This window comes from Homarus americanus, unplaced genomic scaffold, assembly GCF_018991925.1.
Source record: "Homarus americanus isolate GMGI-L3 unplaced genomic scaffold, GMGI_Hamer_2.0 scaffold34921, whole genome shotgun sequence".
NCBI lineage: Eukaryota > Metazoa > Arthropoda > Malacostraca > Decapoda > Nephropidae > Homarus > Homarus americanus.
The window spans coordinates 17,265,885-17,337,973 of NW_024741901.1; the positions used below are offsets into that span (position 1 = coordinate 17,265,885).

General features: G+C 45.4%; 1 protein-coding gene across 1 annotated transcript; it reads right to left on the reverse strand.

Moving 5' to 3' along the window:
• Positions 1 to 10,584: 10,584 nt before the first annotated feature.
• Positions 10,585 to 46,551, reverse strand: LOC121876133 (mucin-2-like). Its single transcript, XM_042381070.1, has 6 exons — positions 46,546 to 46,551; positions 45,890 to 46,286; positions 25,628 to 26,383; positions 12,085 to 12,593; positions 11,035 to 11,174; positions 10,585 to 10,600 (listed from the first exon to the last, which is right to left on the reverse strand). The coding sequence occupies exons 1-6, from the start codon at positions 46,549 to 46,551 to the stop codon at positions 10,585 to 10,587; spliced, it is 1,824 nt and encodes a 607-aa protein (XP_042237004.1).
• Between the last annotated feature and the right edge of the window lie 25,538 nt (positions 46,552 to 72,089).

Consider the following 72,089-nt stretch of genomic DNA (forward strand, 5'->3'; position numbering starts at 1 on the left):
TCTCTGTTCCTGTCCTGACCCCACCCACCTGGTTCCAAACACAGTTTACACCTGGGTTCCACCCTATTCCAACTCTGGGTTCCGGTTCCACCCAAACAGTTCACTAACCTGACCCCACCCACCTACCCATTCCACCTGATGACACACTGGTCTGGCCCAGCCTAACTCATCCACAAAAAAATCAAACACCTTCTAATGTTGTGGCTTCCAGTAAGTATCACCTTTAATTTTAGGATTTTGTACTGAGGGATCACTGGCACCTGTCGTATTTGTATCTATGTCCGACGTCACGCATTCTCCGAAGGAAACAAAATACACCAGGAGCAATAATTAGGAGAACACATCATTAGGAGAACTAGACAGAGAAACACATACTAGAGAGAAACTAGAGAAATACACATATGAGGAGAAATAATAGGAGAGAAATAGAGAAATATATCATACTAGTATGATGTATATCTCTAGTATGATATATTCTCAGTATGATGTATTCTAGTATGATGTATTTCTCCCTAGTATGATGTATTCTCTAGTATGATGTATTTCTCCCTAGTATGGTATATTTTCCCCAGTATGATGTATTTCTCCCAGTATGATGTATTCTAGTATGATGTATTCTCAGTATGATGTATCAGCGGTGTATTTCTCCTAGTATGATGTATTTCTCCTAGTATGATGTATTCCCTATATGATGTATTCTAGTATGATGTATTTCTCCCCTAGTATGATGTGTATTTCTCTCTAGTATGATGTATTTCTCCCTAGTATGATGTATTTCTCCCTAGTATGATGTATTCTAGTATGATGTATTTTCCCCTAGTATGATGTATTCTCCCCTAGTATGGTGTATTCCTAGTATGATGTATTCTAGTATGATGTATTTCTCCTCTAGTATGGTGTATTTTCCCTAGTATGATGTATTTCTCCTCTAGTATGATGTATTTCTCCTCTATGATGTATTTCTCCCAGTATGATGTATTCTCAGTATGATGTATTTCTCCCTAGTATGATGTATTCTAGTAGATGTATTTCCTAGTATGGTATTCCCTAGTATGATGTATTTCTCCCTAGTATGATGTATTTCTCTAGTATGATGTATTTCTCCCAGTATGATGTATTTTCCCTAGTATGATGTATTTCTCTCTAGTATGATGTATTCCTAGTATGATGTATTCTAGTATGATGTATTCCTATATATGTATTCTAGTATGATGTATTTCTCCCTAGTATGATGTATTTCTCTAGTATGATGTATTCTCTAGTATGATGTATTTCTCCTAGTATGATGTATTCTAGTATGATGTATTTCTCCTCTAGTATGATGTATTCTCAGTATGATGTATTCCCTAGTATGATGTATTCCCCAGTATGATGTATTTCTCCCTAGTATGATGTATTCTAGTATGATGTATTCCTCTAGTATATGTATTCTCTAGTATGATATATTTCTCAGTAATGCATTTCTCCCCTTCAGAAAATAAACGTAACATCGGGTACAAAATAAGATACAATACATAAAAATAAGCTACAAAAACATTGGGGTTGACTACAGACCGATTAAATACAGCACAAAAATCCCTGAATAAAATGACTTACGAAATACTGAGAGTAACACGACGGCCCCAACACAGGGTACAGTATACAGATGATATAAATACATAAAGTAGGATTATTTGAATAGGCACGCAATCCCTAAAATTGAGTACAAAATCCCTAAAATTTAGTACACAAATCCCTAAAATTGGGTACAAAACCTCAAATTAAGTACAATATCCCAAAATTAAGTACAAAATCCTCAAATTAAGTACAAAATCCCTAAAATTAAGCACAATATCCCTAAAATTAGGTACAAAACACTTTAAGACGCAACATTAGAGTGTTTATGATCGTCCCACACAACGTCGTTTAGGATGGGTGAAGGAGTCAAGTAATTTTTTTTTTCCTATGAATTGTTGCCGTGTCTACATTTGCATATATCCGTGTTGCGCTTATTGATGATAAGCAGCTAGGTCGTTTATACCGGGTTACGCTCCGCAAGATGATTTTTTTTTTTTTGTCGGAAACTGATGTTTGATATCAAGACGGTATGGATGGGTTAGGTTAGGTTATGTTAATTGAATGTGTGTATAGAGCTGTGTGGTTAGGAGAAGTTAAGTTAAGTTAGGTTAGGTTAGGTTGTGTTAATTGAATGTGTGTATAGAGCTGTGTGTTTAGGTTAGGTTAGGGTTAGGTAGGGTTGTTAGGTTAGGTTAGGTTAATTGAATGTGTATAGAGCTGTGTTTAGGTTAGTTAGGTTAGTTAGGTTAGGTTGTGGTTAGGTTGTTAATTGAATGTGTGTATAGAGCTGTGTGTTTAGGTTAGGTTAGGTTAGGTTAGGGTTAGTTGAGGTTAATTGAATGTGTGTATAGAGCTGTGTGTTTTTGGTGGAAGATGGTGGGGATAACTGCCATTTTAGACCATTTGAAATTTTTTTAGATCTTCCTGAAGCTTGCGGAGTCCGCCAAGTTGAGTCCGTAGGTGTTTGACCCCTTAACAACCTTTGCCAACACCATTCACCTGTTGCAATAGTTATTAGCGTAGTTTCTCCACTTGATACATTTTCGTATTGTTTTCTCTCTATCCCAGTATTCTATTAGTCTGTCTTTCTGTTTACATATCTACCATTTTGTTGGTTCCTGTCTTTACCTTCCGGAATGTCTGTATGTGTCTGCGCGGTGAGGGGGGGACGGGTGAAGCAAGTCCGAACTATAATGTCTGTCTGTACCGATGAATACAATAAAAGTTGGGTCTTTGTCCGTCAGTCAGTGTCCGTACAGCAAAGACGTGTGTGTGTGTGTGTGTGTGTGTGGGGGCGCCTGAGTCACCTGTTGGTTCACCTGGCCTTGATGACAGGTGTGTTGTGAGTCACGTGTTGGCCACACCTGGTGTTTGGGGGCCGTCCCATCTAGTATTACTTGCAAGCCGAGTCAGAACAAGTCAGGAATGTTACTTATTAGGGATGGATAATAATAATAATAATAAAGTAAATATTTTCCCAATCTTACAAATGTTTCCTGGTCATGAGGTGAAAACACAACTTGAGGAAATGAAGAAGAAAAGTGAAGACATGACGACGACAGGAGAGGAGGTGGGCGGAAAGGATGCGAAGGTCAATATTGTACCTCCTGTGTCTCCTCCTACAGTACCCAGACACCCGCGTATGTTGAGGACGAAGCTTCACAGTCACGTCGATCATTAAAACTGTGCCGTAGCATGGCCTGACATCTCCTCCCCGCCACCCTAACCCCTTCCCTCTCCCTCCTCCGATCCAACTTACTTCCTCCTCCCCTTAGTATCCGCCTCTGTATTGCCGGCGCTGAAGGAGATGATCAGATGTCATGGTTGCATTCGCCAGAGTGAAAGAGGATGGGTAAGGGACTCACTGAACCATACATAGACCAAGGAGGAGACATCTTCTTAACTTTGCAGCGATATCGTTAACTTGTTTATTCTTTTGAAGGATTTTTTGTACTCGATTTCGTACCTTCTCGTAAAGTTGTTGGTTTGATATTTCTGACTAATTCCTTTACATTCGTAATTGTTTGTTGGTTAATTTAATATTGCTACCATTCTTGTTTACATGATGTGATATGTAAACTAATGATATTACAGTAAACAGTGACTTTGTTATGGTCAAGTTAGTAGGCGAGAGTAACACACACACACACACACACACACACACAATCCGTCCCACAACATGAAGGACCCCACAGTACCACAACCCCACAGGCCTCCGACCCCCTGCCCCCGCCTCAACACAGCCACATCGTCTGACACAAAAGGCAAGAACCTTGTTTATAACTTGGTGCTCCAGTGTGAGAATTAATGGTGAAGGTGTGTTATATTTTTGTCGCCATGTTTTGGTGGTTTGTCGGCCGCTGTTGAAGGAGGAGGTTATGGGAGGATGTGGAACGGCCTGACTTATCCTATCTTATCCCATCCTAAATTAACCTCTAAACTAGCTATCCAAACGTCATCCACATCACTTACAACACACTAAACCAGATGGAACGATACGGTACTCTTAGGTGACTTTTGGTTGCTTAAATCTTGGCCACGGACTCGCGCCTGCTTTTCAGTAACTAACATTATGACTCATGGTTCAGTTATTATGGCCGTGGTATATTTGTTAACATTATTCACCCTCCAAATGTAATAAGTATCGTAATAAATAATGTTTGGTGTCCTGATATGATTTTAAACCAGGTCTGACTGTACGTTCTGATGTTATCGTTTCTATGGTGACGTTCAGGGAATATTACAGTGTTGGTGGGGGGATATTGACAGTTAATTGCGTGATACAGAGAACATGTGATTAAGGAATATAAAAGACAGATTACTTTTTGTTTTAATAATTAATTTCATACTTAAAAATAAATAATATGTACTAAATAGAGGGTGGAGAGTAAAATATAGGCCGTGGAAGGGTTTGATAGTTTAACCATAGTGACCTTGCAGCCATCAGAGAGAACGAAGGGGCCACAACAGCTGACGCCACTCTTCGCTAGACTACCCATATTCTACGTCGAATTTGAGGCAAGTTACACGAGAAATCCATTATTGGCGGCCCTTGTGTGATATTATACCCTGGACATTTGAAAGAGATTTTAGTCAATGTGAAAATTTATTCTGAATAAAGAAAATGTATCAGAAGTGAGAGAGTGTGTTTGGCAGATTGCGATCATGTTTCTTATTGTTTTGTTTTTCCTTTGACTTCGTTTAGATGAAATTATATAATACGGTCATGATTTATGGGAAATATATATTATATAAATTAGCTGTATTGAAATTTGGACAATAATAACGACGAAATAGGAATAACGAGAAGAGAGCGTTCGAATAATAATATAATAATAATAATAAATAAATAATAATAATAACAATAATCGCCTGTTTCAGTAATACGCCTCCCATAATAACTATTATAAATAGCTTATGATAATTACCAAGACAAACATATATACAGCGCCGTGGTCCCTGCAGCAACATAAACCTGTTATTGGAACTATGCTGCAGCAAGTACACAGTGTCCTGCACAACTCTCACCACACATTCTCACATTCATCACTTTCACTGCCTCCCTTCATCACTCTCACCACCTTCCTCCTCATCATCTCGCCCTCCCCCTCATCACTTTCACCACCTTTCCCCATCACCCCTTCCCCTCATCACCCTCACCCCCTTCCACTCAGCACTCACCTCTCCCCCTCCATCATTCTCACCCTCCCTCATCATTCTCACCCCTTCCCTCATTTCACCCCCCTCTCATCATTCTCACCCTGTCTCATCACTCTCACCTTCCTTCATCACTCACTCACTCTCCTCATCACCTCACCTCTTACCCATCACCACACTCACTTCATCACTCATTCCTCACTCACCTCACTACTTCTGATTCATCACTCTCACCTCCTCCTTATTGTCCTCCTTATCTCCTCCTCCCTTATTCTCCTCCTTATCTCCTCTCCCTACTTGTCCCCCCAGCACAGTCGTGTTGACACTGGTAGAGACGAGTTATGGCAGTGATGCCTGAGTGATGGTGGGTGGGTGGGTGACTGTGTAGGTGACTGCGTGGGTGCCTGGTGACTGGTGGGTGGGTGATCGTGGAGGGTAAGACTGGCGTAGGACTGGGTGGGTGACTGCGTGGGTGTGTAACTGCGTGGGTGCCTGGGTGACTGCGTGGGTGGGTGACTGCGTGGGTGACTGGTGGGAGGTGGGTAACGTGGGTGTAACTGCGTGGGTGCCTGGGTGACTGCGTGGTGGGTGACTGCGTGGGTGACTGCGTGGAGGGTGGTGACTGCGTAGGAGGGTGGGTGACTGCGTGGGTGTGTAACTGCGTGGAGGGTGGGGTGACTGCGGGAGGGTGGTGACTGCGTGGAGGTGGGTGACTGCGTGGGAGGTGGGTGACTGCGGCTGGGTGGGTGACTGCGGAGGTGGATGACTGGGTGAGGGTGGGGGACTGTGTGGGAGGGTGGGTGGTGACTGCGTGGAGGTGTATTTGGGTGAGTTTGTGTGGGTGGGAGAGTACACTTGTGGTTGATTGCATTGATGAAAGATAGGGTGCTTGACTGGCTGTGCTTTGTGGGTGACTGGGTGGGTTGATGGTGATGCTGGAAGGTGTTTTGTTTTTGACTTCAGCAGGAGGGTGGGCGGTGTTTGATGGTTTGTGGTGTTTGAGAGATCAGAGGATGAGTGGATGAAGGGCATTGTGTGATGGGTGTGTGGATGGGTGTATGGAGGTAGCCGTGGGTGGATGGTTGACTCAGCCCCTTCTGCGACACCAATGACTTGACACTCTCCATGTTTGTACGAGTATATTTCTCTCTGCTGCAACAGGGGAATTCAAACATGTATACCTTAGTGAGGCCGATATACAAGGCAAATGACTATTAACAGTCAGGTAATTAATTCTTCACAACTAACTGAGTCAACAGTTGGCAGCCACCAGGCCGCCACACTCCCGCTCACCTGCCAACAGCACACCTTCATGGTATTTCTTTGTCAAGTTGTATTTAAAGTCTCACCTGTAGACTAACCCCCACCCCACACCACCCCCACCCCACACCCCCCACCCCACACCACCCCCCACCCCACACCACCCCCTGATACACTGGTATTACAATGTTTTTTATAGGTTTTTATTATTTTTTATTATTAATATTATTATTATTATTATTATTATTATTATTATTATTATTATTATTATTATTATTATTATTATTATCATTATTATTATTATTATTATTATTATTATTATTATTATTATTATTATTATTATTATTATTATTATTATTATTATTATTATTATTATTAATATTATTATTATTATATTCTTCCTATATACCACTTATTCATTCACTGTGAACGACAAACAACAAACATATAATCATTTCATTCTCATATTAATTTAAAATCTAATAATTTAATTTAATTAGTATATTCCTCAAGCATTAGATGTACAGTACAGCCTTTATCTATGTTGTCAAGAGTTCATGATACACTTGAAAAATTGCTTGAACCTTTTAAAGTGCCTTGTTATAGTTAGCTCTGGTTACTGTGGTGATTACCTACCAAATTGGAGGAGAAATGCAATAAAGTTGGTAGATAAACACCCCAAATATTATGAGATGTGTTGGATGTGTGGAATGTGAGATGACCTGTTGTGCGTAATATTATTACTACATGGACTGCTACTACTAACGTACTACTACTACTATGACGACACATCCCCACCATCCTATACCTTCAGATGTCGTCACAGGAAAAAAATCATTGTATCTTCGTTTAACTGTGTTACAGTTGTTAGAGCCATCAAATAACACCCAAGACGTCAGTTAGCGAAGAAAAGAAGGGAGAAAAAAAGTCATGACTAACGACGACCATAGATCCATCAACAACATGGGCCACTCTCTGTTATTGTAGCCGACGGCCCCACCATTGAAACACACAGCAGGACTTCCTCGTTCCTCCTACACCTCTTGCTTCACATCCGCTATTATGCCGCCTCTCTCCTCCTCCCTCTCTCCCATACAAACATACCATCAAACATCCCACAGCTTTTCTCCTTCCCCACGCCTCACAACACTCCACCGGACCAACACGCCGCGACGCCAACATTCACTTGTAGTAGGAGGATAGTTTCATCTCTGCACCACTTGTTTTTGGCAATTGGTCCCCCCACAATGCCGCTGTCCTCCCCTGCCCCACGCTAAAACCTGTTCAGGCCCAACTGACTCCTCCGACAATGGTACTTTCCAGCAGACATCCAGCTATTCGCCAGACTGTCTCTCTTCACTAAAAGGTCTCTTCATACGAATGGGCGTGTTCGAGGAGACGGCCCATTCCACCAGATGGACCTTCCACCGACGGTCTCTTTACACCAGACGGTTCTTCCTTCAGACGGTCCCTTCCACAAGACGGCCCTTCCACCAGACGGCCCTTCCTTCAGACGGCCCTTTCACCAGACGGCCCTTCAACCAGACTGCCCCATCCACCAGACGGCCCCATCCACCAGACATCAGTCCACCAAACTGTATTTCTAATAAACAACCCTTTATCAGACCAACCCTCACATAAGGGCCCTCCTCTCCACTGCTTCACCCTTTTCATGAAATTCTGCCTCCCTCCTTCTCACCTCTTCCCTTCCTCCTCCCTTCTCCTTTCCCTCCTCCTCTCCCCTTCTTCCTCCTTCCTCCCTCCTCTTCTCTCCCCTTCTTCCCCCTTCCTCCTCTTCCCTCCCTCTCCTCCTCCCTTCTCTCCTTACCTGTATCTAAATATTCTTGCTTAATAAATGTTCAATTGTACATTTTTTCTCGACAGAAAATACCCACCAAACAACAAATCCCAAAAACAAAACTACTGAAAACCAAACCTAGCCCAAATTTCATTTGATAAAATCTCAAAACCCCTAAAGAACCCCCCCCCACACAAAAAAATTAAAACACTCCCTCTCCCATACCAGAAGGTCCTACTTCCGCCCTGTCAGAAGCGATGTCTAGATGGTGGTATTAGGATCGTCTCCGAGCTGGATGCTGTCAGCCTTAGCTACGGTGACAATTTGGATGGCTCTAACACCTCCCTAACATTCACCACCTCCCCACTCCCACCACCCATTTCCCCACTCCCACCACCCATTTCACCACTCCCACCACCCATCCCTGACCCCACCACTCTCCTTATCCCCATCCTGATTTTTTGTATGTGTTTTTCCCTTAAGAGACCCGGAGATTTAGGAGTCTGAATTCTCAATGCTACTTACGTTGAATTTAAGCTCCGTTTAATCTGATACCTGAGAACACATTTAACTGGTTGACATCTTAAGCTATGACGCAAAAGTGATGGCCAAGATGATGTCGATTTGGTTCGAGGACCTGATCTTTATACATAAGCTGTACGTTATGCAGTTAAAGGGTAAAATGACTTTGAAATTGAACTAAGACTTTATATCAGTAAAGGGGCAAACGTATGTATAGTTAAGGTAGAGTCTGCAGTAATTTTAACACCCATTTGGATGAAGTTTTAGAACTTAGCGAGTCCCGCCAGCTAGATGTGTTATTGTGTCTCCAGTATGAGGAAAATTTAACATAAGAACGCTGTATGATCTCGCTCACCCCCATGTGGCTCTCAGTGACCCCTGCTCACCCCTATGTGGCCCCCTGGTGACCCCTGCCACCCCTATGGGCCCCTGTGGACCCCGCTCACCCCATGTGCTCCTTAGTGGCCCACCCCACCCCTATGTCCCTTAGTGTGGCCCTCTCACCCCCCATGTGCTCCCTTTGTGTGGCCCCCACCTCACCCCCTATGTGGTCCCTTTGACCCTGCTCACCCCCCACGTGCTCCCTTGTGTGGCCCCACTCACCCCCTATGTGGTCCCTTTGTGGCTCTGCTCACCCCCATGTGCTCCCCTGTGGCCCTGCCTCACCCCCATGGACCTCAGTGGCCCTGCTCACCCCCCATGTGCTCCCTTGTGGCCCCACCCACCCCTATGTGGCCCCTCATGGCCCTGCTCACCCCCATGTGCTCCTTTTGTGGCCGCTCACCCCCATGTGCTCCCTTGTGGGCCCTGCTCACCTATGGTCCCTTGTGTGGCCCCGCTCACCCCCACAGTGCTCCTGAGGCCCCACTCACCCCCTATGTGGCCCTCTGAGTGGCCCTGCTCACCCCATGTGCTCCTTGTGTGGCCCCACTCACCCCTATGTGGTCCCTTGTGTGGACCCTGCTCACCCCCATGTGCCCTTGTGTGGCCCCCACCCACCCCCATGGTCCCTTGTATCCTCACCACCTGTGCTCTTTTGTGGCCCGCTCACCCCCCCTATGTGGTCCCTTGTGTTGTCCCACTCACCCCCATGTGGTCCTCCCTTGTGGGCCCCTGCTCACCCCCATGCTTTCCCCGTGTGTGTCTCTCTCACTCCCATGTGGCCCTCCTGTGTGACAACGCTCACCCCACATGTGGCTCCCTGTGTGGCCCTATTCGCCATGTGGCTCCCTGCGTGGTGTGTTTTATTTTCCAAAGTTTTATTGAGTCGCATGTTAGCTGCTTGTGTTGAAGATTGTGTATAGTATTGTTTTTGTGTGTGTGTGTGTGTGTGTGTGTGTGTGTGTGCAATATGGACACATCATTTTCATAATAACGTTTCAGTTATCGCCAAAGGGCTCAATATTTTCTTGCGCGATGAACATTGTTTCGTACAGCATTACCATACACAACATCGCTGTCCCATCGGAGTCATTATTTCCACCACCACCACTAATACCACCACCACCACCACCACCACCATCACCACCACAACCACTAATACTACTCCCACCATCACTGACGCCATAACTATTGATGGTAAGACCACTACCACCGTTGCCAATATCAGCTGCAGCAAAATCAATAGCTACCGTTGTCTTAATAACCACCAATAGCACCACTGTTATCCCCTGTTGACTCAGACAATGGACAGGTGAGAGCCAAAGATCTTATTGCCCGTAAACATAGACAGCCAGACAGCAGTAAAGACGAGTGTCCACATACAAAAAAGTAAAATAAGTTCCATATGGTCAGAAATAGATGAACCTTTAATAGAAAAATATAAAATCAATTTGCAGAAGTCACTGAGAAGTAAGAGGATAAAGGTCTTTAAAAAATCGATAAACAAAGGGAGAATTTTCCTTACAAATCACTCTAGATTCTAGAAGTTCCCATGAGTCACTCTAGAAGAAGTTCCCCCCACGAGTCACCTGAAGAAGTTCCCCCCACGAGTCACTCAAGAAGTACCCTCATTAGCCACGCTGGAAAGATAATTTAGAGGAATGGATTCTGGAAACACCTCAAAGACAAAAACATCAGAAAAAAAGGGCTTCCAGGGAGGCATTGTGGACACGGAAGATGATGATGAAAATGACGATGAAAATGAGAATGAAAATATAAAAAAAATGATGATGAAAATGATGATGATGAAGAAGAAGAAGCAGCAGGCTAATACACCAAACAGCAGCCTTAAGTCTTACCCTGAAAAGAAGTTGGGAACACAGTCTTGAGCGGCCCAAGGATTTTTTAGGTGTAGGAAGAAAGTATCTGATTGTGTACTGAGAGCAAATATGTGGAGAGCGTTGATTGTGGCTCCCGTGCCAAGAGGAGTGGAGGAAAACTGGTGAAAAATATGAACCACATGAACATTAGGCTCCTCTTAGTTTAATCCACGTAAGATTTGACCACTAACAGTAAGCTAATCCAACTAACCTAACCTCTTAGTTTAATCCACGTAAGATTTGACCACTAACGCTAAGTTAATGCAAACTAACCTAACTTAGTCAAACCAAACTTAACCAAGCCAAATCTAGTCGCATTCGCTCACCTTCTCCCACCATCCACCAGTTAATTACCTCAATCACTGGAGAAATAAACTGTTACGGACACAACCTCAAAACAGTTACGGATACAACCTCAAATTATTACGGACTCATCTCAAATTATTACGGACTCATCCTATTATTACAGGACAAACTCCTAAATTATTACGGACGCAACTCAAATTATTACGGACGCAACCTCAAATTATTACGGACTCCTCCTCAAATTATTACGGACTCATCCTCAAATTATTACGGACTCATCCTAAATTATTACGGACACAACCTCAAATTATTACGGACGCAACCTCAAATTATTACGGACGCAACCTCAAATTATTACAGACTCATCCTCATTATTACGGACTCATCCTCAAATTATTACGGACACAACCTCAAATTATTACGGACGCAACCTCAAATTATTACGGACTCATCTCAAATTATTACGGACTCATCCTCAAATTAACAGGCCAACTCTCATAAACTGTTACGGACTCGACCTTAATTTATGGACACAACCTCACTGGGTGGTACTTGTCAAGATTAGTTGTGGCGGCAAAAAATGTCAGTGTGGGGACTTTTTTTACTGTTTACACAGAAGCAAAATTAAAAATGCTAATGAGAAAAAATATTCAGAGTATGAACTTTAATATTAATAAAAAAATACTACGATATTAAAACAGGATCAGGGAATTGTGATATGACCAGAGGGAGTGCTGGAGGAGGCTGTGGCTGTGTTGAGGCTGTGGGCTGGTGTTGAGGGCTGGGGCTGGTGTTGGGAGGGCTGTGGCTGGTGGTGAGGCTGTGGGCTGGTGCTGAGGGCAGGCTGGGTGTTGAGGCTGTGGGCTGTGTTGGGAGGGCTGTGGGCTGGTGTTGAGGGCTGTGGGCTGTGTTGAGGGCTGTGGGGTTGGTGTTGAGGGCTGTGGGCTGGTGTTGAGGGGCCGGGCTGTGCGAGGCTGTGGGCTGGTGTTGGGAGGGCTGTGGGCTGGTGTTGGAGGGCGGGCTGGTGTTGAGGGCTGTGGGTGGTGTTGAGGGTTGGCTGGTGTTGAGGGCTGTGGGCTGGTGTTGAGGGGCTGGGCTGGTGTTGATGATGTGGGCTGGTGTTGAGGGCTGTGGGCTGGTGTTGAGGGTTGCAATGGTGTTGAGGGCTGTGGGGCTGGTGTTGAGGGCAGGTTGGTGTGATAATTGGTGTTGCGGGTTGTGTTGAGGGTTGGCTGGTGTTGAGGGTTGTGAGTATAAACATAGCAACCGTGTTGTGTTCTCTTAGTACTGATGTAATATGTATAAAGGAACGAAGGAATATGTGAGGGATAATAATAATTGATAAAGTTAATATTACAAAGGAAAATGTATTGTGTGGGAGTGAAGTGAAATAGGTAAAAAATATATATCCAGATTATGTTAAATTAATTCAGGTAAATTTCTAGTTTAATTTGTGTGGTTTTAGATGAAGAAGAAAAAAAACTGAAGAACATTGAGATGAACTAACGAGATGATTGTTTTGATTGTCTTCGTCTCCTGATTGTTTATGATATGTTTTTGTTTTGTTATTAAGTTTCCAGCTTGGGTTTTTTTTTTTTTACCGTTTTTTATATTGATTAGTTGTTCCTAAATTAATTATTCTTCATGCGATTTTTTTTCTTGTTATTGAAGTTTGATACTTTTCTGGTTAAAATTTGGATTTTTTTTTTTTTTTTGATCCGTGTTTATTTATTTTTCTAAAGTTTCCTTAAGGTCAGGTCAACATGGTGTAAACCTGTGTGTTGGAGTGTTATGTCAGGTATGGCAAGATCCTGTTAATAATGTACTCATATAATATACCTGTTCGTTTTCCTGTTGTCTCCTCTAATCGTGTGGTTCTGTTGTTGGTCTTTCTTTGCTCTTTTTTCTCCTCCTCCTCCTCCTCTTCCTCCTCCTCCTCCTCCTTCTGTATTTCCTGCTTTTGCTGTTACTATGTCCTCCTCTTCCTCCTTCTGCTGTTCCTGCCTCCTCCTCCTACCTGTTTTGCTGTTCCTCCCTCCCTCCTGTTTGCTATTCTGTCTCTGCTGTTTCTGCCTCCTCCTGTTTCTGCTGTTCCTTCATCCTCATTCTTCCTGCTTCTTCTGCTGCTCCTCCTCTTCCTTCTTCTGCTGTCTTTCTTCCCGTTTGATGTTCTTTCCCTCTTCCTGTTTTGTGATCCTGTCTCCTCCTGCTTCTGCTGTTCCTGCCTCCTCCTGCTTCTGCTGTTCCTTCATCCTCATTCTTCCTGCTTCTGCTGTTCCTGCCTCCTCTCCTTCTTCTGCTGTTCCTGCCTCCTCCTCCTGCTTCTGCTGTTCCTTCTGTTTGCTGTTCTGCCTCCTCCTTCTGTTCTTCTTCCTCCTGGCCACTGCAGAGTCCTGAGCCACCTAACTGCCCTTGTCTAATCACTGACAGCGAGTGTGAATAGTTCTGGCAATAGCGACCGAGGAGGTGTTCCGAGACCACCTGCCTCTACAACAGCTCGTTAATCCTGCCCGGCGGTTGTCCTTGTTGACGCCTCCGCGCGGCCAACTGGATGTGGTTTTATGATAATGGTAGGTGACGTCCGCATGCGGTGATGTGACTAGCTGGTGGGTGGTGGTGCGATATTGATGGGCGATGGGACGTCCGCATGCGGTGTTGATGTTGTCATCTGTAGGTACTAGATTAATGGCTAGCACAGGAGTTTCGATGAAAAGTACATTATTTAATAAAGTACCCTTGAGTGCCCGTTTGATGCTACTTCTTAAACCTAACCCAACCTAACCTAACCTTACCTTACGAACTTAACCTAACCTCGTTAATCTAACCTAACCACCAGTCGACGCCTATAATCTGCTGTTTTCATCTTCACTTGTCCTGGATCTCTGTAGGAAGTTGTTATGGTTATATCAGCAATATGTTGTGGTTAGCTTCCAGTATGTTCTTATTTCCAGCATGTTGTGGTTATTTCAGCAGCATGTTGTTATTTCAGCAGTATGTATTATTCTACAGTATGTTGTGGTTATTTCAGCAGTATGGTTTATTTCACACATATTGTTATTTCAGCAGCATGTTGTATTATTTCAGCAGCATGTTGTGGTTATTTCAGCAATATGTTGTGGTTATTTCCAGCAGTATATTGTGGCTATTTCAGTAGTATGTTGTGGTTATTTCAGCAGTATGTCGTGGTTATTTCAGTATGTTGTGTTACTTCAGCAATAATGTAGTTATTTCAGCAGTATGTCGTGTTATTTCAGCAGTATGTCGTGGTTATTTCAGTATGTTGTATATTAGAATATGTCGGTTATTTCAGCAGTATGTCGGTTATTTCAGCAATATTGTGGTTATTTCAGCAGTATATTTCAGTAGTATGTGAGGTTATTTCAGCAATATGTCGTTATTTCAGCAGCATGTTATTTCAGCAGTCATACAGCAGTATATGGTTATTTCAGCAATATGTCGTGGTTATTTCAGCAGTATAAGTTGTGGTTATTTCAGCAATATGTCGTGGTTATTTCAGCAGTATGTCGTATTATTTCAGCAGTATGTTGTGGTTATTTCAGCAGTATGTTGGTTTATTTCAGCAGCATATTGTGTTTCAGCAGCATATTGTGCTATTTCATTAGTATGTTGTATATTTCAGCAATATGTGGTTATTTCAGTATGTCGGTTATTTCCAGCAGTATGTCGGTTATTTCAGCAGTATGTTGTATATCAGCAATATGTTGTGGTTACTTCAGTAGTATGTTCTTTATTTCAGCAGCATGTTGTGGTTATTTCAGCAGCATGTTGTGGTTATTTCAGCAGCATGTTAAGGCTATTTCAGTAGTATGTTGTGGTTATTTCAGCAGTATGTTGTGTTTATTTCAGCAGCATATTGTGGTTATTTCAGCAGCATGTTGTGGTTATTTCAGCAGCATGTTGTGGTTATTTCAGCAATATGTTGTGGTTATTTCAGCAATATGTCGTGGTTATTTCAGCAGTATGTTGTGGTTATTTCAACAGTATGTTGTGGTTATTTCAGCAGCATGTTGTGGTTATTTCAGCAGTATGTTGTGTTTATTCCTACAGATGCCGTGGTTATTCTAGCAACATATCATGGTTACATCAGTAGTCTGTTGCAGATTTTCCACCAATGTGTCGTAGTTAATCATATAAATATTAATGAGTGTTTCAGTGTCGGATTTTAGTGTTTACATCACGTACTCCAATATGTTCACATGCCATACTCTCTCGTTTACCCGACATATTCTGAATTCATGTATACAAGATATACACCACTGTCCTGTCTCATACATAAACAGGTAAATATGGGTACCTCAGTTTCTGCCCGGCTCATATCTACAGTTTGTTACGTTTTTTTGCGGAATCGGTTATTTTACTTGCCCGTAAATTTGCGAAATAACTTACAGATAGACAACCTAACCTTAACCTAACCTTATGGTTAGGTTAGGTTAGGTTAGGTTAGGTTAGGTTAGGTTAGGTTAGGTTAGGTTAGGTTAGGTTAGGTTAAGGTTAGGTTAGGATGGCTCGTGTAGATTGATACACAGTTAAGTGATCCTGTTCTTTTTTTTTACTTTGGTTAGCCTGTTTGTAAATTATTTTGCAAAATTATCAATATACATGCCGGAAATTTTGCAAAATGACCAATTTCGCAATAAAAAAAACCCTAACATATACATACGCATACATTTCAGCATGATGTATACCTGTTTTCTGGTGGGGGGAGAGTAGCGGTAGTTTAGTATGGCAGACACATGTAGACAAGACAACGCAGTTCTCTCTGCATGTTGGTTCCAGGTAGTAACAGTTTGGTGTGTCCTGCAGATGTTAACAAGGTGTGTGTGGGAGCAGCTGAAGGAGGGAGGTGGTGGTCACGTGTGGTACTGAACAGACCTCGATGATGTATAAACAGCAAATGTGGGGCAGCTTGTGACTGATACCCCCTCCTCTCGCCCCGCCCCGCCAGCCACCACTACCTTCCACTACCAGCCCTTTGATCTCCCTTGACCCCAACTGACCCCACTACCCCCTAACGCCCTCACTACCCCCCTGCCCCCATCACTAACCCCATGACCCCCTCAATACCCCATGACCACCTCACCACCACCTGACCCCCTTACCACTTTTTTTTTGTAGAGGAAGGAGGGGTGAAAGAAGATTAGAGGTGGGGGAAGGAAGTTATAGTTCGGAAATTGAAGAAATTTAGGAGGAGGTAAGAGAGGGCGGGCTGGCCGCCTAGCTAAGCTAATAGTGTGTTAGGGTTGTGTCATGAGTTAGTTCTTGTCTGTCGGTACAGGCACTAGACATCCTACCCTATCCCATACATGGGTGTTTTAAGGGCCTTATTTCATATTTCGTTGTCTATTGGTACCGCTCTTACCTTCGCAAGCGAGATGTCACGGGTTCAATTCCCGGGCCGGTGGAAGTTGTTTGGACATACTTCCCAGCCCCCTTTAGTCCCTGTTCACCTAGCAGTAAAGTAGGTACCTGGTGTAAATCGAAAGTTGCGAATTCGTATTCAGGGACAAGTTGTTGAAGCTTCCAATAACTTGATGACATAAAACCATTGACTCTTCAGGCTTCTATGTCCTTGATTCTTCAGGCTTCTTAGCCCTTAACTCATGAGACATAAAGGCAAGCATGAACTTAGCATGCTTCCCTGTTGGGCGCTGTAAACGCTTCTGCGCTTCACCTTGCACAAAGATGTAGGGGAATGCCCAATAAATAATAATAATAAAAAAAATATGTATATATTGCCTGGCCGTGTAGATCGGGGGTGGTAATGGACCTTTTGAGATTTGGTAACTTTTTGGGAACCATGTATGGTTGTTGTCGTTATCTGGTGGGAGTCTTTGAAGGAGTTCTTGCTCTGATCGTTCTATCTTTTGCCAGATTCTGCTGGCCAGGGTGTGCAGCTGCTGGTTGGTGGGTTTTATTCTCAGGTCTCTATGTATCTCGGCTGTGGTTCTGGTGAAGGGGTATCTTTCACCTTTGACGAATCTTAGGGCTTCATTTTAGACCATCTGTAATTTTAATATTTGAGTGGTGCTCATAGTATGAAGAGGTATTGCTGGGTAAGTTAAAATCGGTGTGATAAATGATGTCACTAGGCGGAGTTTTATTTTCTCAGGAAGCGCTTTAAAGCGATATAGTTTTCTCACCTCTCTTCTCGCCCTTTCCTTCCTGGTGTGGACATGGTGGGAGTAACCTGTTGTGGAGTGGATATACAGTATATGCAGGCCCAGGAGGGTGCCTCTGCTTTTGTATTCTATCTGGGCATTATTGGTTACTAATGGATGGGTTTTCCTTCTGCATAAGGGTATCACTATCCTGACCCCCTCACCACCTCCTGATCCCCTCACCATCCCCTGACACCCTCCACCACCCTCTGACACCCTCACCACCCCTTGACTCTTCACCACCCCCTGATCCCCACCACCCCCTGACCCACCACCTGACCCCCAGCCCCACCCCAGCCCCCATCACCCCCTCCCCTCACCCCCTCAGCCATGGAGTTAGTGTTACACCTCAATGTCTTGCTGTCACTCGATTACGTAACGTCTTCTTAACTGGGTTACTTACCATTTATTGTTACGGTGTTTAATGTTACTTTCATCACAGTTAGCAGTCCCGTGACCCTCTGTGTGTGAGAGGTACTGATGGGGGTGAGGGTATGGAAGGAGTGGGTGAGGGGAGAGAGAGGGAAGGGAGGAGGAGGGAAGTGATGGGGAAGGAGGAGGCGGGAAGTGAGGGGAAGAGGAAGAGATTGAGGAATGGGAGAAGAGAGTCAGGACGGAGGAGGAGGGGATGGAGGGAAAGGAAGGAGCAATAAGAGGAGGATGAGGAGGAAGACAATTAGGGGATGGAGGGAAACAAAGAAGGAGATAGGGGAAGGGAGAAGGACATGGGGCAGGAGGAAGAGGAGAAGAAAAAGAAGAAATAGAAGAAGAAGGAAGAGAAGATGGAGGAGGAGGAGGATAAATATAACCAAAGAACACATCCAACATGACCAAGACTGACTGGGTGACTCATGCTCGGATGGGTTCGAACTGAAGCTCCATCATCATGTTGAGAGATTAGAAACCCAGAGAGCCATTGAGGGCCAGGTGCCATGACTAGTGCCAGACGTAAATGTTACGAGATGGCTGGCTGGCTGGCTGGCTGGCTGGCTGGCTGGCTGGCTGGCTGGCTGGATAGATAGATAGATAGATAGATAGATAGATAGATTTATTAAGACAAATCTACAGACAAATAGATAAGTAGATATATAGATGGGTAGATGGATATAGATAGTATAGACTCAAGATATTCAGTAAATCGTTACACCTACACATTGATCCAGCATGTAGCTTGACTGTGTGTGTGTGTGTGTGTGTGTGTGTGTGTGTGTGTACTGCATAGATTATGGGCAGGTTTTATTACACAGCAGGCACCTTCCCCACCCACACCTACCCCACCTCCCTCACACCACTACCCACCCTCCACCCCAACACCACCCCTACACCCACCCCACCCCCTTTAGCACCACACACCCCACCACACCCCCACCCACCCCACCCCACCACACCCCTACACCCCTACCCACCCCACACCCACCCCTACACCCACCCCACACACACACCCCACCCCCACCCCACCCCTACCCCTTACCCCTACACACCCCTACACCCCCACCCCCTACACCCACCCCACCCCTATACCCCCCAGCCCCCCCCCACCCCCACACACAACACAGCACTGACCTAAAAAAAACAAAGAAACCCTGAAAAGCGCAAATCCACAACACAGGAGAATAACAGTGCCCTGATGACCCGAGGCTGGACAATGGGAGTTTAGCCAATGAACGACGGCCATAATGATGAGGCAATTACTCTTAATGGGATATGACCAATCAGCAGTTAACGGCCGGGCAAGGCGGGAGGAGCGCCACTTTTGAAAATTCAAATATCAAGTTTAAAATAACAGAAGACGTATACATTCGTCTGTGTGTGACTTCATATTTCAAGTTGCAATGAATAAAAAAGATTGTGGTATTAAGATTATTAATTGTAATGTATTGAAAAGAAAAGTTATATATTATAGGAAAAAAACACGTGGATTTAATATAATAATTCTTGTTGTATAGTAATTATAACGGAACATCCATCGGGGTTACACCACTTAACCCTAGTATTATTTTGCCTCGCAGCTCATCTCTAAAATCCTTTTGATTCACCAAATAAGCCGCACAATAAATAATATTTGTTTTCATTATATGGTCAGCAAATCCTGTTGGTTGAATGAGTTAATCCCTTAATGGTGTTGAAGAGAAAGTGAGTGTGTGTGTGTGTGTGTGTGTGTGTGTGTGTGTGTGTGTGTGTGTGTGTGTGTGTGTGTAATATTAATAATAATAATAATAACTAACGGTTTATTGAAAAAATTCTGCAGCCCGAAGGCTGAAAATATACATTGGACATTAATGACTTATTACATACATTGGTGGTTTAACAAAAGCCTTCATTAGAGAAAGGTAAAGGAACATAAAGTGAACATACATATTAATGTAGGTGTTGAACAGCAAACTCGTAGTGTAGTAACTCCCTCCCAGATGGTGTTAGGAGGAACTCACGTGGTGTAGTAGTTCCCTCAGATGTTGTTATGAGGGACCTGGCGTGGTGTAGTAATTCCCTCGCAGATGGTGTTATGAGGGACCTCACGTGTAGTAATTACCTCACAGATGGTGTTATGAGGGACCTCACATGGTGTAGTAATTACCTCACAGATGGTGTTATGAGGGGCCTCACGTGGTGTAGTAACTCCCTCACAGATGGTGTTATGAGGGGCATCACGTGGTGTAGTAATTCCCTCACAGATGGTGTTATGAGGGGCCTGACGTGGTGTAGTAATTCCCCCACAGATGGTGTTATGAAGGACCTCACGTGGTGTAGTAATTCCCTCACAGATGGTGTGATGAGGGACTTGACGTGGTGTAGTAATTCCCTCACATATGGTCTTATGAGGGACATGTGGTGTAGTAATTCCCTCACAGATGGTGTTATATGAGTGAGGTTTGGTCCCAGGCCTTCCTATCGTAGACGGATTAACACATCGGTGGTTGTTGTTGGGTCTCGCGGGGGGCCGTTATCACTGGGTACCTGGGACCTCACTGTGTGAAGGTTAACTTGGGTGCGACTGTTACTGTTGAGTTGTTCTCACTGACTTAAGCACTGTTCACCACTGTTTACCTCGGTTTAACACTGGTTCCGTTCCTTTCCTAAATGAAATTGTAACTTCTGGCGAGAACTTGTTGATATTCCGGTGGGGAGGAGGGTTCAGGGGAGGGGGTTGGTATGGGCCAACTTAACAGTTGACCTGGCTGCTCCGAGAGGAGCGCCAGGTACGTCTTGACCCTTCGGTGGTCAAGGATGAGAGAGAGAGAGAGAGAGAGAGATGAGTTGTCGTACTATGGGTCTGCAGTACCGAGAATTTCACACCACCTTAAATTGCAGTATAGTGTGTGGCATTGCCATGAATGGTAGACATGCATTGTAGTACCATGTGTTTCAAGTTGCAACACCATTAATTACAGTACCATAAGTTGCCATTCCAATGTTTACAGTAACAATAGCTACAACACCAGACTTACCATGGGCTGCAGACAATGGACTACACCACCATGGGCTACAGACAATGGACTACACCACCATGGGTTGCTGCTGTGTGGCTACCGCATCAAGAACAGCAACACCGATGATTGCAGTGGTCAGAGTACACCATAAGAGCCAAGATAACAGCCTAGACTTGATAAGAAACACAAACCTCAGAAATGTGTTTGTGCTCTTCATATATTTGCATGCGTTGGGAAGGTTTGCCTCGTAACGTCGACCCTCCCTGGCCAGTCTCGTAGGCGAGGGTCGACGGTAATGGGCAGCCGTTCGATTAACATTAATCTCTCGGAAGTACAGAAGTGCCTCGGGTGGCGAAAACGAACCATCTGAGTTGTATTAATGTATTACCGGCGGCGGATAGCTGAACGCAGGTGGTTAAAGCGAGGGCAGGAATAATACAGTATTGCATTTGTGTTCTGCCAGTTGGTGGAAGCGGGTACTGCTAGTAACAGGGTTCGGTACAGGTGTTTCGAATAATAAAACTAACTTTGTGTAGAATGTTTGTATAGCCTTAGCATAGGTGGTTTTAGTAATGGAATGAATAGACATTAATGTATTTGTGCTTTACCAGCTTGTGTTTCCAATAATGACGAGAAAATTTTGTGTTGTAGCATTGTTACAAACCCTTTGTATTTTACAAATCCCCATCCACCTGCAGAGCTCAGTAAAGATGGTTCATGTAGAGGAAGTTACTCACTGTATTGTGTTCAAATGTCAACTGCTGCAGGGATCAATACAGCAGCGGACTGAAGCTACAGTAACAGGTAAACGATTGGATGCTGAATTACGTTGTGAGAGTTGAAACATGGGAATGAGCATTGTGTATTCATTAGCCACTGGCTGCAGGGTTCACCTCGTGAGTCTTAATTTGTGAAGTTGGAAGAACAAACACACTGTCATTAGTAAATGAGTCACTGAATGTTGAGTTCAAACAAGTTCGAATAATGAGTGAATCATCAAAACACAGAGTGGCGTTTTGGGGGGTTCAGGACACAGGTGATCAGATATAACAGGATACTGAAGTGTGTTATTGTATATAATGTCCGTATAACATCATAATTATGTACATATCTTTATCTGGATGTTACCTGACGGAACCTCCTCTTGTCTCTGTAACTCATGTCTGTCATAAATCTTTCTGTAATTACGAGAGCCTATGAGGATGCACACACACACACACACACACACACACACACACACACACACACACACACACACACAAGGACCTGAGTACATTTCATCGTCCAGTCCCACCTTGTTGATCCAAGAGACCCTCCTGGAGTCTCCTGCCCCCGGCCTCCCAAGTCCCAAGGAGTGGACGTGTCTTCTTCAGCTTGTTTATGTACAGTATGATGGAGAAGTGACTTGGGTTCTACAGCCCCAATACGGCCACTCTTGCATCCTCTCATGGCACATCCCCTCATCCCCACACACCTCCCCTTCTCTAGCACCTTCCCGTCCAAACCTCCACATCCCCAGCACCTCCTCTCCACCTAAACCTCCTCATCCTCTTCCTCTCCTTATATCTTCCAATGTACACCTCTTCTCTTGGTAATTCAGAGTCTTCTACCCGAACACCTCCCCGCCCATCCTCGCCTCCCTGCACCTACCTGTCGATCCTCACCTCACACCTCCCAGCCCATCCTCACATTCCTGAACCTCCCTGCACCTCCCCGCCCATCCTCAAGTATCCTCGCACCTCCCCATCCAACCTCACCTCCCTGCACCTCCCCGCCCATCCTCATACCCTTGCACCTCCCCATCTCACCCGTCTCTCTTGACATTTTTACCGTTGATCTCGTGGCTCCGGTCTCTGCAAAATTTAAAGTTGGGTAACAAATCACGTTCAGTCTGTCTTCCCCCTTGGTGTTCATGTCCCTCCCTGTCTCTCCCCAGCACACCTCCCTCCCCCAGTACACCCCCTCCCCCAGCATACCCCTCCCCAGCACACCTCCCTCCCTCAGCACACCTCCTCCCCCAGCACACCTTCCTTCCCAGTGTCTCCCCACTCCTCCCTCCCAGTACACCTCCTTCTCCCCAGTCCCTCTCTCTCTCTCCCCACCACACCCTCCCCACCCCCCCACCACATCTACCTCCCCCAGTCTCTTCCCCACTACATCTTCCCCAGTCCTCCCACCACCACATCTTCCTCCCCAGTCCCTCCCACCACCACATCTTCCACCCCAGTCCCTCCTTCCACCACACTTCGCTCCCAAGTCCCTCTCTTCAGCACACATGCTTCTCCAATCCCTCCCCCCTCCCCACTATCTACCCCCACCATACCCCCTCCTCACTTTCGCCCTTCTTCTTGCTCCTTCCTTTCCCTCACCTCTCCCATGCCCCTTTTCTCAAGGCTCCTTCCTCCTCCCTCACGCCTCCCCTCTCCTTTCACTGTCACTCCTTCCTCTCCCCTCACCTCCTCTCACACCTCTCCTGCTGCTCCTCCTCTTCTCACTGCTATTCCTTCCTCTCCTCATTCCCCATCACCCTCACCTCTCCCTCATCACCCTCACCTCCTCCTCCTATCCCTCGTCTCCCTTTCCTCTCCCCCTCACCCTTCTCCCTCACCCCTCCTACACCTTCTTTGTCCTGAGAAAATTGACTCTTCACCGTGTCTTTGTCTTCTACCTTCCTTCATCCTTTTCTTGACAGTCGTCGTGTTTCTTGAATTGTGTTGCTGTGTGTGTGTGTGTGTGTGTGTGTGTGTGTGTGTGTGTGTGTGTGTGTGTGTGTGTGTTCTCTCTTTCACCCCACCAAGAAAAAAGGGCAAGAAGAAGAACAAGAAATAGATGATGATGATGATAAATAAAAGGTGATCTGTCAGTTAATAAGTCAGTCAACCAGTCAAAATTAACTGGTCAAGAACTACAAACACAAACAGTACCTGATTATCTCACCAGCACAACAATTATACGATATATCCATAACAACATTTATTAATCTACGTCATCTTAAACTCTTAATCCCTCACATAAGACTTCAGAATATTTACAACACTCGGAAACTGATGTTAATTGTGGCGGCTGGGGGCGGGGCGGGGCGGGGCGGGGCAGGGTGGGTGGAACGGGGCGGGGCGGGGTAGTAGGTGTGTGTGTGTGTGGCCCTCCAGGTATATAAGTGGAGGCTGGCGGGAATGAGGAAAGATTGCCCTGGTGTGCTTCTTCCCCCACACAAAAGACCAACTCCGGTGTTTGATCTGTTCCCATCGTGTTTGTCTTTCATCTGGTAGCCGGGGGGAGCAGGTGCGAGAATGAGCACAGCTGTGGGGAGGTGAGGAGGGCGGGGAGGTGAGGGGGATGGGGAGGCGACGAGGGAGGGAGGGAGGTGAGGTGAGGTGTGAGGAGAGAGAAAACTGATGGTGTGTGTAGTAGTAGTAGTAGTAGTAGTAGTAGTAGTAGAAGAATGGAGGATAGTAAACTAGTATTGCACAATGGATAGGGGATACACAAGGAATGGATAGGTTTCTCCGGACTCGGGGAGTGTCGGGTTCAGTAGCCATTACCCGACGAAGCCTCAGTGGGTGATTGTTTATGATGGTGACGTCACTCTTGATCCCAGCTGGTAGTGCTCAAAATGGTGCTCGAGGGACAGCTGGTACCACGGCGTCTCAAGTGTTATCTCTCCTAAGTGTCACTGGAGTCTGTAGCTGTCCTGGTGTTTGTTTGTTTTGTATTTGGAGCTGATCGAAGATTATAATTATTATTCTTATTATTATTCTTATTATTATTCTTATTATTATTATTATTATTATTATTATTATTATTATTATTATTATTATTATTATTATTATTATTATTATTATTATTATTATTATTATATAAGTATCAACCCCTCCTGACGGTGCACAAGAGCAGGTGACGTATAGCTGGGCACAGGATGTTGTCGGTGTCTTAGCAACGACTAGACGCCTCCGTTGCCCTGGCCCCCCCTTTCATCGACCCCCAACACACACACACACACACCCACACACCACACCACACACACATGACACACACACACCCACACACACACACCACACACACGGATTAAGTTAAGTCAAGTTAAGTTGGGTTAGATTTGCTCTAGTTAGGTTAGATTGGTTGGCTTAGTTTGGGTTTGGGTTGACTTGAATTACGTTAGGGGCATGGTTCGTTGTAGCGTGTGTTCCCTTTGAATTTATTTATACAACAAACATCAATCATATATAGCCGGTATCAGTGTGTGTGTGTGTGTGTGTGTGTGTCAGCGCTCTGTGTGTGTGTGTGTGTGTGTCAGCGCTGGGTGTGTGTGTGTGTGTGTGTGTGTGTCAGCGCTCGGTGTGTGTGTGTGTGTGTCAGCGCTCTGGTGTGTGTGTGTGGTGTGCGCTCAGTGTGTGTGTGTCAGCGCTCGGTGTGTGTGTGTGTGTGTGTGTCAGCGCTCGGTGTGTGTGTGTCTCGGTCAGTGTGTGTGTCGGCGCTCGGTGTGTGTGTGTGTGTGTGTGTGGCGCGGTGGGTGTGTGTCGGCGCTCAGTGAGGTTGTCAGCTGAACCACTTATAACTTAGTTTATTCATGTTATTTGATGTGAAGAAGTTGTAAAAAATTTATATTAAGTGTTGTAGCAGTGTGTGTGTGTGTGGGTGGTAATCACTATTGTTTCTTACAGGTGAGTGTGGTCTCGAGGAGGTGGTCCAGGTGAGTGTGGTCTCGTGAGAACTGGCCCAGGTGAGGTGTGGTCTCGTGAGACTGGCCCAGGTGAGGGTGGTGAGGTGTGGTCTTGTGAGGAACTGGCCCAGGTGAGGTGTGGTCTGTGAGAACTGGCCCAGGTGAGGTGTGGTCTTGTGAGAACTGGCCCAGGTGAGGTGTGGTCTTGTGAGAACTGGCCCAGGTGAGTGTGGTCTTGTGAACTGGGGACTGAACTGGCCCAGGTGAGTGTGGTCTTGAAGAACTGGCCCAGGTGAGGTGTGGTCTTGTGAAGAACTGGCCCAGGTGAGGTGTGGTCTGTGAGGAACTGGCCCAGGGAGGTGTGTCTTGTAGAACTGGCCCAGTGAGGTGTGGTCTTGGAGAACTGGCCCAGTGAGGTGTGGTCTGTGGGGAACTGGCCCAGGTGAGGTGTGGTCTTGTGAGAACTGGCCCAGGTGAGGTGTGGTCTGTGAAGAACTGGCCCAGGTGAGGTGTGGTCTGTGGGAACTGGCCCAGGTGAGGTGTGGTCTTGTGAGGAACTGGAGGTGACTGGGCCCAGGTGAGTGTGGTCTTGTGAAGAAGTGGCCCAGGTGAAGTGTGGTCTCGTGAGAACTGGTCAGTGGGTGTGGTCTTGTGAGGAACTGGCCCAGGTGAGGTGTGGTCTTGTGAAGAAGTGGCCCAGGTGAAGTGTGGTCTCGTGAGGAACTGGCCCAGGTGAGGTGTGGTCTTGTGAGGAACTGGCCCAGGTGAGGTGTTCAAGGGTGTCCTCAACAGGTAAGGAAACACTTAATACCGTACCTGTCTTATGTTTGGGGATTAATTAACCCATTAGTCTTAAAACACAATAAAATATTTTTGTTAAATAAATAAAACTTTTCTGTTGTTATTAGTGTTTGGACTTCGTGTGTATATGGTGATATTTTTTTAGTTTAAGACTTTTTTGTTCTCTTCATATAACGGAGTATAACGCAAATCTTCATGTACAGAATATTTTAAGACTTACACACAATTACGTGTAAGCATTATATAAATATACTTCAACGTCTTCATAAATATACTGTACTCTTGTCAACCATCACGTATATTCTGTACAGGTATATACTTTAGTGTGGAAATATATTCTCACAAGTCGTATGTCATCGTATACCACGGGCCTACACGCGTACCGGTATCTATTTTTGTACACACACACACACACACACACACACACACACACACACGGAGCCTCGCATGCAACCTGGCCATGACTCCCGGCAGGAGGATGTAATAAGGCGTCGACAAAGGAGCTTGATTTAGTATCTGGTTCCGCCAAGTAGGGTTAAAACCCACCAGTATTGTGGGTTAGATTCTCCTGGTGCAAGATGGAGGACGGGTTGTATCTCGCTGTTAATTGATGTCTCTGCCGTGCCGGGTACTCCTACGTGTGTGTGTGTGTGTGCGTGCGCGCGCGCAAGAGATGTAGCTAAGACGCTCACTGGGTGGTGCAAGACGAAGCAGTTATGTTTATATGAATGGACTAGAGCCGCTAAGATGGTTATTACTGTCTGACGGACTGTATGTCGTGTGAGCGTGTTGTGATTCCTCTGAGTGTACGTTATATAGCATCTGCATTTGATTTCAAATTGGTGTGTGTGTGTGTGTGTGTGTGTGTGTGTGTGTGTGTGTGTTGTAAGGCGACCTGTGGTGTAATGGTCAGCATGCCCGGCTTGCAAGCGAGTGAATCCGAGTTCGATGCTCGGGCATTTGCCTCTGTCTGCCCAGTAGTAATTTGGGACCTCGATGTTAATCGATTTATGGGTCGTGTTTCGGGGTAATGATTAGCCAGTGCAGTTTGCGAGTTCTCCGGTCTTATTGTATCAGTCCTTGACACTGAGTCATACAGTTAGTTAACTAAGGGTGTTATTGGTGTGTTAGCGACAGCTTCTACACCTTAAACAAATTTACGTCTAGGTGGCCCTGGGCCGGCCATCATCGAACACGAGGGGCAACCATTATAGTGTGTGTGTGTGTGTGTGTGTGTTCCATTATTGTTGTGTTGTCCCATTATGGCGTGTGTTTGCCTCACTGGAGCTGCGAGTTAAGGTCAGGGGAGGGATAGGTAGGAAACTCAGTATCAACTTAATTTACGTTCCAAAGAATAATTACACCCTTCACCTCCCTTCTCCTCCCTCCACCACACACAGTATATAAGCGTCTTCACATAATAACAATAAAACGAAGTAAGTTTTAGAAGTCTCATAAACCACAGGACGACTGGCGCTCATAAAGTTCTTCAACGGACGTGGGGATATACGGCGTTAGAACAAATGTACATGTACACACACACACACACACACAGAAGCATGTATACATGTCATTTTTACACTCTGTTACCACCGGTGTGTCAGCTTAGTACACTATTAGCTTATATATCAAGTAAGAAATATCCCTGCCTCAGCTGCAGTTGTGAAGACGATTATAACATTCAGCTCATCTCTTATGTTCGCCTGTTCTTGGGGTTGTATTTTGTGTAAGCTCGTGTTGTAAATCTCATGACCAGCACCCACTACCCTCATGACCAGCACCTACCTCATGACCAGCACCACCTCTTGACCAGCACTCACACCTCATGCACTACACTACCCCATGACCAGCACCCACTACCCCATGACCAGCACCCACTACCCTCATGACCAGCACCCACCACCCTCATGACCAGCACCCACCACCTCATGACCAGCACCCACCACCCTCGACCAGCACCACTCACTCGACCCAGCACCCACCACCAATGACCAGCACCCACTACCCCTCATGACCAGCACCCACCACCTCATGACCAGCACCCACCTCATGACCAGCACCCACTACCTCATGACCAGCACTCCACCACCCTCATGACCAGCACCCACCACCTCCTGACCAGCACCACCACTCACGACCAGCACCCACTACCTCATGACCAGCACCCACTCACCTCATGACCAGCACCCACTACCTCATGACCAGCACCACTCACCTCATGACCAGCACCACCACCTCCTGACCAGCACCCACTACCTCCTGACCAGCACCCACTCACCTCCTGACCAGCACCCACCACCCTCATGACCAGCACCCACCACCATGACCAGCACCCACTACCCTCAGGACCAGCACCCACCACCCCCATGACCAGCACCACCACCTCATGACCAGCACCCACTACCCTCATGACCAGCACCCACTACCTCATGACCAGCACCACACCCTCATGACCAAAACCACCACCCTCATGACCAGCACCCACCACCCTCATGACCAGCACCACACCTCATGACCAAATCACCACCTCCTGACCAGCACCCACTACCTCATGACCAGCACCCACTACCTCATGACCAGCCACCACCTCATGACCAGCACCCACCACCATGACCAGCACCACCACCTCATGACCAGCACCACTACCAATACCTCCCTGACCAGCACCCACTACCCTCCTGACCAGCACCCACTACCTCTGACCAGCACCCACTACCCTCATGCACCACCACTCCCCATGACCAGCACCCACCACCCTCATGACCAGCACCCACCACCTTCATGACCAGTACCCACCACCTCATGACCAGCACCCACCACCTCATGACCAGCACCCACCACCTCATGACCAGCACCCACTCACCTCATGACCAGCACCCACTACCCTCATGACCAGCACCCACCACCCTCATGACCAGCACCCACCACCCTCATGACCAGCACCCACTACCTCCTGACCAGTACCACTACCCTCATGACCAGCACCCACTACCCTCATGACCAGCACCCACCTCATCCTCATGATCAGCACCCACCACCCTCATGACCAACACCCACTACCCTCATGACCAGCACCCACTACCTCATGACCAGCACCCACCACCTCATGACCAGCACCCACTACCCTCATGACCAGCACCCACTACCCTCCTGACCAGCACCCACCACCTCATGACCAGCACCCACCACCACCAACACCCACTACCTCATGACCAGCACCCACACCTCATGACCAGCACCCACTCCCTCATGACCAGCACCCACCACCTCATGACCAGCACCCACTACCCTCATGACCAGCACCCACTACCTCATGACCAGCACCCACCACCTCATGACCACACCACCACCTCATGACCACACCCACCCCTCATGACCAGCACCCACCACCCTCATGACCAGCACCCACTACCCCTGACCAGCACCCACCACCCTATGACCAGCACCACTAACCTCATGACCAGCACCCACTACCCTCATGACCAGCACCCACTACCTCATGACCAGCACCCACCACCCTCATGACCAGCACCCACCCCCTCATGACCAGCACCCACACCTCCTGACCAGTACCCACTACCCTCATGACCAGCACCCACCACCCTCATGACCAGCACCCACCACCCTCATGACCAGCACCCACTACCCTCCCTTGACCAGCACCCACCACCCTCATGACCAGCACCCACCACCCTCCTTGACCAGCACCCACTACCCTCATGACCAGCACCCACTCACCCTCCTTGACCAGCACCCACCACCCCTCCTTGACCAGCACCCACCACCCTCATGACCAGCACCCACTACCCTCCTTGACCAGCACCCACCACCCTCAAGACCAGCACCCACCACCCTCCTGACCAGTACCCACTACCCTCATGACCAGCACCCACCACCCTCATGACCAGCACCCACTACCTCCTGACCAGTACCCACCACCCTCATGACCAGCACCACCACCTCATGACCAGCACCCACCACCTCATGACCAGCACCCACCACCCTCCTGACCAGCACCCACTACCTCATGACCAGCACCCACTACCCTCATGACCAGCACCCACCACCCTCAGACCAGCACCCACCACCTCATGACCAGCACCACCACTCCTCCTGACCAGTACCCACTACCCTCATGACCAGCACCCACCACCCTCCTGGACCAGTACCCACTACCCCTCATGACCAGCACCCACCACCCTCATGACCAGCACCCACCACCCTCCTGACCAGCACCCACTACCCTCCTTGACCAGTACCCACCACCCCTCATGACCAGCACCCACCACCCTCCCTGACCAGTACCCACCACCCCCATGACCAGCACCCACCACCCTCATGACCAGCACCCACTACCTCATGACCAGCACCCACTACCCCTCCTTGACCAGCACCCACTACCTCATGACCAGCACCCACCACCCTCCTGACCAGTACCCACTACCTCATGACCAGCACCCACCACCCTCATGACCAGCACCCACTACCTCATGACCAGCACCCACTACCCTCCTGACCAGCACCCACTACCCTCATGACCAGTACCACTACCTCATGACCAGCACCCACCACCCTCATGACCAGCAACCACTACCCTCCATGACCAGCACCCACTACCCTCATGACCAGCACCCACCACCCTCATGACCAGCACCCACACCCTCATGACCAGCACCCACTACCCTCATGACCAGCACCCACCACCCTCCTGACCAGCACCCACCACCCTCATGACCAGCACCACTACCCTCATGACCAGCACCCACTACCCCATGACCAGCACCCACTACCCTCATGACCAGCACCCACCACCTCCTGACCAGCACCCACCACCCTCATGACCAGCACCCACTCACCTCATGACCAGCACCCACTACCCTCATGACCAGCACCACTACCCTCATGACCAGCACCCACTACCCTCATGACCAGCACCCACCACCTCATGACCAGCACCCACTACCCTCATGACCAGCACCCACTACCTCATGACCAGCACCCACTACCTCCTGACCAGCACCCACTACCCTCATGACCAGCACCCACTACCCTCATGACCAGCACCCACTCCACCTCATGACCAGATTGCTTACATCATTTGCATCCTGTTAATGAGTTTTCCTTTATCCTGTAAGAAACGTTTCCTCACTTTTGCCTTTTGTACGGCAGCAACACCCACACACAGCTCTAGACCAAGTGGGCAGTACAGTAGTTCTAATAATAGCTGAAAAAAGTACTAATATTTACTTAGTGTAACCTTAACCATTAGGGTTTAAATCAATTAGGCTTTGGTACCATTATATTATAATACCATGTGATTGTGTGTTTGTTTATAGGTTTGGATCTGTGAGGTCTGGGGCCTCAGTGAACATTTGAACCCGTTAAGGTTGATGCCAAATAGAACTGGGCCCTATTAGAACTTGAGGACTGTTAGGACTGACGCCATTTAGGACTGAGGCCTATTACGATGATACCGGTGCCTATTACGACTGATACTGTTGCCCAGTAGGAATACTGCCAATTTGGAATAGGGACCATTTGTTGACTCACCTTCACGTTACTCACATCAGTGTTCAACTCACTCTGTACTATGTCCATTATTCGTGTCCCCTCTCTGTTGTTGTGACTTGAGGGGAATTTCCCCTTTTGTCGTTGGCTCTATAATAATATTTTCTTTGACTACACGAGTTACTGACTGTGTTGTTTAACTACTGTGGGAGGCGAGGCCAGATGTGTATTTTGGCAGTGGACTCGAGTTGCAGATTTTGGCAGGAGGCTTAAATTGAGGATTACACGTGTTTGAGTTAACTTTGCCCTCATTACCACACCCAAATAGATAGATAGGTAGATAGATAGATAGATAGATAGATAGATAGATATTTGTTCAGTAAATTTGTCATACAAGTTTACATTGGTTCAGCATGTAAATAGACAGTACAGGTATACAATTAGCATCAAGCAGTAAGTCGACTTAGCCAAGGATAGCTGAAACAAGCCATTGATTCCTAGTTTTTGTTTTTAGTCTTTTCATGTTTGGACGAAGCTATGGTGGGTAGGCCTGAAGGTGTGGGAGCGCGCGTGTATGTGTGTACGCCCGTCAGGGTGTGTGGAGTACACTGTAAAAATGGTGTTTTATGGAAACAAATGAATTTCTTCTGTAAAATATCCTTTAATATATAGAACAGTATACCCTTTTGCAGGCATACTCGTATAGGTGTCCGTAATTTCCTTTAAGTTGCAATTGGTTTTTGTTTTTTCACCTGTGGGTAATTTTTTTTCTCTCTGTTTCTAGATATCTTCGACTCATTCTTGTGAAATGATCGCAATATAACACTGCGTATATGTGCCCAAGTATCAGTAACCATACATTTTCCCTTTAAGTGACCTCAGCAGTATAGTTATAAGAATACAATTAGTTTTATTTCGACATGTGGCAGAACTGTTCACGTCAGTTTCCAGATACCATCTTGTAAAGTAAAGAATTGGAAAAAATATATATATTTTGGACTGAAAATTATTTCTTATTTATTACTTGTGCTACTTGGGTCATCTTAGCAGAAGGACGATGTGTGGCGGAGAGAAGATGGAAGTATGATGGTGGTGATTTTATGGATTAACAACCAATCTTAATAACCAAGTTTAACCTAAATGCACAAGGAGGAGAGGAGAAAATGTAGAGGGGGAGATATACTGTAGGATTAAGGAAGATATTAAAAAAACACACTCGGTTTCACATGTGCGAAGAGAGCCAATCAGCACCGAGTTACTTCTTTTCACAGCCAATCAGCGTCATGCTAAGCCCACTGCGGGAGGGCTGGATCCAGTTTATTGTTTGGTGGCATTGGTTTTGGTGTTATTTTTGCGTAAAAAAGGAACAACTTAAGTGACAGTGAATACGTCAGAGTGGCAGTGGTGGTGAAGGGTGTGGAGCTGCTAGGAGGAGAAGTCATGACCCGTCTTTGTGGAAAATGACTATTGCAAAGTCGGAACGTAATGTGAGTGTGTGTCCAATGGTCGGGTGTGTAGCGCCATGTCATATACTCGTTTCAGTATGGTGATAATACCACCTATAGTGTTTGCAGTGCTGCTTTTTGACAGCATGCACGGTATAACTGGAAGACGTGTGAGGACTGACTGTCTTGGCCAGATTGTGTCTCACTGGACGGTGATAAGTGGCGTACAAACGTTAATGTGAGGGAGATGAGTGCCGAGTTGTTTTCATAGGGCGTCTCTTCACCTTGCTTCACCATCTCCCATGAGTGTACTGTTCACTTTAAGTCTGCTTTCCATGCGTCTCTGTTTCAGTTGATGTGTTTAGTTTTTTCAATATTCAGTCCGAGGTTCAAATGTAAGTGAACACAGGTAATGCAATTGTTAATACTCTACATGTGTACAGTCCTGCATAAAATTATGATTTATTGACTTTATGGTCCTTTTAATAAACCATTTTAGTGGTAAAGGTTAAAAATGGACGAACACACCTGTAGACTTAAGGGTTGTGTAAGTGGTGATATACTCTTTTGTAGAGTAAGGGTTTTGAGAATGATACTATACCCTTTCTCTCTGTAAAGGCTCATAGGTAATTATATACCCTTAAAAGGGTTTGTCATTAGAAACATTAAAAAAAAAACCCTTTCAATGCCTTTTTTTTGCTGTGTCATGGGGGGGCGCATGTATGTGTAGGTGTGTCTTTGTGGGCATCTGTGGGTATGTGTTTGTGGGTATATGTGTGTGTTTTCTCGAGAGATGTGTTTGCAGGATATGTGACTGTGTGTTTGTGGGCGTGTGAGTGTGTGTGTGAGCGTATGTGTGTGTAGGTGTGTGTTTAGATGTGTGTGTGTGTGTGTGTGTGTCCGCCAGTGCAGCAGGTGTGGGCGTGTTACAGGGTGTCTGGGTCCTCCAGATGTCGCCTATGCAGATGTATCGGGGATGAGAGAAGCGTCCAGCCCTCCGGTCTTTCATTAACCTGCCTCACCGCCTGCCTCCCTCACTACCTGCCTCCCTCACCGCCTGCCTTACTCACCACTTGCCTTACTCATCACCTGCCTTACTCACCACCTCATCCAGTCACCACCTGCCCCAGCCACCCTCTGAATTTTGGATTGTCTTTTGATTAATGACTTCTTCATGAATCGTTGACATTTACAATTACAATTTTGCGAATTTGACTTTTGATATTAATTTTTTTTTTACTTTTGGTTATAGTTTGATGGATTTAAGCCTAATAACTTAGACGCAAACTGTTATTCTTTTCACTTATTCGACAGGTTGGTACGTATATTCTAATTTATACGCTGACTGACTGACTGACTGACTGACTGACTGACTGACTGACTGACTGACTGAAATCTTCTCCCGTATACATCTGTCCTTCTCATGGCGCGGGGTCATCCATGCACCCCAGAATCAGGACCAAGTTTTCCTCACCGACGCAGCTGTTGAATTGTTGTCACTATTGTTCTATCATAAATTCTCACGTATTACTTATTGACTTTATACCTGTGATATACCACTTTAATTATCACTCTCTCTCTCTCTCTCTCTCTCTCTCTCTCTCTCTCTCTCTCTCTCTCTCTCTCTCTCTCTCTCTCTCTCTCATCACGTCGTTCATCTTTCTTCCCCTTCCCTCCTTTACTACCTTCTCCCCTCCTTCCTCCACTATACCTTCTCCTCTTCCCCCTCCTCCCTCATTCACTGCCTTCTCCCTCTCCGCCTCCTACAGCACACAGGACACCCGGCAGTAATTGACAGGTGGAAGCAGGTGCGTGTTTCTTCGCCTGAACGGTGCTGGTCTGGTCGTGCCGGGCCACAGGTTAATTATCACACACCTGTTTCTAAAGCAGTGGGCTGAGCTAACCATTTCTGGGGCCTAGAGTTAACACGGAGCTTGTTAGGTTAGATTAACTTGATGTTTGTTAGGTTAGGTTAACTTGGTGTTTGTGAGTTTAAGTTGGTGTTTGTTAGGTTAGGTTAACTTGGTGTTTGTTAGGTTAGGTTAACTTGGTGTTTGTTAGGTTAAGTTAACTTGGTGTTTGTTAGGTTAAGTTGTTGGTATTTTTCGAATTGAAGTTTATCACCGAAAATAAACACAAGGCAACACCATTCATCACCACCTGTCTTAGTCACCACCTGTCTCAGTCACCACCTGTCTCAGTCACCACCTGCCTCAGTCACCACCTGCCTCAGTCACCACCTGCCTCAGTCACCACCTGCCTCAGTCACCACCTGCCTCAGTCACCACCTGTCTCAGTCACCACCTGTCTCAGTCACCACCTGCCTCAGTCACCACCTGTCTCAGTCACCCTTCATCCACGCACACTGCTACTCCCTGAATATGCTCTCCTCCATCCTCTCATCTCCTTCTTGTTCCTTCCTTTTCTCCACCTATCATCCACCTCTATGTTATACACTCTTTATTATCATTCTCCCACTTCCCATTCTCCCACCTCCATACCCTTGAGTACCCCCCTTAATCTTCTTACTCTATCTTACACTTATTCTATTGTCATTTCTACTCCCTGTTTCTCTATTTCTTTTCTTTGTTGTGGTTTTCCTTTCTCTCTCTTCTTCCCTGGTTCGTCGCTTCTCCCCTTCTCTTTATCCGAGTGTCACTTAGCTCCCGTATCCGTCTTCATTATCCCCTTCTTAAGACCCTGATGTGTTGACTCTCTCTCTCTCTCTCTCTCTCTCTCTCTCTCTCTCTCTCTCTCTCTCTCTCTCTCTCTCTCTCTCATTCCCCTTCTGTCTGTTTCTCTCGTATTCCCTTCCAGTATCCCTCTCTCTCCCTCACTTTCTTCCTATCTCTCTCCCTCACCCTCCTCCTGTCTCTCTTCCTCCCTCACTCTCCTGCTTTATCTCTCCCTCCCTCACCCTCCTCTTGTCTCTCCCTCCTTCACTCTCCTCCCTTTCCTCACTCTCCTCCCTTCTTCTTTCCTCACCATCATCCTTTGTCTTATCCTCCTCATTTGTCTCTCTCTCTCTCTCTCTCTCTCTCTCTCTCTCTCTCTCTCTCTCCTCTCTCTCTCCTCTCTCTCTCTCCTCTCTCTCTCTCTCTCTCTCTCTCTCTCCTTCACTCTCCTCCTCTATGTCTCTCCCTACCTTTGTTTTTCCTCATTCTCTTTAACTCTCAATTTTTGTGTTTCCTCTCTCCTCCCTCTTCCTCTCTCACCTCCCCTCTCCCACCTCCTCTCACATTCCCTACTTCTCACCTCTCCTCCCCTCTGTAATTCTACCTCCCTCCGGCAGAATTCTTCTTCGTCCTTCCCTCTGCCTCTTCCCCCCCCCTCTCAGCTTTCCCTCCCCCCCTCTCCTTCCCCCACTCCCTCCTCCCCTCTCTCTCCCAGCACACGTCATTAGAGGTGTGTGGAAAGAGCCAATCACTAGACCTCTGAGACCTTGGGAGTGATGGAAAGGGAGTTAGGATGGTTTTTTTCATCCTCCAGTGAGTTAGGATGTTTTTTATCATTCTCTCTAGTGAGTTAGGATGTTTTTTATCATCCTCCAGTAAGTTAGAGATGGTTTTATCATTCTCCAGTGAGTTAGGATGGGTTTTTTATCATCCTCCAGTGAGTTAGGATGTTTTTTATCATTCTCTAGTGAGTTAGGATGGTCTTTTTTATCATCTTTCAGTAAGTTAGGATGGTTTTTATCATCCTCCAGTGAGTTAGGATGTTTTTTATCATCCTCCAGTAATTTAGGATGGTTTTTATCATCTTCCAGTAAGTTAGGATGGTTTTATCATGCTCCAGTAAGTTAGGATGGTTTTTATCATCTTCCAGTAAGTTAGGATGGTTTTATCATGCTCCAGTAAGTTAGGATGGTTTTATCATGCTCCAGTAAGTTAGGATGGTTTTATCATGCTCCAGTAAGTTAGGATGGTTTTATCATGCTCCAGTAAGTTAGGATGGTTTTATCATGCTCCAGTAAGTTAGGATGGTTTTATCATGCTCCAGTAAGTTAGGATGGTTTTTATCATGCTCCAGTAAGTTAGGATGGTTTATCATGCTCCAGTGAGTTGGATGGTTTATCATGCTCGTAAGTTAGGATGGTTTTATCATCTTCAGTAAGTTAGGATGGTTTTATCATGCTCCATAGAATTAGGATGGTTTTATCATGCTCCAGTATGTTAGGATGGTTTTATCATGCTCAGTAAGTTAGGATGGTTTTATCATGCTCCAGTAAGTTAGGATATCATGTCAGTAAGTTGGATGGTTTTATCATGCTCAGTAAGTTAGGATGGTTTTATCATGCTCCAGTAAGTTAGGATGGTTTTATCATCTTCAGTAAGTTAGATGGTTTTATCATGCTCAGTAAGTTAGGATGGTTTATCATGCTCCAGTATGTTAGGATGGTTTTATCATGCTCCAGTAAGTTAGGATGGTTTATCATGCTCCAGTAAGTTAGGATGGTTTTATCATGCTCAGTAAGTTAGGATGGTTTTATCATGCTCCAGTAAATTAGGATGGTTTTATCATGCTCCAGTGATTAGGATGGTTTATCATGCTCCAGTAAGTTAGGATGGTTTTATCATGCTCAGTAAGTTAGGATGGTTTTATCTGCTCAGTAAGTTAGGATGGTTTTTATCATCTTCCAGTAAGTTAGGATGGTTTTATCATGCTCCAGAAATTAGAGATGTTTTATCATGCTCCAGTATGTTAGGATGGTTTTATCATGCTCCAGTAAGTTGGATGGTTTTATCATGTCAATAAGTTAGGATGGTTTTATCATGCTCCAGTAAGTTAGAGATGGTTTATCATGCTCCAGTATGTTAGGATGGTTTATCATGCTCCAGTAAGTTAGGATGGTTTTTATCATGCTCCAGTAAGTTAGGATGGTTTTATCATGCTCAGTAAGTTAGGATGGTTTTATCATGCTCAGTATGTTAGGATGGTTTTATCATGCTCCAGTAAGTTAGGATGGTTTTATCATGCTCCAGTAAGTTAGGATGGTTTTATCATGCTCCAGTAAGTTAGGATGGTTTTATCATGCTCCAGTAAATTAGGATGGTTTTATCATGCTCCAGTAAGTTAGGATGGTTTTATCATGCTCAGTAGTTAGGATGGTTTTATCATGCTCAGTAAGTTGGATGGTTTTATCATGCTCAGTAGTTAGGATGGTTTTATCATCTTCCAGTAAGTTAGGATGGTTTTATCATGCTCAGTAAGTTAGGATGGTTTTATCATGCTCCAGTATGTTAGGATGGTTTTATCATGCTCCAGTAAGTTAGGATGGTTTTATCATGCTCCAGTAAGTTAGGATGGTTTTATCATGCTCAGTAAGTTAGGATGGTTTATCATGCTCCAGTAGTTAGGATGGTTTTATCATGCTCAGTAAGTTAGGATGGTTTATCATGCTCCAGTAAGTTAGGATGGTTTTATCATGCTCCAGTAAGTTAGGATGGTTTATCATGCTCAGTAAGTTAGGATGGTTTTATCATGCTCAGTAAGTTAGGATGGTTTTATCATGCTCAGTAAGTTAGGATGGTTTTATCATGTCAGTAAGTTAGGATGGTTTATCATGCTCCAGTATGTTAGGATGGTTTATCATGCTCAGTAAGTTAGGATAGTTTTATCATGCTCCAGTAAGTTAGGATGGTTTTATCATGCTCCAGTAAGTTAGGATGGTTTTATCATGCTCCAGTAAGTTGAGATGGTTTTATCATGTCCAGTAAGTTAGGATGGTTTTATCATGCTCCAGTAAGTTAAGATGGTTTTATCATGCTCAGTAAATTAGGATGGTTTTAATCATGCTCCAGTAAGTTAGGATGGTTTTATCATGCTCCAGTAGTTAGGATGGTTTATCATGCTCAGTAAGTTAGGATGGTTTTATCATGCTCAATAAGTTAAATGGTTTTATCCTCCTCCAGTAAGTTAGGATGGTTTATCATGCTCCAGTAAGTTAGGATGGTTTATCATCTCCAGTAGTTAGGATGGTTTTATCATGCTCCAGTAAGTTAGGATGGTTTTATCTCCATAATTGGATGGTTTATCCTCCTCCAGTAAGTTAGGATGTTTTATCATGCTCCAGTAAGTTAGGATGGTTTTATCGCTCCAGTAAGTTAGGATGGTTTTATCATGCTCCAGTAAGTTAGGATGGTTTTATCATGCTCCAGTAAGTTAGGATGGTTTTATCATGCTCCAGTAAGTTAGGATGGTTTTTATCATCCTTCACTACTTTAGTTGGGGACTTTTATCACCTTCCCTCTAATTCCTCAATCGCTTCTCATTCATTCATTGATTTCTCATTTTCATCATTCCCCCTAATTATTTATTCATTATTTTGCCCTTTCTTTGATTTGTCATTTATTTCCTATTTACTCTTCTGTTTTTTCTCTTCTCTTTCTTTTCTTTCTGTTTATATCTGATGTTTCTCGTATTTTTACTCATTCCTCATTTATTTCTCACCTTTGTATCTCATTATTAACCCATTTCATTGTTCCTTATTTATTTCTCACCCCCTCTATCTCTCATTCTTCTTCAGCGTTACGTTTTTCACTCATTTTCTTTACTTTTCTTAATGTGTCATTCGTTCTCATCACTGTACTCATTATCTCATTTACCTTTCTCACTTCTTCATTATTCCACCGCCTCGCTGTATTTCATTTCCTATCATCTTATCTCCGTGTTTATTTCATTATTCCGCTTGTTATCTCTCTCTCTCTCTCTCTCTCTCTCTCTCTCTCTCTCTCTCTCTCTCATCTCGTTTGTGTTTTTCTTTTCTCTTCTCTCACTCGCCCTTCTTCCCTCTCATCCTCTCTTCCTTCTTCCCTCTCTCCGTTCTCTCCTCCCCTCCATCTCTCAACCCTCTTCCCACTCGTCTCCCACCCGTCTTCCCTCCCCTTCTCCCTCCTCTATCTTTGTTCCCTCTCCTCTCTCTCACTCTTCATCCCGTTCACCCTCTTCCCTCTCACTCCTCACCCTTCCCACCCCCTTTTTCCCTCCTCCCTCTCACCGCCCGGGTTAATCGTGTACAATTCTCCTCAACAGTGTATACTGAAAATGGAACTAGTTGGGCGTAAAGTCATTGATGTTTTTGATTGTTGTTAGTGTGTGGTAGTGGGTGATGGTGGTAGTGGTAGTAGTGGTGATGATGGTGGTGAGTGGTGGTGATGTATTAGTATTAATTGGTAGTGGTGGTGTGTTTGGTGGTAGTGGTGATGGTGGTAGTTGTGAATGTGTGTGGTAATGGTGGTAGTGGTGTGTTTGATGGGTGATGGTGGTAGTGGTGATGGTGATGGTGGTGTTGGTGAGGTGATAGTGATGAATGGTGGTGGTGGTGGTGTGTGTGGTGTGGTAGTGGTGATGGTGGTAGTGGTGATGGTGACAGTGATGGTGGGTGGTGGGGGTGATAGTGGTGGTATGTGGTGGTGGTGAGGATGGTGTGTGGTAATGGTGGTGGTGGTGGTGTGTGTGGGGTGGTGATGGTGGAAGTGATGATGGTAGTGGTGGTGGTGTGTGGTGTGTGTGTAAGCTATGATAGTGATTTATAGTGATTGGTGATGATGATAATGATGATGATGATAATGACAGGTTGATGATAGTGAATAATGGTACTGATAGTGAAGATAAGAGTCTTACAATACACACGACACCATAACTCTACTCATAGGCCCAAGTGGTTAAGGTGAGTTTACATTATATAACACATATTTTTAAGACACAATAACACATATATTTTAATTTCCAAAACAGATCATCATTTTGTTAGTGATTTTTGTTTTATATTCGTCAAAAAAAAATGTAATATGTGTAAATAAAAACCCAGTGTATTTGTATCTTTAGTGAGGATGGAGTATCTCTCTCTCTCTCTCTCTCTCTCTCTCTCCTCTCTCTCTCTTTAACTTTTTCCGGAGGTTGTATTGCACATTTCCTGTGGCTTTGACATATATATTTTTAAATGTCTAAAAATCACTGTGTGTGTGTGTGTGTGTGTGTGTGTGTGTGTGTGTGTGTGTGTGTGTGTGTGTGTGTGTGTGTGTGTGTGTGTGTGTGTGTGTGTGTGTGTGTGTGTGTGTGTGTGTGTGTGTGTGTGTGTGTGTTCGTTTATTTGCATACAACGATCCCAACCACCGAACAAAAATATTTACTGTTTCTTTACAAATGAACATCACCCATCACCTCTCCCTCTCTCTCCCAGACCTTCCCCCCACCTTCCCCCTCCCTCTCCCTCCCTGAATTCCCCCAACACCTCCCTCTCACCCTCCCCCACCCTACCTCCCCTCTCACCCTCCCCTACCTCCCTCTCACCTCTCCCCCTCCCATACCTCCCTCTCCCTCCTCCCCACCCACCTCCTCTCCCCTCCCCCACCCTCCCCACCATACCTCCCTCCCCTCCCATACCTCCCTCTCACCCTCCCCCACCCCTTTCCCTCCCTCTCCTCCCACCACATCCCTCTCACCTCCCCACCCACTTCCCTCTTCCCTCCCCCCTCCCTCCCCCACCCATATCTCTACCTCCCCCCCCCTTCCTCCTCTCACCCTCCCCCCCCATACCTCCCTACCCTCCCCACCCACCTCCCTCCCTCCCCCCCCCACCCATACCTCCCTCTCCCCTCCCCCACCCATACCTCCCTCTCACCCTCCCCACCCATACCTCCCTCTCACCCTCCCCCACCCATACCTCCCTTTCACCCTCCCCCACCCATACCTCCCTCTCACCCTCCTCCCACCCCATACCTCCTCTCACCTCCCCCACCCATACCTCCCTCTCACCCTCCCCACCCCCTTCCCCTCCCTCTACCCTCCCCACCCATACCTCCCTCTCCCTCCCCCCATACCTCCCCTACCCTCCACCCATACCTCCCTTCTCCCTCCCCCACCCATACCTCCCTCTCACCCCTCCTCCACCCCATACCTCCCTCTCCCCTCCCCATACCTCCCTCCCCCCCACCCTCCCCCCACCCATACTCCCTCTCCCCACCCTTACCTCCCTCACCTCCCACCCATCCTCCCTCCCTCCCCCACCCCATATCCCATAACCCTCCCCCACCCCTCCCTCTCCCCCCCACTCATACCTCTCTCACCTCCCCCACCCACTTACCTCCCACCAACGTTATCCACACTACAAAAAAAGTATTAAAAAAAGTATGAAATAACAAAACAGTATAACGAATCCGATGATATTATTTTTCGCAGTTGAATAGAACAAACTGTATGGGTGCTTGTAACTCAGAAATCTAAACACAAAAGTCTGACTGCTGGCGGGTGATAGTCCGGCCGTGTCGGCTGTGGTAAATTGGTGGTCAGAGCAGCTACCACACACACCATGTCTCTCTCTCTCTCTCTCTCTCTCTCTCTCTCTCTCTCTCATCTCAGCGGCAGTACAAGCATCCTGGACAATTGAACCACGTAATTGGCATTTCTCCATCTAGGTAGTTGAAACCACCACCATCAACAGGAAGGGTCGACCTCCATCTCCATACTTCCATCACACTAACTTCCCCAACACGCTAACTACTCCACCACACTAACTCCTCCATAACACTAACTACCCACCACACTAACTCCTCCATAACCCTACCTACTAACTGCGCCATCACACTAACTTCCCCAACACGCTAACTACTCATCATTAACTTCTCCATAATACCAACAACTACATCACATTACCTCCTCCATCACACTAACTACTCCACCACACTACCTCCTCCATCACACTAACTACTCCACCACATTACCTCCTCCATCACACTAACTACTCCACCACACTACCTCCTCCATCACACAACTACTCCACCACACCACCATCACACTAAATATTCACCACACCTCCTCCATCACACTAACTACTCCACCACACTACCTCCTCCATCACACCAACTACTCCACCACATAACCTCCTCCATCACACTAACTACTCCACCACAACCTCCTCCATCACACTCAACTACTCCACCACACAACCTCCTCCATCACACTAACTACTCCACTACATAACCCTCCATCACACTAACTACTCCACCACACCACCTCCTCCATCACACCAACTACTCCACCACATTACCTCCTCCATCACACTAACTACTCCACCACATTACCTCCATCACACCAACTACTCTCACCACATAACCTCCTCCATCACACTAACTACCCACCACATAACCTCCTCCATCACACTAACTACTCCACCACATAACCTCCTCCATCACACTAACTACTCCACTACATAACCTCCTCCATCACACTAACTACTCCACCACATTACCTCCTCCATCACACTAACTACTCCACCACATTACCTCCTCCATCACACTAACTACTCCACCACATTACCTCCTCCATCACACTAACTACTCCACTACATAACCTCCTCCATCACACTAGCTACTCCACCACACTACCTCCTCCATCACACTAACTACTCCATCACACTTATTCTCCCTTCATACTTAACTCTTCTCACTCACGCTGGGTCGTTCATCACCTTAACTTTTGTCCATCACTCTGGCTTCTCCATCTCCCTGATTTCTTCTCTCATTTATCACCATCTCTCTCTCTCTCTCTCTCTCTCTCTCTCTCTCTCTCACCAACAAGAAGAGAGAGAGAGAGAGCTAATCTTACACACGTGGTCTTGACTCCTGGGGGGGGGGGGAGAATAATGCTTTAAAAAACACACGTATGTTCCCTTGGGCTGCCTCCCGTAATATTAACCCGGCGATGATAATTAGCGGCCGTTAAGGCGGAAGTCCCGGGTAAAGACACGTTAAAATGAGACTTAATGATTCTTTCCATTTTTTGCTTTTTGCTTTATGTGATAGCTGTTGTTATTATTGTTGTTTTTATGTTGTTTTTGTTATTATTGTTGTTTTTGATGTTTTTTTATTATTGTTGTTGTTGTTGCTGTTATTATCATTATTACGGTATTATTATTTAGAGAGAGAGAGAGAGAGAGAGAGAGAGAGAAAGAGATTGGTATAGTCATCAACGTGTTCAATAATAAAACGCTCATTCTCTAATTACAGGTGAGGGAGAGTGAGTTACCTGCTTGAGACACTGCCGCCCACCCCCCCTCCCCCCCATCATCTTGAGGTAAGACGAAGATGTTGGGTCACACCTGTGTTTATGGTCAAGGTAGTGTGTGTTTACCTGAGTCACTGTCCCAGACGAAGAACGTGAACGGGGTGTTTACCTTTCGTGTGTTTGTCTGTTTGTGTGGGTGTTTGTTTGAGTTTGTGTGTGTTTGTCTGATTTTCTGTTTATCTGTTCGTGTGTTTGTCTGTTCTTGCGTTTATCTATTTGTGTGTTTGTCTGTTCGTGTGTGTCTGTCTGCACATCTGTCTGTTCCTGGGTGCGTGTGGCTGCCCGTCACTCCAAGTAATGAAGGAAGAAATTAAAAGTGACAGACGTCGATAATCAATATTACTCCTCAAGCTTAGGCAGTGTCCAGCCCCTTATGTCTGTCCGTGGGGGTGAATGTGTGTCGAGAGTGGGTGGGGAGGGGAGGGACCTCGATCGACTGAAATTTCGTTACATTTCTCTGTTGTTGCGCGTTAATCCTCCACTGTACCAAGAGAGTATTAATGTACACTCGCTCTACACATAATTTTGTATGAGACAATATGACACAACGGACGAAGGATTTTGTCAACCCTACCGAGACAACAGGAGTCACAGTGTTCATTTTGAAATTCATGACACCCCTCCGTAAAGACACTTCTGGGGGGTGAGTGTACAGTGGAGGTAAAGCTATTTGTTTATACTGGAAAGATGTTGGTAATGCATTAATATTCCTGTTGTTTGTGTTGTAACTACATTTTTTAGTTTCACTTTCAATATGTCTCTTCAACTCCTGGTGTATAGTAGGTCATGATAGATGTTGTTTGGTGAGGGTGAGTGCAGTAGTGCCAAGTCTCCCACTATGCCGGTGTTGTGGTCTTGTTCGTCAGTGTTGCCAAGTTTGGTTAATCAAGTGTTTTTGATCAACGAGCTTGTTAATATGATCAAGAAGGCAGTTATTATGATCAACCAAGCTGTTGAAGATCATGATTGCTTAAGAAGTGAAATAACCCAAAATAAACTTTTGTGGAAAGATGAAATGACGAGGATAGATTTTTTTTCCCGGTAGGACAGACAAGAAGGTCTCGGTGGTCGTGCATCATATGAATACGGAAAGTGTTGGTTAGACTAGGTGTGTGTGTGTGTGTGTGTGTGTGTGTGTGTGTGTGTGTGTGTGATATTCATGTAGTCATTCTTACAAGATGTGGTTTGGGACACTCCACGCGTTTTCGGGCATGTCGGGTTCTTATTGGTCCTTGTCTTTTATATGATGTGTTCTGTACAACATCTGACAACCTAACCTAACCTAACCTAACCTAACCAAACCTAACCTAACCTAACCTAACCTAACCTAACCTAACCTAACCTAACCAAACCTAACCAAACCTAACCTAGCCTAACCTAACCTAACCTAACCTATAATGACTTGGTGCTGTTAACTGGATGCTGATGGTGACTAATACGTACTTGTGACTGAATGGTGCTGGTGACTGGCTGGTGCTGGTGACTGACTGGTGCTGGTGACTGACTGGTGCTGGTGACTGACTGGTGACTGAGTGGTGCTGGTGACTGCTTGGTACTGGTGACTGCCTGGTGCTGGTGACTGACTGGTGCTGGTGACTGACTGGTGACTGGTGGTGCTGGTGACTGACTGGTGGTGACTGACTGTGCTGGTGACTGACTGGTGACTGAGTGGTGCTGGTGACTGCTTGGTACTGGTGACTGCCTGGTGCTGGTGACTGACTGGTGCTGGTGACTGACTGGTGACTGAGTGGTGCTGGTGACTGCCTGGTACTGGTGACTGACTGGTGCTGGTGACTGTCCAACTAGTCAGCTGAGGACATGAGTATACTGAGCTCGTCGCCTGATACGCAGTCAAAGGTATGCATGCAAATTTATTCGCATATGAATATACAATCAAAACCTTGCATGCATATATACATACATACGAGTACTCTACATACATACATACACATACATACATACATACATACACACACACACACACACATACATACATACATACATGCTAATATATACGCGTTCAAATCGTTTAATAATAATGCTGGAGGAAAATATGAATAATATGTATACTAACATTTAATACATGTACACATTATTACATTCATGAATACGAGAGAACGAATACATGTTAAGTAATTCTCCCATCTTCCGTATGAGTCATAAACCGATAATCCGGTACAAATTGTCTGGTTATTATCCGTATAAATCACCACTAGTTTATTTATTTATCCATTAGTGTTATTATAACCGGATCTTGTATAATATGTAGCTTAATTACAGGTACAAGTCAGGTGTATATTATTAACTTGTGTATTATGTAGATCCAATTACCAGGTGTGTGTGTGTGTGTGTGTGTGTGTGTGTGTGTGTGTGTGTGTGTGTGTGTGTGTGTGTGTGTGTGTGTGTGTGTGTGTGACCTCCCTAACACCCTCTTCCCTCATCAATATACACTACTCGCCTCCTGCCAACATAGCGCTGATATAACCTTCTCATTTACCTATATTTTACCCAACACTCTTTACCCAGTCATGCACTCTTACCTCAGCATATGTTTACCTACCCTTCACTTACCTTACACAACACAACACAACACAACACAACACACACTCACAACACACACTCACAACACAAAACTCACAACACAACACGTTCAGGACAATGACGCACTTACTCAGACATTCATGAAAATCAAAACAAGATTTTATCATGGGGGGGATGAGGACAGTTGTGCCGTAAAGTGTTATAGGAGGCGGCACTCTGGCAGGTATACTGGCACTTCCTCTACGACAAAATGGCACTTCATGTACGACAAGTGTCACTCTCTATTCCGACGTGGCCGCCCCCCCCCCTCCCAGCCCCTCCCCCCACAGACCAGGGAAATGGTGTGGAGAGAGAGCCATCACCTGACGCCAAAAGCCCTAGTGATTGGTATTATTTTCATCGTACAGTGTGTGTGTGTGTGTGTGTGTGTGTGTGTGTGTGTGTGTGTCTTTATCGTGGCGTCTAGTCTCCTCCCCTCGTTAAAACACGGCATTGTGGATAATGTCTGTTCCTGGTGATCAATTGGTATAGATTCCTGTTAAGCCCACCTGGGTTATGGCCTGTTTATTTACGGTAATGGACTTAAACAGTTATTGCAAGTGCCCTCTCCCTCCTTCCTCCCTCACTACCGTTTTCTATGTAAGATTTTAAGCTCGATGTCGGAAATTTTAAGGTGATATATTTTATTCAAGAATGTGATTTTTGTAAGTAATTTGCGTAGATTTTTTTTCTTCTTTTTTTTCGGTTTAATCTTCTGACAATTTAAAACGCAGTTGGTTTTTCCGAAGAAATTTTTATGCTAATCTTACACCAATTTTATTTCTCTTGATTCTTGATGAAAATTTTAAAAGTGGATGATTATTTTCTTCAGTTTTTAACCTGATTTCATGTTTCAATTTTGCCTGATTTTTCAAGAGCTTTGGACTGGTTTTTATATAAATTTATTTCGAAGTTATGAAAGATTTAAATTGATTTTTAACCAATTGACTTTTGGCCAATTTCAAGCCCATTTCTCCCTCATTTCCTCAGAAAGTTTGAGAGGAAATAGTGCCAATTTCAACTGATTCCTCGGGAGTTTAATGCTAATTTTGTGTGTAAATTTTACGTATTTTTATTTTATTATATTGTTTTTAATCAGTTTTTATCCTGTTTTGACTCTTATTCATTTTGTTATTTCCCTAATTATATTTTATTTATTTATTCATAGATTCTTTCTACTACTTTTATTAATTATTCTGTTTTCTTTTTCATTTATATATATTTTTGTATTTTCTCAATCATTCATTATTCAATTAATTCTTTCATTAATTTATTTTCTTTCTTTTTTATCCTAATGTTATATAATGTGTTGGATCACCTGAAGAATCTCCACCCCAGCATAATTCACCTAAAGATTAACTATAGTAACCCAACCCAACCCAACTCAACCTTACCTTACCTTACCTTACCTTACCTTACCTTACCTTACCTTACCTTACCTTACCTTATCTTACCTTACTTTACCTTACCTTACCTTACCTTACCTTACCTTACCTTACCTTACCTTACCTTACCTTACCTTACCTCTTCTGTTCATTTTCCTGTTATCATTAATCGTCAGGTATACGGAAGAGAATTTTCCCCCAACTTGTCAGTGATATGTTAGAGGTAATGACGTTACCCCGTTGCGCCATTCACGACTTAGAATTGGCTGCCCTCATTAGCGCCCAGGTGAAACTCACTGATTGACTGACTACCTGCTAATTACTGCAAAAATATGATATAAATCACCTGAAGATTTGACACCATTTTATACTCTGCCTATTTCACTTGAAGGTTAAACACACTGACTCTGTGGGGGTTGAGCCCGGCTTAGGTTAGGTCAGGGTAGATTAGGGTACGTTAGGTCAGGGTGGATTAGGGTACGTTAGGTCAAGGTAGATTAGGGTACGTTAGGTCAAGGTGGATTAGGGTACGTTAGGTCAAGGTGGATTAGGGTACGTTAGGTCAAGGTAGATTAGGGTACGTTAGGTCAAGGTGGATTAGGGTACGTTAGGTCAAGATGGATTAGGGTACGTTAGGTCAAGGTGGATTAGGGTAGATTTGGTTAATGTAGGGTAGGTTTTGTTAACATGTATTGGTTAGGTTAAAGCGGACTAGGTTAACGTTAGTTTAGGTTAGCGCTGTTACTCGTAAGGCGAAATAAGCTGGGGGTGAATCTTTAGGTGATAGGATCTTTTTACAGGAGGCCTATATGTTACAACCTTCCTGTAAGTAACCTATTATTTTTTAAATCGCACCAAAACACAAACAGTCAATGAATTAACTACCAAACTACCAAGACCTCAGACATTACCAGTCAGACAACAATACACACCAACTCAAAACGGTAATACTTTATCACGGTTGTGCGCCTTAACCAGAACTTTGAGGATATTTTTCAATAGAAGATAAATGCTTTCTTCCCTCATGAAGCGCCCCCAAAATGGGAAGGAATAAGTTTTCGTAATATTAATTTGCCGACTTTTTCCGTCCTAAATATAAACACGGCCGGGCAGTACGATTAACCAGCTATTGCTACATTATATAATTTATTGGACGTAAAAGAAATAAACCTAATCTACTCATCCTACAGTAGGTTAGGTTAGGTTAGGTTAGATTAATTTTTCACCGATAAATCATATAATGCAGCAGTACTTCCTAAGTTGTTGGAAATCTTTCGAATTCTAGTGTAGAGTCAGAGTCGAGTGTTCGGAACGGAAAAAATACACAGAACTTATACTTATTACGAAAAACTTATTCCTTCCTAATTTTGGGGCACTCCATGAGGCAAGAAAGGTTTTATATTTTAAAGAAAAATCTCCTCAAGTTGCTGGTTAAAGAGCGCAACCCTCATGAAGTATTACCTTTAAACCAAACCAGAATTTTTCTATGGGAAAACTGAGGGAAATGTTTGATTCCCGGATACAAAAAAAAAAATAATATATTATTTTATCCAATCCGGTCGGGTCCGAGAATTTCACACAGTTACCCCGCGGCGATCACAGAGAACGGGTCCAGGTGTCAGAGAAAATGGGATCAGTGTTACCCAAATCCTCCCATGTTCTTTGTGTTTTTTCCCTCATGATGGCTATGTGTGACGTGATGTATGTGACATGTTGCCTGCTTACTCTCTGTTCCCGCTCGTCCGTGCCAGCTGTGCCTCGCGCTAAATGAGGTATATCTACTTATTAAGCATCACACCTGCTGACTCATATTCCTCCATATTAGTTAATTGGAATTTTTCATAAACTGGATTTAAAGTTATTTTATATCAATTACATGTTAAATATATATGAATTTCTGATATATCATTATTGAAACTTATATTTTATGTTTTGAACAAGATAATGTACACACACACACACACACACACACACACACACACACACACACACACACACACACACACCCTGTCATGTAGTCGTGTACACTGCACAAAATAAAAATCGTCGCAAAATGGATAAAAATGACCTCCCATGAGAGAGTAAATTTTTGGTGGTGTTGGAGGAGAGTGACAGTGTGGAGAGGGGGAGGGAGGGCCTGAGGGAGGGGTGGAGTGATTGAGGGAGGGGTGAAGTGGGCCTGAGGGAGGGGTGGGAGTGGCCTGAGGGAGGGAGGGAGTGGCCTGAGGGAGGGTGGAGTTTGAGGGAGGGGGTGGGAGCTGAGGGAGGGGTGGGAGGGTTTGAGGGAGGGAGGGAGGCTCTGAGGGAAGGGGTGGAGGACTTGAGGGAGGGGTGTGTGACCTGAGGGGGGGTGAAGGGACCTGAGGGGGGGTGAAGTGACCTGAGGGAGGGGTGGAGGGCCTGAGGAGGGGTGGTGACCTGAGGGAGGGGTGAAGTGACCTGAGGGAGGGATGGATGTAAGGGTAGTGGTTTAGGGAGGGAAAGGGGGAGAGGTGGTGGTTCAGGGAGGTAGGGTTGTGGTGAAGGGACGGAATGATGTGGAATTTTGTGGAAGGGAGGGAGGGGTAAGAAAATGGAGGGAAGAGGGAGAGAAAAGGAGTGGAGTGGCTTGGTGAAGGAGTCGATGGAGGAGTGAAAAGATGGATGAAAGAGGGAAGGAGGGGAGAGTGGCAGAAAGGAGGGGTAGAAAGATGGCGAGAGGAGGGAGGGAAGGGTGTGTGTGTGTTGTCGGGTAATAGGGTCAGAGAGAGAGAGAGAGAGAGAGAGTCTTTCCGCCTATTTTATTGTCTGTATGTACGTTCGTCCTCTTCCGTACCACAGTGGAACAGGTAGACCCGGGGTCCAGGTAGCGTGAATTAGTAATTAATTAGTGTTGTACCGTGCCTCTCTCTCTCTCTCTCTCTCTCTCTCTCTCTCTATCTCTCTCTCTCCCATTCTCCCTCTCTCCCTCCCACTCACCCTCCTCTCTCCCCTCCCACCACCCTCTCTCGCTCTCTTCCCAACCCTCTCATGCACTTCTCCCCCTCCCTCCCCTTCCTATCTTTATTCCTTGCTTCTCATATTCTACCCTCCTCCCATTCACTTTCCCTCCTCCTTTCCCTCCTTCCCACCCTGCTCTTCCACTGCCCTCCCTTCCTTCCCCCTCCTCTCACCTACACCCCCTATCCCCCCCACCCACTCTCCACCCCCCTGTCCACTTACTGTATATCCGCCAACAAAAAAAATATATATATATTAATTGACATATTTATTGTATTCATTTGCATTTATTGTATCTTAATTATAATATTAATTTGTATGTAATTTATTTATTAATGTATTTAATTATTTACTCGTATGTTTAAATGAAAGTATTACCGGTAGTTAAAGTTTTGGTTGATTCACTTAACTGTAGATTTGTTATTATTATATATATTTTCTTATGTCGGTGTTATATTACAAATTGATAGTTTATTTTAGTTTATTTTAGTTTTTATTATTTGTTTCTTCATATTTTTGTAGCATTATTATATACCGGAATTGTGTATGAGTATTTTTTTATTCAGTATTTTTATTTTTATTTTTTTTTTACATAAACTAATTATTTTTTCTGGATTTTGTGTTAATATTCTTTATATTTTTTTTATAATAATTTTGTTATTTGTTGTATTATTTTTCTTGTTCTTTTTTCTTGGTATTTCCCTTGTTATTTGTCTATCGTTTTCATTATTATTTTTGTGCTACTTTTCTAACTTTTTATTAATATATTTATACTTTTAGGTAATTTTCAATATTTTATTTTATTTTATTTTTTGTATTTTATTTTATATTTTAGTTTATTATAATTTATTTTATTTTCAACTATTTTTCCATCTTCTATAAAACAAAATTCACAGATGGCAACAGTGGAGGGAGGGGGGGTGGGGGGGGGTGGTGGGCGGCTCGTCATGATCTGGCATCAGTCACCATTATGTATATTTACCTTCAACTATTAGCTAAGGTCATATCGTCATGCACAGTGTGTTTACTAATTAATTTCATGATTTATTTATTGTTTATTCCTGGTGGTGATGTTTATATTGATAAGTGGATGTGATTTACTGCTGGTAATTGGGAGAGTCAGGGGTTGTTAGGTCAATAGGTGAGTGACCTGACCTGTCCTCACCTGACCTCACCTTACCTGTTACCTGTAGTGTGATCTTTGGTGGAGTGTGTAAGATAGGATGTTTATGACCTGACTTGACCTGTTACCTGTAGTGTGATCTTTGGTGGAGTGTGTAAGATAGGATGTTTATGACCTGACTTGACCTGTTACCTGTAGTGTGATCTTTGGTGGAGTGTGTAAGATAGGATGTTTATGACCTGACTTGACCTGTTACCTGTAGTGTGATCTTTGGTGAAGTGGATGTTTGTGACCTTACCTGACCTGATCTGTCTTGTCCTGTCCTGTAACCTTTAGTGTGACCTTTGATAGAGTGTGTGATATTTGATTGTTACCTGACCTGTAGCCTGTAGTGTGACCTTTCATGGAGTGTGTAAGGATGACTGACCTGAACCTGACTTGACCTGACCTGTAGCCTGTCGTGTGTGTGTGTGTGTGTGTGTGACCTTTTATAAGTGTTTAAGATAGAATAAGTGTGATCCATCTGACTTCTAACCTGTACCTTTACCTTTCATTAGTGTGTAAAACAAAGTGTGACTGAAATTGACGAAAACAAGGAATGAGCATGAATCCTCCTGACCTTGTCCTACCATGAGTGTGTCAGAGATTGGAAACATGGAGATCAATGGATAGATTCTTCAAGTAATAATAATAATAATAATAATAATAATAATAATAATAATAATAATAATAACTGATGATAATAATGATGATGAAGATGTCACGAGAGATCAATATTGACATTTATTATTATCTTTACAAAAACTTTCGTGACCCGTGCATGACCCACTCCCTCTTCCCTCTCCCCCTTCTCCCCCATCTCTCTCCTCTCCCATCTCTCTCCCCTCTCCTCCCCAACCACCGACACCATCACACTACCGTAAATAACCGGCCAAAAATTCGTCCAGGCTGGGTGATTAATTTACCATTTTCGTCCCCCTTCTACTTTTCCCCCCCTTCCCCCTGTACCTTGTATTTTTCACTCCCTGTATTTTCAGTCTACATTTTTTGCCTCATCTTTATAAATAATTGTGTAGTTTAATTCGTTTTAGTTATGATTCGTCATTTTGTTGCGAGTTCATTTGAAATTGAATTATTCACTTTTTATTTTATTTTATTTTTGTTTGTTTCTCTCTGCGTAATAAATGATTCCGATTTTGTTTATTGTAATGGTGACGAAAGTAATGTTTATCTCTGTGTTTATTTTGTACACGAATATGTTTAGTATTGTGTTTTATCATTTGAAGTTTGTGTTTACGTATTTATTTTTGGTTTAGTTGATTTGTTAATTGTTGATGTGAGTCGATATGAAATTATGTTTGTTATTTTCTTGTTAATTAAGTGTTAAGGTACAGGTGTGTAGGTCATCTCTAGTCATTTAATTTTGATAACTGTGATAGATTTGTCCACTGTATTATAGAGGAATTATTATTGTATAATTTTATGGTTGTTTGGGGTTAATATTCAGGGATTAATTTAGAGGTTTATATGAAGGGTTCAATGGAGGGATTTTGTCAAGGGGGTTAGTTTTAGGGATTTAAATTATGGGTTCAGTTTAGGGATTTATTATAGGGTTCATTTTGGAGAGGTTAAATTAAGGGTACAAATGGTACAAAAGGGTAAAAAAAATTCACCTAGGTTGTGAGGAGGAAAGATGGGGGGGGGGTGGATACTTGATTTAACCATTTGAGGACGATGGTTTAACCCTTTGAGGACGATGGTTTAACCCTTTGAGGACGATGGTTTAATCCTGTCATCTAACACTCTCTCTCTCTCTGATATTAATCCACACAGCCTTTCAACTAAGTACACCTTCCATAATTAAATGTAAATAGTAATTGAATTAGTGTATAAATTAAATTAAGTGTAGGTAATATAAAATATCTTTGAAGTAATTAATATAAAAAAATTTATAAAAGGGATAAAACGATTCTCTTAAACACATTATTTTTAGTTTTAGGAAATTTTATGTTGAAGGTAAATTTTGTGTTTATATTAATTAGTTTCACCTGGTCGTTCACCTTTGACGATTAGTTACGACTGCTGTTTAATCATCTTTATAATTATTTAGTTATAATGACTTTAACCAGTGATAATAAGTCTGACAATAATTATTTAGTTATTACTACACTTAAATCACTGTTACTAATTATTAAGTTAGTTACAATCACTGTATTAATCACGAACATATAATTAGTTGTATATAATCCCTCTCAACGTGTTATTCCGAAGGTTAGTTAATCATTACACAACTCATTACTGTATATATATATATATATATAATTTATTAAAACATTATCATCTTCTAAAGCTTGATTGAATTCGATATTAATAATTCAGTGTTGAAAATAAAATAGATAAATCAGGAACTTTCATTAAAAACAATTCCTCTGGCAGGTTAATTATGTCTTGTTGAGGAAGAGTAATTAATTATTTTGTAATGTTCATGATATAGAAATTATTATTAATTAACTCATAAAATGACCTGAAATAGAAATGACCCCAATTTGTTTATTTTTTATTTTGTTGACTAGTAGTGACCCCGAGAGAGAGAGAGAGAGAGAGAGAGAGAGAGAGAGAGAGAGAGAGAGAGAGATTTCACCTTTATATTTTTTTCTCATCTGTTCTCCCTTTGGTTTCACTCGGCCTCACTGAACGTTCCTTTGTGATATATTTTCATTTTTCAATTTGTTTCAGTTCTCTTTTTTTTGCTTCCCTTCCTCTCATGTGGACGGAAACGAGAGTAATAGACTCTCTCCCCTCACTTACTAGCTCACTTTCCTCCCCCTCACTCACCTCACTACAATTCCCCACTCACCCCCTTCACTCACACCTCACTGCCACCTCTGTCCACCCCCCTCACCCATTCTCACCACCCTCACTCACCACCCTCACCACCACCTCCACTCACCACCTCACTCACTCACCTCACCACTCACCCCTTCACTCACCCCCACTGCCACCACTCCAACCCCACTCACCCTCACCTGTTACCCCTCACCACGTCTCACCCACCCCCTCACTCACTCCCCCTCACTCACTCCCCCTCACTCACTACTCCTCCTCACCATTCCCCTCATTCACTGACATCCGTTATGTCTACCTGCTGCATTTACCTGGTATGCTCCACTATGGTGTTCCTCTATCACAACAAGACCTCAAATACACCTATCCATCCATCCATCCATCCATCCACCTGCTCAACCACCCATCTGGTATGCGGTTTGCTTTTTGCTTCACACAAATACAATTCGTAAAAAAGAGGAGAGAGAGAGAGGGAGAGAGAGCATAAGAACATAAGAATGGAGGAAACTGCAGCGGGCCTATTGGCCCATACTGGGCAGTCCCGTTTACACCCAACCCCTATTGCTCATATAAGCATCCAACCTATGTTTGAAGCTATTCAGCGTATTCGAGTTAATGACGATATTTGGTAACTTGTTCCATTCATCCACTACTCTGTTTCCAAATCAGTGTTTACCTATTTCACGCCTAAATCTAAATTTGTCTAATTTAAAACCATTGTTACGAGTTCGCTCCTGGTTGGATAGTTTGAGTACCTTTCTTTCTTTAAGGGCATTATGGGCATTAGCCCACCCGGGCACGGGTCATTGTTAATGACCCACATCAAAGCCCGGGGGGGGGCGAAAATATAATAAAACAATAAAAATAAGAATAATAATTATGCCGATGATGATGGTAATAATAATAATAATAATAATAATAATAATAATAATAATAATAATAATAATAATAAAAAAATATATTTAATAAATAGCAATTGTAATAAAAGAAAATAATAATAATTATAATAATAATAATAATAATAATAATATTAATAATAATAATAATAATAATAATAATAATAATAATAATACCCCCTGTAATAATAAAGAGCCATGAGTAAATTAAAAAAAAATATCAATAGTGAGAAATGATATATGTATGTTGTGTTGTCAATAGTAAGAGAAACAATTGAGACCCTGCAATTGTGTGTAAATGAGGCAGAAAGTCAGATCAGCAACCTGGGACTTGGTCACAATTTTCGTGATGCCATATAGCAGCAGGGTCTACCATTAGACAACACATTATGCTTCCAATATCTTCCCAGGCGGTAGTACCTCCCTGTTTGGTAGCTGCTTACTACCTTTGCTTAGCCCTGACTTCCATTTATACACCTCTATCAGGTCGCCCCTCGCTCTGCGTCTCTCGAGGGAGTGCAAATTAAGATGCTTTAACCTGTCTCTGTACTCAAGGTTCCTAATGCCCGAGATTAGTCTTGTCATTCTCCTCTGGATTCTTTCCAAGGATTCTATATCCGTTCTGTAATACGGTGACCAGAACTGAACTGCGTAATCCAGGTGAGGTCTCGCAAGCGCAAGATATAACCTTAAGACGACCTCGCTAGTCTTGTATGAACAGAGAGAGAGAGAGAGAGAGAGAGAGAGAGAGAGAGAGAGAGAGAGAGAGAGAGAATCACCTGGGCCATGCAGGTAAATGATAAGGAAGAACCAGGGCCATGATGTGGACTCCTGGGAAATTATCAACCAGACGACAGGTACCTCAGATAAAAGGGGGGGGCAGGGAGAGGAGGAAGAAGGATTACGGAGGAGGAAGAAGAAGAAGGATTAACGATGGAGGAGGAAGGGGGGAGGAAGAGAAGAGCTGAAGGGGAGGGGATTGAAGGAGGGGGGGAGGGGGGGTGGGAAGGGTTGAGAGTGAGAAGGAAGGAGGAAGAGAAGATAGATTAATGGAAGGAATGAGGGAGAGGAGAAGGATTGAGGGAGGGAGCGAAGGAGAGTAAGAAGGATTGAAGAAAGGAAGGGAAGGTTTGATGATGGGTGAAGGGAGGGATAGGGGAAGGAAGAGGTGGAGGGAAGGGATAAGAATTGAGGGAGGAGAATGCGAGAAAGGGAAGAGGATCAGGAGGAGGAGAAGGAGGGAGAGGGAATGATGAGAAAGGGTGGGAATGAGGGAGGAGAGAAGAAGAATGGAGAGAAGGATAGAGGAATGGAGTGAAGGAAGAGGAGTAGTAGAGGAGGATTGAGAGAGGGGAAGATGGGTAGGGAAAGGGGGGGATTAATGGAAGGGGGGAGGAGGATGGTGGAAGAGAGAGGGAAGGATTGAGGAGGAGGAATGGGTGGGTGAGGGAAGAGAGAGGGAGCAGGAGGAGGAGGAGGTGGCCTGGTGAGGGAAGATAAGGAGGAAGTGGGTGAATGAGGGAGGCCATAGGTAAGTGGGTAAGGTGTAGGATGCTATGGGGAAGCCAAGGAGTCAGGTGATAGGTGTCATGAGTCAGGTGATAGGGAAGCCATGCATCAGGTGATAGGGCCATGGGTCAGGGTGGGATAGGAAGCTATGGGTCAGTGGAGCAGGATGCCATGGGTCAGGTGGGATAGGAAGCCATGGGTCAGGTGGATAGGAAATATGGGTCAGGTGATAGGAAGCCATGGGTCAGGTGATAGGAAGCCATGGATCAGGTGATAGGAAGCCATGGGTCAGGTGATAGGATGCCATGGATCAGGTGATAGGAAGCCATGGGTCAGGTGATAGGAAGCCATGGGTCAGGTGATAGGAATCCGTGAATTAGGTGATAGGAATCCGTGAGTTAGGTGATAGGAAGCCATGGGTAAGGTGATAGGAAGCCATGGGTCAGGTGATAGGAAGCCATGGGTCAGGTGATAGGAATCCGTGAGTTAGGTGATAGGAAGTCATAGGTCAGGTGATAGGAAGCCATGGGTCAGCTGATAGGAATCCGTGAGTTAGGTGATAGGAATCAGAGTTAGGTGATAGGAATCTGTGAGCAGGGGTGGATAGGAAGCCATGGGTAAGGTGATAGAATCTCGTGAGTTAGTGATAGGAATCTGTGAGTTAGGGTGATAGGAAGCTGTGGGCAGGATAGGAAGCCATGGGTCAGGTGATAGGAAGCCATGGGTCAGGTGATAGGAATCCGTGAGTTAGGTGATAGGAAGCCATGGATCAGGTGATAGGAATCCGTGAGTTAGGTGATAGGAATCCGTGAGTTAGGTGATAGGAAGCCATGGGTAAGGTGATAGGAAGCCATGGGTCAAGTGATAGGAAGCCATGGGTCAGGTGATAGGAATCCGTGAGTTAGGTGATAGGAAGCCATGGGTAAGGTGATAGGAATATTGATATTGTTATTGATAATAGGTAAGCCATGTGTAAAATTATAGAAAGCCTTGGGTTAGGCAATAGAAATCCATGGGTAAGGCAGACAGGAAGCCATGGGTTAGGACGTTAGGTGACAGGAAGCCATGGGTTAGGTGATAAGAGGCCATGGGTTAGGACGTTAGGTGATAGGAAGCCATGGGTAAGGCAGACAGGAAGCCATGGGTTAGGTGTTAAGAAGCCAGGGGTTAGGACGTCAGGTGATAGGAATCCAAGGTAAGGCAGACAGGAAGCCAAGGGTTAGGACGTTAGGCATAGGAAGCCAAGGGTAAGGCAGACAGGAAGTCATGGGTTAGACGTTAGGTGACAGGAAGCCATAAGGTTAGGTAATATAGCCATGGGTTAGGACGTTAGGTGATAGGAAGCTACGGGTAAGGCAGACAGGAAATATAATATGTGATAAGAAGCTGCGGTTAGGACGTTAGGTGATAGGAAACTATGGATGTGGGCAGTCAGGAAGCCATGGGTTAGGACGTTAGGTGATAGGAATCCAAGGAGTTACGGCAGTCAGGAAGCCGCGGGTTAGACGTTAGGTGACAGGAAATACGCGGGTTAGGTAATAAGAAGCTATGGGTTAGGACGTTAGGCGTGACAGGGGGAAGTCATGGGCGGCGTAGACAGGAAGCCATGGGTTAGGTGATAAGAAGCTGCGGGTTAGGACGTTAGGTGATAGGAAGCCATGGGTAGGCAGACAGGAAGCCATGGGTTAGGTGATAAGAAGCTGCGGGTTAGGACGTTAGGTGATAGGGAAGCCATGGGTTAGGACGTTAGGTGATAGGAAGCCATGGGTTAGGTGATAAGAAGCCATGGGTTAGGACGTTAGGTGATAGGAAGCCATGGGTTAGGTGATAAGAAGCCATGGGTTAGGACGTTAGGTGATAGGAAGCCATGGGTTAGGTGATAAGAAGCCATGGGTTAGGACGTTAGGTGATAGGAATCCATGGGTAAGGCAGACAGGAAGCCATGGGTTAGATGATAAGAAGCCATGGGTTAGATGACAGGTAAGTCCTTGAGAGGAGGGAGATTCAAACCAGGGGGGGGGGTCAGGACGGCCTTAGCTCATTACTCCCCCACATTTACCTTGATTACCCAGGTAGATTAATTTAATTAGACACCTGCAGATTACACTGTCGTAAGGGGAGGATTTGATTCAAATTAAATCCTTGTTGAATTGACTCTCGGTGAATATTATATCAGACGGTGATAATGAAGGTGTAATCGGGCGTGGGGGGAGAGCTATAAGGCCCTCAGATAATTGTAAGGATTTCTGTTTCACGTTCAGGGCCGTTCAGGAAGGCCATTGGTGGTGGTGGATTCAGGAGGGCCATTGATGGTGGTGATGGTTCAGGAAGGCCATTGGTGGTGGTGGATTCAGAACGGCCATTGTTGGTGAGTTCAGGAGGGCCATTGGGTGGTGGTGGTGGTGGTGGATTCAGAAAGGCCATTGTTGGTGAGTTCAGGAGGGCCATTGGTGGTGGTGGATTCAGGAGGGCCATTGTTGGTGGTGATGGTTCAGGAGGGCCATTGGTGGTGGTGGATTCAGAAAGGCCATTGTTGGTGAGTTCAGGAGGGCCATTGGTGGTGGTGGTGGTGGTGGTAGATTCAGAAAGGCCATTGTTGGTGAGTTCAGGAGGGCCATTGGTGGTGGTGGATTCAAGAGAGCCATTGATGGTGGTGATGGTTCAGAAGGGCCATTGGTGGTGGTGGATTCAGAAAGGCCATTGTTGGTGAGTTCAGGAGGGCCATTGGTGGTGGTGGATTCAAGAGGGCCCTTGATGGTGGTGGTGGTTCAGGAGGGCCATTGGTGGTGGTGATGGTTCAGGAGGTCCATTGATGGTGGTGATGGCTCAGGAGAGCCATTGGTGGTGGTGGATTCAGGAGGGGCATTGTTTGGTGGTGGTGGTGGTGGTTCAGGAGGGATATTGGTGGTGGTGGTGGATTCAGGAGGGCCATTGGTGGTGGTGGATGGTTCAGGAGGGCCATTGGTGGTGGTGGTGGTTCAGGAGGGATATTGGTGGTGGTGGTGGATTCAGGAGGGCCATTGGTGGTGGTGATGGTTCAGGAGGGCCATTGGTGGTGGTGGTGGTTCAGGAGGGATAGGTGGTGGATTCAGGAGGGTGGTGGTGGTGATGGTTCAGGAGGGCCATTGGTGGTGGTGATGGTTCAGGAGGGCCATTGGTGGTGGTGATGGTTCAGGAGGCCATTGGTGGTGGTGATGGTTCAGGAGGCCATTGGTGGTGGTGGTGGTTCAGGAGGATATTGGTGGTGGTGGGATTCAGGAGGCCGTGGTGGTGGTGATGGTTCAGGAGGGCCATTGGTGGTGGTGATGGTTCAGGAGGGCCATTGGTGGTGGTGATGGTTCAGGAGGCCATTGGTGGTGGTGATGGTTCAGGAGGGTGGTGGTGGTGGTGGATTCAGGAGGCCATTGGTGGTGGCCATTGGTGGTGGTGATGGTCAGGAGGGCCCATGGTTCAGGAGGGCCATTGGTGGTGGTGATGGTTCAGGAGGCCATTGGTGGTGGTGATGGTTCAGGAGGGCCTGGTGGTGGTGGGATTCAGGAGGGATTGGTGGTGGTGGTTCAGGAGGGGTGGTGGTGGTAATGGTTCAGGGGATGGTGGTGGGTGGTGATTCAGGAGGCCATTGGTGGTGGTGGTGAGTTCAGGAGTGGTGGTGATGGTTCAGGAGGGCCATGGTGATGATTCAGGAGGGACATTGGTGGTGGTGATGATTCAGGAGGGCCATTGGTGGTGGTGATGGTTCAGGAGGGCCATTAGTGGTGGTGATGGTTCAGGAGGGCCATGGTGGTGGTGATGGTTCAGGAGGGCCATTGGTGGTGGTGAGTCAGGAGGCCAGAGGCCAGTGGTTCAGGAGGGTGGTGGTGGTGAGTTCAGGAGGGCCATTGGTGGTGGTGAGTTCAGGAGGGCCATTGGTGGTCATACAGAGAAGGTGTTAATTGTGTTGGAGAGTGTTAGGGCTCTTGATAAGCTGAATAAACAAGGGAAGAGGGGGAGAGGAGGAGAGGAGAGGGACAGGGCGAGAAGAGGGGAGGGGGAGAGGAATAGGATGATGAAGTGGAGACTGGGAGAGTAACGGAGCGAGAAGAGGAGAGGAAAAAGGTGATGTGAGGAGTGTAAGAGAAGAGTAGAATGCGATTAGAGGAGGAAGATGAGAGGAGGAGAGTTAGAAAATAAGAGTAAAAGGGTAATGAGAGAAGATGAATATAAGTATAGAATGAGATGAATGGAAGAGGACGAGAGAAGGAGAGCGAGAAAAGGAGAGGAAAAAGTGATAAGAGGAGAGTATGAGAGGTATAGGATGAGATGAGAAGATGAAGAGGGGTGATAATTGTAGAGGACAGAGAGGAATAGGGTGATAAGAATAGGTAAGAAGAGAGGATAGATTATCACCAAGATGAGTTGTGTAATTTACTCAAGAATGGACGACAATTCGCACGTGTGAACAGCCAAACACATGGTCATTTTTAGAGACCTTTGACCTTGACCTTTGAACTTTGACCTTGAACTTTGACCTTGGCCTTTGTCTTTGACCTTGATCTTTGACCTTAGCAAGTTATATGACGTTCTGAAGAAAGAAAAAAGATTCAGAACTATTTTAAGTTTAGGACCTTCCGCAATGGAATCTGCATATGAAATTTTCGTAATGATTGAATAAAAAATTAGAAAGCTGGAGGCGGAAATTCAACCAGACACAAGGACCACACACACTATACAGACCAGTCACAGCCACAAGGACCACACACACTATACAGACCAGTCACAGCCACAAGGACCACACACACTATACAGACCAGTCACAGCCACAAGGACCACACACACTATACAGACCAGTCACAGCCACAAGGACCACACACTATACAGACCAGTCACACCCTATACAGACCACACACACCCACAAGGACCACACACACTATACAGACCAGTCACAGCCACAAGGACCACACACACTATACAGACCAGTCACACCACAAGGACCACACACACTATACAGACCAGTCACAGCCACAAGGACCACACACTATACAGACAGTCACACCCACAAGGACCTCACACACTATACAGACCAGTCACAGCCACAAGGACCACACACACTATACAGACCAGTCACAGCCACAAGGGACACACACACACAATACAGACCAGTCACAGACACAAGGACCACACACACTATACAGACCAGTCACAGCCACAAGGACACCACACTCTATACAGACCAGTCACAGCCACAAGGACCACACACTATACAGACCACACAGCCCAAGGACCACACACACTATACAGACCAGTCACAGCCACAAGGACCACACACACTATACAGACCAGTCACAGCCACAAGGACCACACACACTATACAGACCAGTCACATCACAAGGACCACACACTATACAGACCAGTCACAGCCACAAGGACCACACACTATACAGACCAGTCACCACACAAGGACCACATACCATACAGACCAGTCACAGCCACAAGGACCACACACACTATACAGACCACACACATCACAAGGACCACATACCATACAGACTTGATAATAAAAATAATAATGTTTGCCTCGTGTATGAGGATGGCTGGTCTAGGGCCACCTAGGCGTGGGTGTAAGGTGAAGAAGCTGTCCCCAACACAACAACCACACCCTGAGTTAACAGGCTGCATGACTCGGTGTCAAGGAATAGTCCAAGACGAACGGACAACTCGCCAACTGCACTGGCTAACCACCCCGGAATATGATCCGCAAATCGTTTAGTATCCAGGTTCCCAATTACTGCTGGGTAGACAGAGGCAAACGGAGTAAAGAAACTTGCGAATAGTTTCACTCTGCCCTGGGATCGAACCCGGGTCCGCTCGCTTGCGAGGCGAGTATGCTGACCATTACACCACAGGTCGTCATCAGACAAGATACACCGACAAGTGGACCTTGTGGCAGACCAGACACACCCACAAGGACGACACACTATACAGACCAGACACACCCACAGGACGACACACTCATCAGGACCACACGCTATACATACCAGACACACCCACCAGGACACACACTATACAGACCAGACACACCCACCAGGACCACACACTATACAGACCACACACAAGGACCACACTATACAGACCAGACACACCCACAAGGACGACACACTCATCAGGACCACACGCTATACATACCAGACACACCCACCAGGACCACACACTATACAGACCAGACACACCCACAAGGACGACACACTATACAGACCACACACACCCACAAGGACCACACTATACAGACCAGACACACCCACAAGGACGACACACTATACAGACCAGACACCCACAAGGACGACACACACTCATCAGGACCACACGCTATACATACCAGACACACCAGGACCACACACTATACAGACCAGACACACCCACAAGGACGACACTATACAGACACACACACCCACAAGGACGACACACTCATCAGGACCACACACTATACATACCAGACACACCCACCAGGACCACACACGCTATACAGACCAGACACACCCACAAGGACCACACACACACACCCACCAGGACCACACACTATACAGACCAGACACACCCACAAGGACCACACACTATACAGACCACACACACCAACAAGGACCACACACTATACAGACCACACACACCCACAAGGACGACACACTCATCAGGACCACACACTATACATACCAGACACACCCACCAGGACCACACACGCTATACATACCAGAACACACCCACCAGGACCACACACTATACATACCAGACACACCCACCAGGACCACACACTATACAGACCACACACACCCACCAGGACCACACACTATACAGACCAGACACACCCACAAGGACCACACACTATACAGACCACACACACCAACAAAGGACCACACACTATACAGACCACACACACCCACAAGGACGACACACTCATCAGGACCACACGCTATACATACCAGACACACCCACCAGGACCACACACTATACATACCAGACACACACCAGGACCACACACACTATACAGACCAGACACACCAACAAGGACCACACACTATACAGACCACACACACCCATAAGGACCAACACACACTATACAGACCACACACACCAACAAGGACCACACACTATACAGACCACACACACCACAAGGACGACACACTATACAGACCACACACACCAACAAGGACCACACGCTATACAGACCAGACACACCCACCAGGCCACTATACAGACCACACACACCAACAAGGACCACACACTATACAGACCACACACACCCACAGGACCACACACTATACAGACCAGACACACCAACAAGGACCACACACTATACAGACCACACACACCCCACAAGAAACACACCATACAGACCAGACACACCCACCAGGACCACACACTATACAGACCACACACACCAACAAGGACCACACACTATACAGACCAGACACACACCAAGGACGACACACTATACAGACCAACACACCCACAAGGACGACACACTATACAGACCAGACACACCCACAAGGACGACACACTATACAGACCAGACACACCCACAAGGACGACACACTATACAGACCAGACACACCCAAGGACGACACACTCATCAGGACCACCGCTATACATACCAGACACACCCACCAGGACCACACACTATACAGACAGACACACACCAACAAGGACCACACACTATACAGACCACACACACCCACAAGGACCACACACTATACAGACCACACACCAACAAGGACCACACTAACAGACCACACACCAACAAGGACCACACACTATACAGACCACACACACCAACAAGGACCACACACTATACAGACCAGACACACCAACAAGGACCACACACTATACAGACCACACACACCAACAAGGACCACACACTATAGACCAGACACACCAACAAGGACCACACACACTATACAGACCCACACACCAACAAGGACCACACGCTATAGACCAGACACACCCACCAGGACCACACTATACAGACCACACACACCAACAAGGACCACACACTATACAGACCAGACACACCCCAAGGACCACACACTATACAGACCACACACCCCACAGGACCACACACTATACAGACCACACACACCAACACGGACCACACACTATACAGACCACACACACACCAACAAGGACCACACACTATACAGACCACACACACACCAACAAGGACACACTACACAGACAGACACACAACAAGGACCACACACTATACAGACCACACACACCCACCAGGACCACACACACTATACAGACCAGACACACACCCACCAGGACCACACACTATACAGACCACACACCAACAAGGACCACACACACTATACAGACCACACACACCCACAAGGACCACACACTATACAGACCACACACACCCACAAGGACCACACACTATACAGACCACACACCAACAAGGACCACACACTATACAGACCACACACTCACAAGGACCACACACTATACAGACCACACACACCCACAAGGACCACACACTATACAGACCACCAACAAGGACCAGACTATACAGACCACACACACACCAAGGACCACACACTATACAGACCATACACACCCCCAAGGACCACACACTATACAGACCACACACACCAACAAGGACCACACACTATACAGACCACACACACCAACAAGGACCACACACTATACAGACCAGACACACCCACAAGGACCACACACTATACAGACCACACACACCCACAAGGACCACACACACCCACAAGGACCACACTATACAGCTCAATATATTTTGGTATTATATAAGGTAGAAACATGGTGGTGGTGTTGAGTGGAAGTGTACCTCACGCTCGTTTCCCTCAGCGGCTGTGGTGGAAAATAAAATATACTGTATTCAAAACCCCAAAATGTCACTGCAAATAAAGGTGAATAACGCAGCAGTGACAGGTTTACCCGCACCGCAGGGTCTTCATGACTGACGTGTCGCAGCCGCCACTCCCACCCCTTCGTCATGGTGGGGGACCCAGTCGTTGGTGGTGGTGGTGGAGTACACGAGTGATGAGGTCGACAAGTATGATGGAGGAGGAGTTGTTGGAGGGAATAGTTAGAGGGAACAATTACGTGGTGATGGACAAGTAATATTAAAACAAAGAACACATTGTAAAAGGTCTATATTGAAGAAACATAGCAAATCCTTACCGCATTTCATTTTTCCATAGTCTCCCTTGTAGAAAACGGAGAGAGAAGAGAAGAAAATCCGAAAAAATCCTTCTTCAATTATCAAACAAATGCTTTAAGAATTGTTTGACGTTTAGTAATGGCTCAAACAAATGACCTTATCACCTTGGATATTGATGCACTAAATCATAGAAAATGGTAAGGGTCAATGAATGTCAGAATGAACACTGTGGCTCCTCTTGGTAGGTTGCCAAAAACCTTCGTCCGCTGTGTCATATTTTTTCAATACAATTTTGTATCGATTTTTTTTTAATGATTACATGCATGACATAATTAGCAAGGTTTGGAGTCATTAGAACATGGCTGGGTTGATTATATACTTGTACAGTGTGTGAGAATTAGAGAGAGAAACAAATTATTGAAGGGGTAACTTTAAACTTTATTTTTATTTGTAGATGTATAAGGAAAAAATGGTTCCTCGTTTTCTTCTCTATTATTCCTTTCTACCTTTCCCATTTTCTACTTTTTTTTTTCTTTATCTCCTCTTCCCATTATTTAACTTTTTCCCTATTTCCTCTACTCCTCCTGCTTTTTCTTTTTTATACCTTCATTCTCTTATTCTTCTTTATCCTTTTCCTAATCTCTTATTCTCATTCTCCTGTTTTCCTTTTTCTCCATAGTTTCCCACCTACTTTCTTTCTTTCCTCGCCCTTCCTCTCTTTTCTCCCATCTCCTTCCCCCATCCTTCCCCACTTATATTCTCTCCTCTCCCCCCTCACTTTCTCTTTTTTGCTCTTCTCTAAACTAAAATCATCTCCCATCTTTTCTCTTCTCCCATCTCCCTTCCCCATCTCTCCCTTTTTCCCATCTCCTCCCTTTTTCTCTCTCTCACTCTCTTCTCTCTCTCTCTCTCTCTCCACTTCTTATTCTTTGTCACCGTTTCTCTCCCAGTGTGTGTGTGTGTGTGTGTGTGTGTGTGTGATCAAAAGTGTCCAGGAATTTGTGGTTTCAATAATTGTCTCATTTTTTCCCCTCATTGTCTTCTTTGTGTTTCGCCCGTCCGCCCGTCTGCTTGGCTGTCTGTCTGTCTGTCTATCTTTCCGTCTAATCTTTTTTCCATCTCCCTGAAATATATATTTTATTTTATTATTTATCTTAATATTTGTCTTGTTTAGTGTTTTTATTTATTATTATAATATCTTTGGAACTTGTGTGCAGCGGAGTTTAAAAGTGTGGGTATTTTATTCCTCACACCCCTCTCACCACCCCCCACCCCCTCTCACCACCCTCCTCTCACCATAGTCCCTCACACCACCCCTCCCTCTCACCACCCTCCCTCTCACCATAGTCCCTCACACCACCCTCCCTCTCACCACACTCTCACCATCCCTCTCACCACACCTCACCATCCCCCTCCACCACTCTTCTACCCTCCCTCTCACCACCCTTCTCTCACCACCCTCCCTCTCACCACCCTCCCTCTCACCACAGTCCCTTCCACCTCCCTTCCACCCTCCCTCTCTACCATTCTCCTTCACCACACTCCTCTCACACCACACCTCCTCCCAACACCACCTCACACCACCCTCCCTCTCTCACCACCTCCCCTCCACCACCTCACTCTCTCCTTGAAACGACTGTCAGTAACTGAGGATGGGAGAGGAGGAGGAGAGGGAGGTAAGGAAGGATGAGGTATCGGCCACACGTGTCCTCCACCACCATACTCCCATGTCTCTCAGGACACGCGGCACCACTTTATCATCCTGTTGTCCCATGTCCTCACCTGCCCCCCCCCCCCCCCCCCCCCCCCCCCCCCTCTCTCTCTCTATCATCCTAATATGTCCCAATCCTGACGGACACTAATCCTAATGAGCTCCTCTCCCCCTTATACTCCCATATACTGGTGGTTACGTAAAGTTTGTTTGGGACCTATTTGGACTTGCCTCTATGTTACTGCAACCATTTCAAGCCTCAAAATGTAGGATCTTGTCTCATGCAAAAAAAAAAAACAAACCTTCCTGAAACTGTTGATGTGAAAACGTCTTGAACGGATTCCTTTACGTTTCTTAAAATACACTTGAGAATATTATACCATAGTTAAGGATGATCTTATATCATCATATACGAAACTTTGAGAATCCCAAAGTTCCTACGTTATATTTCCCTTAGTAAGTATAAGAGCTTGTCTCATAGCCTCAGGTAATGCTACAGTTCAAAGGTAATGTCCAAAATGGCGTCAATATATTGTTGAGGCTTTGTTATATATATGAGATGAAAGTTTACTGATGAGTGTTTGAGAATACAAGAGTAAGGTCGTAATTCTTATTTTTTTTTTGTCTCTGTACTTAAGTTTTTTTCTTCTTCTCTCTCTTTCTTCTCCTCTTTCTTCTTCCTTCCTTCGTCCTTCCTCTCCCCACTCGTCCCCTTCCCCCCTCTTTGTTGTCTCCTCTTCCCCTTTATTCCCTCGACGGTATCTCAACATCCCATCTCATAGTCTTCCATCGCTAGTAAACCAAAACCTCTTAGCCCGCCGTCACTCCCTCGATCAGTCCCCTCATATCTCTGGAACCTCTCCCTCTCCCCCTCCCTATTTGGTTAGATTATCCTGTGGTCCCCCTTGGTTGCCTCCACCCCCACCATTTAGTCCCCACCCCTTGGTTTTTGTAGTCCTCTTCCCTCCATATCTCTCCTATTCCTCCTTGTTGTTGTTCTCCGCTTTGTTCTCTCTCTCTCTCTCTCTCTCTGTCTCTGTCTCTTATCTACGTCCTCAGCCCTCCTGCTTACCTGCTTACCACCCCTCCCACCGCTTTAACCCACCCCTCCCACCTCTCATCCCCTGTTGTCGCTCTACCCACACCTGCACTCCCTGTTTTCCCTACCCATCCCTGCACTCCCTGTTGCCTCCCTACCTCCCTGCCCCCCCAGGGCCCATACATATAAACTGTGGCCAGACTGTTGTAGATAATATGGCTGGGCCCAGGGCCAGAGGCTGAGACCGACGTGAGTGAGCAGTGATGTTCCCCAACACCATATTTACGGCTGGTGCAAGCTGTGTGATCTCTCTCTCTCTCTCTCTCTCTCTCTCTCTCCGTCCTTCTGGTAACACGTGTTTGGAGTCAGAACACATGAAGACGTCTTACTGGCTCACAGGATAGGCTCAACCAGTGTGTGTGTGTGTGTATGTGTGTGGGCGAGAGAGAAAGAGGTGAAACCTCACACACACACACACACACACACACACACACACACACAGGTTAAGTTAATCCATGTCCCAGAGCTGAATCAAAGCCGATTTTTTTTGGTACTAAAACAGAAAGAATTTGTGTGAGCTTTGTAGAAGGGTTGATTGCGTTGGTTCAGGGTTTAGGTTAGGTTAGTCTGAGGTTAACTAAGGTCGGGTTCGGTTCGGTTAGGTTCGCTTTGGGTGAGTTCGGCTTGGTTGTTTTTCGGCTTCTTTCGCTTAGGTTCCGGGTTCGGGTACGGGTTTGGGTGTAGCGGCTCCCGTTTGGATAGCGAGGGCGGCCTGGGAATGTGTCTGTCTGTCAGCGGGATGTTGGGTATCGGAAACCTATCATGGTAGTGGGGGAGTGAGACCTGTGTGGCCGACGATACAGTAGAGACTATCTCTCTCTCTCTTTAAGTCAGTAAGTATACCCAACACGTTACTGAATAAACACCTTCACTGTTTTACTTTAACACACACACACACACACACACACACACACACACACACACACACACACACACACACACACGATGAACATTAGCTCACGTATCGGTAGAATCTGGTGTTACTCCCACTGAGCAGAAAGAGGTCCGGTTTACCATTACAGAGGACGATTTGGTTGGCTCGTGCCCGGGTTACTGCTGGTGTCCCAAACTTTTGTACTGTGTTGAATACTTGTTTATGGGTATTGGTGTGTGTGTGTGTGTGTGTGTGTGTGTGTGTGTAAAGGGGGCGATGTTGTGTGTATGTGCGTGTATAGGCGACCTGTGGTGTAATGGTCAGCATGCTCGCCTTGCAAGCGTATGGACCCAGGTTCGAACCCCGGGCAGGGTGAAACTATGGGCAAGTTTCTTTACGCCATTTGCCTCTGTCTACCCAGCAGTAATTGGGGACCTGGATGTTAATCGATTTGCTGATATTGTTCCGGGGTAATGGTTGGCCAGTGCAGTTGGCGAGTTGTCCGGTCTTCTCGGACTATTCCTTGACACTGGGTCATGCAGCTCTTTAACTCTGGGTGTGGTTGTTGTTAGCGGCAGCTTCTACACCTTAAACAAGTTTGCGCCTCGGTGGCCCTTGTGCCGGCCATCCTCGAACACGAGGGGCAACAATTATTATTATTATTACTATTATTATTATTATTATTATTATAGGGAGTGTTTTATTTGGTTCAAAGCACACAAATGATGTCATCTATGCACACACAAACTCCTTAAGACAATATATCAGATTACAACATAAGAGAAGGTTTGAATTATGTGCCTTAAGTGTTCTTAGATGGGAAGTGATTTTTCTCGATGATACGGTTATAAGCGTTCTCTTATCCTCTTGTCCGTCCGTCTGTCCGTCCTCCGTTGACTGAGGGTCGTGTCGTGTTGGTAGCCGATGGTAGTGGTACAGTTCTTGACGTTGACAGATTCGGATATTATCATCCCCCTCCTCCCCCTCTCCCCCAACAAAAATAAGAAGAAATTTATTTACATTCGATATTTTTCTATAGACTTAATGGATTTAATTGTCTGTTGTGGTGTTAAGTGTTAGTTGGATTAAATGTCTCGCCATTACTAAGGTTCCTGGGCTCATGGGTTCTCTGTTATTGAATGTATGTTAACCCCGCTGCACGTCGGTAAAACTCGAGCATATAAATCTATAGGGGCCTGGGTGTCTGTCTGTATGTCTGTTTGGTTGTCTCTTACGCCCTCTGCTTCCCTCATCCATCTCCCTCTTTTTTTCTTCCTCTCTCTTTTTTGGCTCTCTGGTCCCCAACATCTCGCTTTTTCCCCTCTCGTGGAACCATCAGTCAGGGAAGTCTACACCAACCGGGGAAAATTCCCTATGATGAAGGGGGGAAGAGTCTGACTTAGTGAGGGTGTGTGTGTGTGTGTGTGTGTGTGTGTGTGTGTGTGTGTGTGTGTGTGTGTGTGTGTGTGTGTGTGTT

Bases quoted from the DNA above. Each gene is read 5' to 3' on its own strand.
- LOC121876133 (XM_042381070.1), bottom strand. The intron at 26,384-45,889 runs GTACGTATTAGT...CACCTGGGCCAG, and splicing joins CCAGCACCATTCAGTCACAA to TTCCTCACAAGACCACACCT. The intron at 11,175-12,084 runs GTCATATCACAA...ATTTTTCACCAG, and splicing joins CTCCTCCAGCACTCCCTCTG to TTTTCCTCCACTCCTCTTGG.